We start from the raw sequence: 72,089 nt of genomic DNA on the forward strand, positions 1-72,089 counted from the left end.
GAGGATGCCTTTGCGGCCTGTGTTCGTTTGTGATGGACTAGTTGGAGCACCCCTGCAGGGTTTAATCTTTCGGAAAGCCGTGCCCGCGGTTATGTGGCAACTTGGAATATTTTGTTAACATCCGGTATTAGAGAACTTAAACATAAGCTAATAAAATTGCCAACTGTGTGCGTAACCGTGACTGTCCCCTCGAAGATCTCTCTTCGATCGGGAACACGGTGGGGTTATGAATGCCGTAGGTAGGTGTTCAGGATCACTTAGTGATCAAGTAATCCCGACCGCTAGTGTAGACCACCTTCACAACTACTTTGCGTAAGTTAGCCACTTAATCAAGCTTAGGATGCTGCAGCCTTATACACTTCACCCTTACCCTACCTAATAACATGACTAGTTCTGGCACCAAGGTCTTAGATTGCTGAGTCCCCGTGGCTCACGGATTCCTCCGAAACTCCCAACAGGTACAGGTACCCCAGAGACAGATGATCCCGACGGCACCCAGCTGGCGTGGCAGTACGACGAGGAGACAGACCGCCTCTACATGAACTATCCAGAGGACTGAGGCGTGGTCGTGATCGTGGGCCTGCAGGCAGGGTAGCATAGCATTTTCATGTTTTGTAGTCCGTAGCGGAACTACCTTAATTGTATCTGTGATGTACTCTGAATTATTAATGAGAAGACAATTGAATCCCGAATTGTCTACTTTTATTATTAATTGTGCTGTGTTACTTGCTTGCGAAACGCTTAGATGCGCTTCTGTCCTATTCGGGGCCTCGACCCCCAGATCGGAAAGGACCGCATCTTGGTCGTTACAATACTAGTGTATTTAGTTGATGAAACACAAGTCTGAATTATTGAAAGGTTCAAGTAATTTCAGAGTGAAGTTGAAGATCATCGTGACAAAGAGGTTAATATGTCTACGATGTAATCGTGGAGGTAAACATATATATCTGAGTTACGAGTTTGGTAAACATTTAAGAAATTGTGAAAATTGTTTCTCGTGAAAATTGTTTCACAACTCATGCCACTTGGAAAACCATAGTCTGATGGTGTCTGTATGTCATGGTCGCACCCTATTAGATATGGTGCATACTATGATATCTCTTATCAAATTACCACTATCGTTTATGGGTTAGGCATTAGAGATAACCGCATTCTCTTTAAAACAGGGCACCACGTAAATCCGTTGAGATGACACCGTATGAATTATGGTTTAGAGAAACCTAAGTTGTCGTTTCTTAAAAGCTTGGGGCTGTGATGCTTATGTGAAAGAGTTTCAGCCTGATAAGCTCGAACCCAAAGCGGATAAACGCGTCTTCATAGGACACCCAAAACATCTCCCTCCTCCTTGCTGGATCAGGGCGTGGGAGACGTCATCGGGTTGTACATGTGTTGAACGCGGAGGTGCCGTGATTCGGCACATATAGATCGGAACCGACCTGATCAGAATCGCTGCGAGTATGACTCCATCGACCGCGTTCTAGTAACGCTTCTGCTTAGCGATCTTCAAAGGTATGAAGATGCTCTACCCCATTACTCGTTGCTGGTTTCTCCATAGATAGATCCTTGTTTGGAGTAGGAAATTTTTTAAATCACTACGTTCCCCAACACTAAGGAATTTGGGTTGCTCTAAATGACTAGTGTTAGTTTCTCTCGGAGCAGCCAACCAGCAAGTTGTTGTGGGGGCGGCTATTTATAGCCTGGGAGCATTCTGACATGATTTGACATAAATGCCCTTTAATAATATGACCGTTGGGTGGATATGATCTATGACAGGTGGTGCGTGGCGCGGCAACAGTCGGGACTTTCAACTGTGAAAGTCCTCATGTCTCTCATATTCCTTACTTTGAGGCTTTGGTAGATTTAGGCTTGGGTTGAGCATCATGAGGAAATTCATTCCGTAGTTTTACCTTGACCCCTTTTAACAGTACGGTGTTCCTATGACTCAAGTGTAAAGAAAATGAAACAGAAAGAGTAAATCTTCACGCTCCAAGATCTTCAGAGTGTTTTCTGCAGAACACATTGAATTCCTCATCTTCAATATCTTCATGAGGATTATAAATTTCTTCATAATTTCTTTGCGATCAAAGCCTTCAAGGAATGACCAAAGTCTTCACCGGAAGACATTCATTTTTAGGGGTCGATATTCATCGAATAACTCAAACTCCTCAGCGACTTATAGAGCATGTGTACACTCACAAACATATCTGTCTCTTAACCTATAAGTCTCCAAACCACCAAAATCACTAAGGGGCACTAGATGCACTTACACTCTTGTTTATATAGATGATGGAGTATCAAGTACAAAGTTGATCTACCTCAAGATCGTATGTTGTGGTCTAAACCCTAGGAATCATGATCTTAACCTGTCCTATGAACCAAAGCCCTCTGACTTATATAGATACCAAGGGTACTATGGTTACACAATGTCGGTTACACCAAGGAGAAAACATGTCGATTATCATGTGGCCGTGGGGTGCACGCCAAGTCTTCGGAAGAGTCCGTCTTGGATACAACATCGCCTTATCTGTTCGGATTCCAACAATAATTACATGACTGCCCAAGAGTGCGGCCCATATAAATAGGTAAGCGATCGAAGGACCCCTTAATCCCGGACTCCCTAATGGCCCATGTTTTCATTCCTTCTGTTTGGAAGCTGGTTGTGCCCTCTAGATTTGATGTTTATTGTGGTTGTTACTCAATAATAAAGTAACGACTGGAGATAATTTTAAAAAAGAAACATAAAACAACAACAAAAGACCGTGTCTTCTGTTTGTGTGATGAATCTATTCAACATTTTTCTTTGATTGTGTTGTAGCCATAAATGTTTGGTCTCAAGTTAGTGAATTTTTTTAGTAGGAGATTAGGAGACAATCTTTGAAATTTGCCTCTCTTTGGATGGTTGGTAAAAAGTTGGACTCTCTGAATACTGTGTGTGCGGCTATCTCGTGGGCTATGCGAAAATACATAAATAATTTAGTTTTTAACAGTGTTCCCTGGATATCTGTGCACCAGATCTGGTTGCTAATCTTAAGGCTAGTCAGGAAATGGGAAATCCTCTTCAAGAACCATATGAGGGAGCAAGTAGACACCTTTTGCATTTGGGTCTCAAAGTTGATCAAGACCCCTTTCCAAATTGAGTTGGGGTGAAGCTGCTTGTCTCCACTGAACAAGGTGAATCAAAGATGACGATGCACTAGGGGGTTGCTGCACTGGATTTGACCAACCTGCGTTTGATGACCGCTCCTCCAACAAGCCCCACGCCCATCCTGAAAGTAGTATCGGAAGCAATATCCCGTGGAGGAGCATGAAGAATCTATTTAAATTTCCTTCTAATATGTTCAAACTTGTATGAGATTGTCTTCCTTTTCTTTTACCGCTCGTGGTTTCTCCCCAAGTCTTTGGTCTCTGTAATAAGGGCATGAGCTATGAAAGTAATGGTGTTGTCGTGTGACATCCTCAGTTTTTGCTACAGTGATCTCTGTATTTAAGGTACAATAATCTTATGCTAATGATGCCACATCACCGTGATTATTGTTGTTAAACTAACGTTGCTTCAAACCTTGTTCAAACTCAAATTTAAAATAAAGTCAAACGAATAAAGTTTTCAAATGTCAAAACAAAAATGCTCAAAGTGTGGCAATTATTCTCTGGATATTGTCATGTTGAAAACCATATTTTTATAAAGTGTTTTAGATGCACTATAATAATTAAAACAACAGCGAAACGATCAAATAAATGCCTTTTATATTTTATAAAATACTAGACTATTTTTATTTGGGGTTAAACCCTTTTGTGGCAGTGACATAAATACATTTAACCCCCCTAAAACCCTAATCCCCACCTACCCCTCACTCCTCTCTCCCCCAGCCCCCAGCCACCAGAGCCCCAGCCCCCAGGAGCACGAGGGGCTCGTGCGCCCCTCCCTGCGCCCGCTCGACGAGCCGCCGCCTGCCGACGCCGGCCTGATGACCCACCAGTATAGGGGATCATCCGTAGTCCTTTCGATAAGTAAGAGTGTCGAACCCAACAAGGAGCAGAAGGCTCTGATAAACGGATTTCCGCAAGGTAATAACTGCAAGCACTGAAAGTAGCGGTAACAAGTGATTGTGTAGCGAGGTGAAACGTAGCAAGCAAAAAGTAACAAGTAACAAGTAGTAGCAACGGTGCAGCAAGTGTCCCAATCCCTTTTGTAGCAAGGGACAAGCCTGAACAAAGTCTTATAGGAGGAAAAACGCTCCCGAGGACACACGGGAATTTCTGTCATGCTAGTTTCATCATGTTCATATGATTCGCGTTCGTTACTTTGATAGTTTGATATGTGGGTGGACCGGCGCTTGGGTACTGCCCTTACTTGGACAAGCATCCCACTTATGATTAACCTCTCTCGCAAGCATCTGCAACTACAAAAGAAGAATTAAGACAAAGTCTAACCATAACATTAAACTAGTGGATCCAAATCAGCCCCTCACGAAGCAACGCATAGACTGGGGTTTAAGCTTCTATCACTCCAGCAACCCATCATCTACTTACTACTTCCCAATGCCTTCCTCTAGGCCCAAATATGGTGAAGTGTTATGTAGTCGACGTTCACATAACACCACTAGAGGAAAAGACAACATACAACATATCAAAATACCGAACGAATATCAAATTCACATGACTATTATCAGCATGACTTATCACATGTCCTCAGGAACAAAAGTAACTACTCACAAAGCATAATCATAATCATGATCAGAGGTGTAATGAATAGCATCAAGGATCTGAACATAAACTCTTCCACCAAGTAATCCAACTAGCATCAACTACAAAGAGTAATCAACACTACTAGCAACCTTACAAGTACCAATCGGAGTCGTGAGATGGAGATTGATTACAAGAGATGAACTAGGGATTGGAGAGGAGATGGTGCTGATGAAGATGTTGATTAAGATGCCTCCCCTCCAACGAGAGGAGTGTTGGTGATGACGATGGCGATGATTTCCCCCTCCGAGAGGGAAGTTTCCCCGGCAGGATCGTCCTGTCGGAGCTCTAGATTGGATCTGCTCAAGTTCCGCCTCGTGGCGGCGGCGAAACCACAAAAAAGCTCTCGAATGATTTTTTTTCTGGACCAAAACCCTTCATATAGAAAAAGAGGGGGCTAGTGGGCCGTCAGGCAGCCCACAAGCTTGCCCTCCGGCACCAGGGGTGGCGGTGGCACGGCTTGTGGAGCCCTGGTGGCCCCCTCCGGTACTTCTTTAGCCCAGTATTTTTATATAATCCCAAAAAAATCCACGTAACTTTTCAAGGCATTTGGAGATGTGCAGAATAGTGGACTAAGATTTGCTCCTTTGCAGTCCAGAATTCCAGCTGCCTGAATTCTCCCTCTTCAAATAAACCTTGCAAAATAAGAGAGAAAAGGCATAAATATGGTACCACAAAGTAATATAACAGCCCATAAAGCAATAAATATCAACATGAAAGCATGATGCAAAATGGACGTATCAACTCCCCCAAGCTTAGACCTCGCTTGTCCTCAAGCGAAAACCAAGTTCAATAAACATGTCCACATGTTTAGGGACGAAGGTGTCGATAAAACATAATACGGACAAGAGGGCATCATGATGACACATACAACAGCAATACATCATAAAGATTCTTATGAGAAAGTAACAATTCCTTCACAAATCAAAGCATGAAGCAAAAACCTTTCCGAGAAGTAACCAACAACAGTCCATAGTCATTGAAGCAATTGCAATTTATCACAACATCAGAAAGAGTCAAATAAGAGCTTGTAAGGCAAACCCACATACTCAATCATCTCTTTTGTTTTCCACAATTGTTACAACTCACGTGGTACTCATGGTGTCAAAGTTTCTGCTGGACACAGAGGAAGATAGGGGCTTATAGTTTTGCCTCCCAACGATCTACCTCAAGGGTAAAGTCAACAATAATAAAGCATAAGTACTCAACTCCAAGTTGATATATGAATATAGATCTTTCCCAAACATGTGACGGTAGCCAAGACAAAGGCAAAAATAGGGAATTGGTGAAGATCACCATGACTATTACAAGGGCAAAAAGTAAAGATACAAGATAGGCCCTTCGCAGAGGGAAGCAGAGGTTGTCATGCGCTTTTGAGGTTTGAATGCGTGTCCTCTTAGTGCGGAGGAACGTCATTTTATATTGCCTCCTGTGATAAAGAACTTTGTTATGCAGTCTGTCGCTTTTATGTCTTCCTCATCACAGGTTCGTACAAAGTTTATTTTCCACACACTAATAGATCATACATATTAGAGAGCAATTTTTATTGCTTGCACCGATGACAACTTACTTGAAGGATCTTATTCAATCCATAGGTAGGTATGGTGGACTCTCATGGCAAAACTGGGTTGGACGTTTATGGATGCACAAGTAGTATCTCTACTTGGTGCGGGAGTTTTGGCTAATGTGAGGTGGAAGTAATCGTCACATGCTAAGGGATCTCTAATCATATAACATTGTTTGGAACCAAACAAACACAATTCATTATGTTGTCTTCCTTGTCCAACATCTACTCCTAAGCATGTAATAGTTTGGTGAGTGCTCACAATTGTAAAAAGTGTCTAAGATGATATATTTATATGTGAACCTCTCTTTTCTTATTACTTCTTATTAATTGCAACAATGACTGAGGTCTATGTTGATTTATTCTGAACAAGTTTCAATCATCATACGTGTCATATGTGAAGTTATCACTTTCCATAAGATCGTCTCATGATCTTTCATGCCATCGTTCTTTTCATACTACTGATCATGGCACACAGCAAAGCCCTTGACTAAGATACTCTTTATTATATAGCTCGTAAGCTCGAATACAACGGGCGAGAGACAAAAGCAAAAGACTCAAACTAAACACTAAAGACTTATTCCTCTAAGAGAAGAAATAAAAACTGAAAAGGAAAGAACTAAAACAAAGGTAAAAGCAAAAGATATAAAGGTGATACGATACCAGGGCAACTCCTCCAAGCTTGGCAGAAGCCAAGGGGATTGCCCATACCAATGCTTAGTTGTCTTCCTTTGGTGGTGATGGTGGTGGAGTTGTTCAAGCAGTCTTGAGCTTGTCTAATTTCCACTTGAGCAAAAAGTTCTGCTCCCTTAAATCGTCATTTTCCTCCTCAAGCTTCAACACTCTATGGCAAAGCTCCTCTTACTCTCCTGCAAGAAACGAGGGGATAAATATGGTCTTAGGCTTCCTCCTCGAGTTGGGGAGGCTTGACTTCTTGAACTCCACATGGGTGTTTGCAGGTTGAGGTAGAGGAGCCTCCTCTTCATCGGAACTCATTTGTTCCTTCCCCTTGGGCTCATAGTCCTCTTCCACATCAGTGGTCCAGCCATATGGTTCCAAGTCCCCATAGACCTTGGGGTTAGCAAGGTAGTCAGCCACATAGATCTCCCCCTCTAAATCCTAAGAAGACATCTTGACCTAGATCTACGGCAGAAACAGGCTCGAAACGAAAACAGAGGAAAATTGCGCGATACGGAGATCAAAACCTTCGGACAAGTATATATTGATTTTTTTCTGGACCAGAAGGAGTGCTCCGCAAGAAAACGGAGTCCGGGAGGCACACGAGGTGCCCACAAGCCCTCCCTCCGCCACCAGGGGGTAGGGGGTGGTGTCCAAGCTTGTGGCCGCCTCGTCCGCTCTCCGGACTGCTTTTTATTTTTCTAATTTTCCAAAAAATCTAAAACGGAGGAAATTTCCTATTGGAAAAGCATCGGAGTCCAATTTCTTACCGAAACAGATACATCTTCGTTTTCAGGGTCTGATACATGCTGATAAACATCCCTTATGTACTCCTCTCGAGTTATGACATTGATGATATTGGTCTCAACATTTATAGGAGTACCAGAGATGTAATGCTTGATTCTTTACCCATTTACCACTCTAGGAAAATTTCCTTCCGTGTTATTGATTTTGATGGCACCGGGACGATATACTTCCTTGATAACATAGGGACCTTCCCATTTAGAGAGAAGCTTGCCTGCAAAGAATCTCAAACGAGAATTGTATAGCAAGACATAATCACCTACATTGAACTCTCGTTTCTGTATTCGTTTGTCGTGCCATCTCTTAACCTTTTCCTTGAACAACTTGGCATTCTCATATGTCTGGGCCCTCCATTCATCTAACGAGCTGATATCAAACAACCGCTTCTCACCGGCAAGTTTGAAATCAAAGTTGAGCTCTTTGATTGCCCAATAAGCTTTGTGTTCCAGCTCAAGAGGTAAATGACAGGCCTTACCATAAACCATTTTATACGGTGACATGCCCATGGGATTCTTATAAGCAGTCCTATAAGCCCATAGTGCATCGTCAAGTTTGCTAGACCAATTCTTTCGAGATCTATTGACGGTCTTTTGTAGGATCAATTTGATCTCCCTATTACTCAACTCCACTTGACCACTAGACTAAGGATGATAAGGAGATGCAACTCTATGGTTGACATCATACTTAGCTAGCATCTTGCGGAAAACACCATGAATAAAGTGTGAACCGCCATCAGTCATCAAGTATCTAGGGACTCCAGTTCTTGGGAATATGACTTCTTTAAGCATCTTAATAGAGGTGTGGTGATCAGCATTTTTAGTGGGGATAGCTTCTACCCACTTAGTGAAGTAATCCACAGCAACTAAGATGTGAGTGTACCCATTGGAACTCGGGAAGGGTCCCATATAATCAAAGCCCCAGACATCAAATGGTTCAATGACAAGTGAATAGTTCATAGGCATTTCCTGACGCTTATTGATATGCCCTATTCTTTGGCATTCGTCACAAGACAAGACAAACTTACGGGCATGCTTGAAGAGAGTGGGCCAATAGAAACCTGATTGCAATACCTTATGGGCAGTTCTATCTCCGGCGTGGTGTCCTCCGTAGGCTTCGGAATGACACTTCTGCAAGATCTGTCCCTGTTCATGTTCAGGCACACAACGTCTAATAACACCATCTACTCCTTCCTTATAAAGGTGAGGATCATCCCAAAAGTAGTGTCTCAAATCAAAGAAGAATTTCTTCTTTTGCTGATAGGTGAAACTGGGTGGTATGTATTTGGCTACGATGTAATTTGCATAATCGGCATACCACGGTGCACTGTGTGAAGTGCGGATGACATTTAATTGCTCATCAGGAAAGCTGTCATCAGTAGGTACTGGGTCATCAAGGACATTCTCTAGCCTAGACAAGTTATCTGCTACAGGGTTATCAGCACCCTTTCGGTCAACGACGTGTAAATCAAATTCTGGAGCAGGAGAACCCATCTGATCAGCCTAGGCTTAGCGTCCTTATTCTTCATAAGGTACTTAATAGCAGCATGATCAGAGTGAATAGTGACTTTGGAGTCAACTATGTAAGATCTAAACTTTTCACATGCAAACACGACTGCTAAAAATTCCTTCTCCGTAGTGGCGTAGTTTCTTTGGGCACTGTCTAGAGTTTTACTAGCATAGTGAATAACATTCAACTTCTTGTCAACTCTTTGCCCTAGAACAGCACCAACAGCATAATCACTAGCGCCACACATGATTTCAAAGGGCAAGTTCCAGTCAGGTGGTTGAACAATAGGTGTGGTTATCAAAGCCTTCTTAAGTATTTCAAAGGCTTCCTCACAATCCTCATCAAAAACAAAAGGAACATCCTTATGCAAGAGGTTGGTAAGAGGCCTAGAAATCTTAGAGAAGTCTTTAATGAACCTTCTATAGAAACCAGCATGACCTAGGAAACTTCGTATACCTCTGATATCTGTGGGGCAAGGCATTTTCTCAATTGCATCAACCTTAGCCTTATCAACTTCAATGCCTCTTTCAGAGATTTTGTGTCCTAAGACGATGCCTTCATTAACCATAAAGTGGCACTTCTCCCAATTCAAGACGAGGTTGGTATCCTCGCATCTCTGTAAGACTCGATCAAGGTTTCTGAGGCAATCATCAAAGGAAGACCCGTAAACGGAGAAGTCATCCATGAAAACCTCGACAATCTTTTCACAAAAGTCAGAGAATATAGCCATCATACATCTTTGGAAGGTGGTAGGTGCATTGCATAAGCCAAAAGGCATACGTCTATAAGCAAAGGTACCGAGGGGGCAGGTGAAAGTGGTTTTCTCCTGATCAGATTGTGCAACCAGTATTTGCGAGAAACCTGAATAACCGTCTAGAAAGCAGAAGTGTGTGTGTTTTGATAGCCTTTCTAGCATTTGGTCGATAAACGGCAAAGGGTAATGATCTTTCCTGGTTGCCTTGTTCAGTTTCCGGAAGTCTATCACCATTCTATAGCTAGTAATAATCCTTTGTGGGATTAGTTCATCCTTATCATTAGGAACGACGGTGATACCTCCCTTCTTAGGTACGCAATGTACTGGACTTACCCAATCACTATGAGCAACAGGATAAATGATTCCTGCTTCGAGAAGCTTTAATATTTCTTTTCTAACGACCACTTTAATCTTAGGATTTAATCTCCTATGATGATCAGCAACTGGTTTAAAGTCGGGATCAGTTTTAATCTTGTGTTGACATAGAGTGGGACTAATACCCTTAAGATCATCAAGAGTATATCCAATAGCAGCATAGTGCTTCCTCAGAGTTCTTAGTAACTTCTTCTCTTCGTGCTTTGAGAGGAGAGCACTAATAATAACAGTATATATCTCCTTCTCATCAAGATAGGCATACTTAAGAGTATCAGGCAACTGTTTAAGCTCGAACACAGGATCACCCTTTGGTGGGGGAGGATCCCCAAGCAGTTCAACACACAGATTATTCTTGAGAATAGGATATTGTTCTAAGACAATTTTATCTATCTCATCTCTCTCCTCCATATGCATATCATTTTCATGCTCAAGTAGATATTGCTCTAAAGGATCCGTAGGAGGTACGGCAATAGAGGCAAGAGCAATAATTTCATCCCTTCCAGACGATTCTTTTTCATGGGGTTGTCTTCCAAACTTGGAGAAGTTAAATTCATGAGACACACCCTCAAAACTAACTGTAACAGTCTGCTTAATGCAATCAATGTGAGCATTGACAGTGTTGAGAAAGGGTCTACCAAATATGAGGGGTCAAAAGCTATCTTGTGCAGTACCAAGGACGAGGAAATCAGTAGGATACTTCGTCTTACCACACAGGACTTCTACGTCTCTCACAATTCCCACAGGGCAGATAGTGTCTCTATTAGCTAGCGTAATAGTAACATCAATGGTTTCTAACTCAGCAGGTGCAATCTCATCTTTGATTTCATCATATAGAGAACGGGGTATTGCACTAACACTAGCTCCCATATCACATAAACCATGGTAACAGTGATCTCCTATCTTGACAGAAACAACGGGCAGGCCAACTACAGGTCCGTATTTGTCCTTCGCGTGAGGTTTAGCAATTCTAGCAGAGTCCTCACAGAATTTGATAATATGTCCGTCTACGTCTTCGACTAAGAGATCTTTGATAACGGCAACACTAGGTTCAACTCTAATCTCCTCAGGAGGTGCAAGTGGACTAATGTAACCCCTACGTATCACAGATTGATCTTTAGAATAATCCTTTATCCTAGCAGGGTATGGTGGTTTCTCAGTGTAAGCACAAGGAACAACAGTATCACTAAAAGCAATGACTTTCTCCTCAACTAGATTGGTTTTGGCTATGTTGCTTTCTACAGGAGGATGATATTTAAACCACTTCTCTTTGGGAAGATCAACATGAGCAGCAAAAGATTCACATAGAGAAGCTACTATCTCAGAGTCAAGTCCATACTTAGCGCTAAAATCTCTAGAAGTGTTTGTCTCAAGAAAAGATTTAACGCAATCAAACTGGAAATTCATACCTAACTCCTTACCTTCCTCCAGCTCCCAATCTTCAGAGTTGCGTTTGATTCTTTCCAATAAATTCCACTTGTGATCAATATCCTTCTTCATAAAAGAACCGGTACCAGAAGTATCAAGCATGGTACGATCTTCATGAGAAAGCCGAGCATAAAAGTTTTGAGTGATGATTTCTCTCGAGAGCTCATGATTGGGGCATGAATATAGCATTGATTTAAGCCTCCCCCAAGCTTGAGCTATGCTTTCCCTGTCACGAGGCCAAAAGTTATAAATAAAGTTCCGATCACGATGTACTAAATGCATAGGATAGAACTTTTGATGAAATTCCAATTTCAACCGATTGTAACCCCATGATCCAGTATCATCACATAGCCTATACCATGTCAACGCCTTATCCTTCAAAGATAAAGGAAAGACTTTCTTCTTTACCTCATCCTCGGGCAAACCTGCAAGCTTAAATAAACCACAAACTTCATCTACATAGATCAGATGCAAGTCTAGATGTGAAGATCCATCTCCTCTAAAAGGATTAGCCAGCAGTTTCTCGAGCATATCCGAAGGAATTTCATAAAAGATATTTTCAGTAGGTACCTCAGGTCGAGGAACAACTCCTCGTGCTTCCGTTTGTGGTGAAGATACCCCGAACAAACTCCTCAAAGGAACAGTTTTCATAGTGACAAGTGACAATAAATTTCAGCACAGTATATAGATGTTTCCTTACCAATTTCCACTTACCAAAGGCGCTTCACTCCCTGGCAACGGCGCCAGAAAAGAGTCTTTATTACCCAGAAGTATAGGGGATCAATTTTAGTCCTTTCGATAAGTAAGAGTGTTGAACCCAACGAGAAGCAGAAGGCTCTAATAAACGGATTTCAGCAAGGTAATAACTGCAAGCACAGAAAGTAGCGGTAACAAGTGATTGTGTAGCGAGGTGAAACGTAGCAAGCAAAAAGTAACAAGTAACAAGTAGTAGCAACAGTGCAGCAAGTGGCCCAATCCCTTTGGTAGCAAGGGACAAGCCTGAACAAAGTCTTATAGGAGGAAAAACGCTCCCGAGGACACACGGGAATTTCTGTCATGCTAGTTTCATCATGTTCATATGATTCGCGTTCGTTACTTTGATAGTTTGATATGTGGGTGGACTGGCGCTTGGGTACTGCCCTTACTTGGACAAGCATCGCACTTATGATTAACCTCTCTCGCAAGCATCCACAACTACAAAAGAAGAATTAAGACAAAGTCTAACCATAGTATTAAACTAGTGGATCCAAATCAGCCCCTCACGAAGCAACGCATAGACTAGGGTTTAAGCTTCTGTCACTCCAGCAACCCATCATCTATTTACTACTTCCCAATGCCTTCCTCTAGGCCCAAATATGGTGAAGTGTTATGTAGTCCATGTTCACATAACACCACTAGAGGAAAAGACAACATACAACATATCAAAATACCGAACGAATATCAAATTCACATGACTATTATCAGCATGACTTATCCCATGTCCTCAGGGACAAAAGTAACTACTCACAAAGCATAATCATAATCATGATCAGAGGTGTAATGAATAGCATCAAGGATCTGAACGCAAACTCTTCCACCAAGTAATCCAACTAGCATCAACTACAAAGAGTAATCAACACTACTAGCAACCTTACAAGTACCAATCGGAGTCGTGAGACGGAGATTGATTACAAGAGATGAACTAGGGATTGGAGAGGAGATGGTGCTGATGAAGATGTTGATGAAGATGCCTCCCCTCCGACGAGAGGAGTGTTGGTGATGACGATGGCGATGATTTCCCCCTCCGGGAGGGAAGTTTCCCTAGCAGGATCGTCCTGCCAGAGCTCTAGATTGGATCTGCTCAAGGTCCGCCTCATGGTGGCGGCGAAACCACGAAAAAGCTCCCGAATGATTTTTTATGGACCAAAACCCTTCACATAGCAAAAGAGGGGGGCTAGTGGGCTGTCACGCAGCCCACAAGCTTGCCCTCCGCCACCAGGGGGTGGCGGTGGCAGGGCTTGTGGAGCCCTCGTGGCCGCCCTCCGGTACTTCTTTCGCCCATTATTTTTTATATAATCCCAAAAAAATCCACGTAACTTTTCAGGGAATTTGGAGATGTGCAGAATAGTGGACTAAGATTTGCTCCTTTTCCAGTCGAGAATTCCAGCTGCCTGAATTCTCCCTCTTCAAATAAACCTTGCAAAATAAGAGAGAAAAGGCATAAATATGGTACCACAAAGTAATATAACAGCCCATAAAGCAATAAATATCAACATGAAAGCATGATACAAAATGGACGTATCACGGCCCTACTCGCAGGAACGAGGCCGGATCCAGCTGCCCCCACCTCTGGTCGCCTCCCTCCCCTACATCGCCGGCTCCCACGAGCCTCGCCGCCCCCTCTCCCCGTCAATGGTGGTGAGCCACTACGGCTCTGGCCACCCTCCTTCTTCCCGAGCTCCGGCTGCCATGCCACGTCGCCGCCTGTGCACGCCACCAGGCCTCACCCCCCGCCGTGCCCCCGATACGGTTAGTGGGGATAATCCCCACTAATCCTCGTGGACACTACCGTATGGGGCCACCCCCCACTCTCTCTGACACAGGGGGGCCACCCCCCTAAACAATTATAATGTAAAATAGGAATAAAAAACAAAAAACATATAATTAATTAATGAATTAATAATTAATATGTTAATTAAATTAATTAACCTAATTAGGTAAATTAATCATGTTGTTAAGATAATCTATTGGAGAATGGCATGTGGACCCATGTTATTAGCATTAATGAGTCTGTTACTCCCTCCATCACGGTATATTGGGCGTATCTCCAAAACGATAATTTTTCATAATTAGAAGGAAATAAGGCGCATGACATTAATTAGCCTATTAATTGGGGTGTTTTGGAAACTGTCTCCACTAATGCATGCGAGGAAGTCACTCGTTTAGTGGACAGGGGGTTACTAATGCGTGAGTTTTGCAATTAATTAGGCGCTTCTACACCTCGTCGGCTCGGTTTTTCCTACCAATAGAAAAACATCTATGGCCCAGAGCCCAGTGAGATACGCCCAATATACTGTGATGGAGGGAGTAGTTTAAGTTGAAATAATTGGTTTACCTTGATGTGACAGTGACATGTGGGTCTAACCCCCCCTAATTAAACCTGATTAAAATAAATTAAACATATTTAAAATATGGGCATGACATGTGGGACCCATACTATTTATTAACCCTAGTAAAATTAAAATTAACTCATTAAAACATGTGTTTATGCCAACGGGACCCAATGGTCAAATTGACTGGTCAAACCGAGAATGTTGACCGATGATGTCAGCATGGCATCACGCTGATGTCATATCTATTATTTGGATTAAATTTAATCTGTTTTAATTTCTGAATATTGAATAAACTTTAAAAATCAATATAAAATAAACCGTAAGCCAATGAAAATATTTTGAACATGAAAGTTCATCAGCAGAACGAGACGAACCTGGATACGCTATCCATTCGTGTGTTTCGCGTCCCTAGCATAGCAAACATGGAACTTTTCCACCATTTTCGTCTCACCGATAGTAGCCACAAACCCGGAAAATATCATCTAATATTTTCCTGATCCGTCTATGATGGATAGCACTGCGTTAGCTCATGCCTATACGTGCATATTGACATGTCATGCTTAGTGATTGCATCTGTGTTTATATTTATTGCTTCTTCCCCCCTCTTCTTACCGGTAGACCTCGAGACTGACGCTGTTGCCAGCTACGACTACCCTCCTGATGACCAGTCATTTGCTGTAGAGCAACAAGGCAATCAAACCCCCTTGATCATCCCAATATCGCCTATTCTTTCTTCCTCATGCTTGCATTAGAAATTTTGCAACTGTTGTAGATAGATCCTATCTAGCCTAATTTTGATGAACTTTTACTTTCAGTACCGCACTTTAAACTGCTTAGTATAGGTGGCTAGTCATCCCCTCCGACCCTTAGTCAAGTTGCCCCGCTTTATCATCAAGTCTCGATCCCTGATCGACGAGCCAAGACCCGACACAACACTTACACCCCCTTAGTTGTACGACGCTGCACAGCTACTATCGGGTACTGAGGGTGACACCTCGCAAAGTACTTATGATGATATCTCTGTAGTGCAGCTAGTCGGTCGTGGTTATCGAGGGTGATTCCTCCTTCACCACTCCCGACGACGACTCTGTCGTGCAACCTCTCAAGTGTGATACCCTCGAGGGTGATTCTGTTGGGGAACGTTGCATGGGAAACAAAACTTTTCCTACGCACACGAAGACCTATCATGGCGATGTCCATCTACGAGAGGAGATTTGGATCTACGTACCCTTGTAGATCGCACAACAGGAAGCGTTAAGAAACGCGGTTGATGTAGTGGAACGTCCTCACGTCCCTCGATCCGCCCCAAGAACCGTCCGACGAACCGTCCCGCGATCCGTCCCACGACCCGTTCCGATCTAGTGCCGAACGGACGGCACCTCCGTGTTCAGCACACGTACAGCTCGATGACGATCTCGGCCTTCTTGATCCAGCCAGCAAGACGGAGAAGTAGATGAGTTGTCCGGCAGCGTGACGTCACTCCGGTGGTGGTGATTATCTACTCCTGCATGGCTCCGCCCGAGCTTCGCAGAAATCCGATCTAGAGGTAGAACTATGTGGTCTAGGGTTGAGTTGCACGTGGCAAAAGTTGTCTCAAATCAGCCCTAAAACACCACTATATATAGGAGGGAGGGGGAGGAGGCTTGCCTTGAGGGCCAAGCCCTCAAGGGTGCGTCGGCCAGGAGGAGAGGAGGAATCCTACTCCAATTAGGATTGGAAAGTGGAGTCCTTCTCTTCCTTCCCACCTCCCCTTTTTTCCCTTTCTCTTTGGTTTTTTCTTCTCTTGGCGCCAAGGCCTTCTTGGGCTGTCCCACCAGCCCACTAAGGGCTGGTGCGCCACCCTAAAGCCATTGGGCTCCATCCGGGTGGGTTGCCCCCTCCCGGTGAACTCCGGGAACCCATCCGTCACTCCCGGTACAATGTCGGTAATGCCCGAAAACTTTCCAGTAACCAAATGAAACCATCCTATATATCAATCTTCGTTTCTGGACCATTCCGTAAACCATCGTGACGTCCGTGATCTCATCCGGGACTCCGAACAACATTCGGTAACCACACATATAACTCAACTATACTAAAACATCATCGAACCTTAAGTGTGCAGACCCTGCGGCTTCGAGAACTATGTAGACATGCCCCGAGGCACTCCTCGGTCAATATCCAATAGCGGGACCTGGATGCCCATATTGGATCCTACATATTCTCTGAAGATCTTATCGGTTGAACCTCAGTGTCAAGGATTCATATAATCCCGTATGTCATTCCCTTTGTCCTTCGGTATGTTACTTGCTTGAGATTCGATCGTTGATATCCGCATACCTATTTCAATCTCGTTACCAGCAAGTCTCTTTACTCGTTCCGTAATACAAGATCATGTGACTTACACTTAGTCACATTGCTTGCAAGGCTTGTGTGTGATGTTGTATTACCGAGTGGGCCCCGAGATACCTCTCCGTCACACAGAGTGACAAATCCCAGTCTTGATCCATACTAACTCAACGGACACCTTCGGAGATACCTGTAGAACACCTTTATAGTCACCCAGTTACGTTGTGACGTTTGATGCACACAAGGTATTCCTCCGGTGCAAGTGAGTTATATGATCTCATGGTCATAGGAATAAATACTTGACACGCAGAAAACAATAGCAATAAAACGACATGATCAATATGCTACGTTCATAGTTTGGGTCTAGTCCATCACATGATTCTCCTAATGATGTGATCCAGTTATAAAGCAACAACACTTTGCACATAGTCAGAAAACCTTGACTATGCTTGATCAAATGGCTAGCCAACTAGAGGCTTGCTAGGGACATTGTTTTGTCTATGTATCCACACATGTATCTATGTTTTCATTCAATACAATTATAGCATGGATAATAAACGGTTATCATGTACAAATAAATATAATAATAACTAATTTATTATTGCCTCTAGGGCATATTTCCAACAGTCTCCCACTTGCACTAGAGTCAATAATCTAGTTCACATCACCATGTGATTTTAACGAATCCAACACCCTTACAGTTCTGGGGTTTGATCACGCCTTGCTCGTGAGAGAGGTTTTAGTCAACGGTTCTGAATCTTTCAGATCCGTGTGTGCTTTACAAATCTTTATGTCATCTTATAGATGCTGCTACTATGTGCTATTCGGAAATACTCCAAATATCTACTCTACTATACGAATCCGTTTTTACTATGCATAGTTATTCGGATTAGTGTCAAAGCTTGCATCAACGTAAACCTTTATGACGAACTCTTTAACCACCTCCATAATCGAGAAAAATTCCTTAGTCCATTAGATACTAAGGATAACTTTGATCGTTGTTCAGTGATTCAATCATGGATCACTCTCTGTACCTCTGAACAGACTTGTGGCAAGGCACACATCAGGTGCGGTACACAACATGGCATACTGTAGAGTCTACGGCTAAGGCATAGGGGACGACCTTCGCCCTTTCTCTTTCTTCTGCTGTGGTCGGGCTTTTGAATCTTACTCAAATTCACACCTTACAACACAGCTAAGAACTCCTTCTTTGCTGATCTATTTTGAACTCCTTCAAAAACTTGTCAAGGCATGTATTTCATTGAAAGTTCTATTAAGCGTTTTGATCTATCTCTACAGATCTTGATGTGCAACGTTCAAGTAGATCTCTCCAGGTTTTCCTTTGAAAAACTCCTTTCAAACAACCCTTCATGCTTCACAGAAATTCTACATTACTTCCGATCTACAATATGTCAACCACATATACTTATCAGAAATTCTATAGTGCTCCCACTCACTTCTTTGGAAATACAAGTTTCTCACAAACCTTGTACAAACCCAAAAAGCTTTGGTCATCTCATCAAAGTGTATATTCCAACTCCGAGATGCTTGCACCAGTCCATTGAAGGATCACTGGAGCTTGCATACTTGTTAGTATCCTTAGGATCAACAAAACCTTCTGATTGTATCATATACAACCTTTCCTCAAGGAAATCGTCGAGGAAACAATGTTTTGACATAATATGTGCAATATTTCATAAATAATGAAGCAACTACTAACATAATTCCAACAGACTTTTAGCATCGCTACGAGTGAGAAAGTCTCATCATAGTCAACTCTTTGAACTTGTCAGAAACATCCTTGCGACAAGTCGAGCTTTTCTTAATGGTGAATAGTCACCATCATCGTATTTCTTCCTTTTCAAGATCCATCTTTACTTAATAGTCCTACGACCATCAAGTAGTTCTTCCAAAGTCTACACTTTGTTTTCATACATAGATCCTCTCTCGAATTTCATGGTCTCCAGCCATTTGTCGGAATCCGGGCCCACCATCTCTTCTCCATAGCTCGTAGGTTCATTATTGTCCAACAACATGACCTCCAAGACAGGGTTACCGTACCACTCTGTAGTAGTACACGACCTTGTCGACCTACGAGGTTTGTAGTAACTTGATCCGAAGCTCTAATGATCACCATTAGCAGCTTCCACTTTGATTGGTGTAGGCGCCATAGGAACAACTTCCTGCACCCTGCTACACACTGGTTGAAGTGACGGTTCACTAACCTCATCAAGTTCCACCACCCTCCCACTCAATTCTTTCGAGAGAAACCTTTCCTCGAGAAAGGACCCATTTCTAGAAACAAACGCTTTGCTTCCGGATCTGAGATAGAAGATGTATCCAACTGTCTTGGATATCCTATGAAGATGCATTTATCCGCTTTGGGTTCGAGCTTATTAGACTGAAACTTTTTCACATAAGTGTCGCAGCCCCAAACTTTTAAGAAACGACAATTTAGGTTTCTCCAAACCATAATCTATACTGTGTCATCTCAACGGAAATACGCAGTGCCCTATTTAAAGTGAATGCGGTTGTCTCTAATGCATAATCCATAAGCGATAGTGGCAATTCGATAAGAGACATCATAGTATGCACCATATCAAATAGGGTGCAGCTATGACGTTTAGACACATCATCACACTATGGTGTTCTAGGTGGCGTGAATTGTGAAACAATTTCTACATTGTCTTAACTATGTACCAAAAACTCGCAACTCAGATATTCATCTTTATGATCATATCGTAGACAGTTTATCCTCTTGTCACGACGATCTTCACTCTGAAATAGCTTTGAACTTTTCAACATTTCAGACTTGTGATTCATCAAGTAAATACTCTTGTATTGACTCAAATTGTCAGTGAAGTAAGAACATAACGATATCCACTGCGTGCCTCAGCACTCATTGGACTGCACACATCAAAAAATGTATTACTTCTAACAAGTTACTTTCTTGTTTCATGTGGTATGATTTGCATGTCTCAAGTGATTCAAATCAAGTGAGTCCAAACGATCCATCTGCATGGAGTTTCTTCATGCGTTTATACCAATAGGTATGGTTTGCATGTCTCAAACGTTTCAAAAATGAGTGAGTACAAAGATCCATCACTATGGAGCTTCTTCATGCACTTTATACCGACATGACTCAAGTGGCAGTGCCACAAGTAAGTGGTACTATCGTTACTACTTTGTATCTATTGGCACCAATATTATGAACATGTGTAACACTACGATCGAGATTCAATAAACCATTGAAGGTAATTATTCAAGCAAATAGAATAACCATTGTTCTCTTTAAATGAATAATCCTATTGCAATAAACACGATCCAATCATGTTCATGCTCAACGCAAACACCAAATAACAATTATTTAGGTTTAACACCAATCCCGATGGTAGAGGGAGATTGCGATGTTTGATCACATCAATATTGGAAACATTTCCAATACTTATCGACACCTCGCCTTTAGCTAGTCTCCGTTTATTCCGTAGCTTTTACTTCGAGTTAATAATCACTTAGCAATCGAACCAGTATCTAATACCCGCGTGCTACTAGGAGTACTAGTAAAGTACACATTAATATTATGTATATCAAATATACTTCTGTCGACCTTGCCAGCCTTCTTATCTACCAAGTATCCAGGGTAGCTCCGTCTCAGTGACCTTTCCCCTCATAACAGAAGCACTTAGTCTTGGGTTTGGGTTCAATCTTGAGTTTCTTCATTAGAGAAGCAACTGGTTTGTCGTTTCATGAAGTATCCCTTCTAGCCCTTGCCCTTCTTGAAACTAGTGGTTTTACTAACCATCAACAATTGATGCTCCTTCTTGATTTCTACTTTTGAAGTGTCAAACATTGCGAATCGCTCAAGGATCATCATATCTATCCTTGACATGTTATAGTTCTTCACGAAGCTTTAGCATCTTAGTGACAGTGACTTTGGAGAACCATCACTATCTCATCTGGAAGATTAACTCCCACTTGATTCAAGCGATTGTTGTACTCATACAATCTGAGAACATGCTCAACGATTGAGATTTTCTCCTTTACTTTGTAGACAAAGAATCTTGTCGGAGGTCTCATACCTCTCAACAAGGGCATGAGCATGAAATCTCAATTTCATCTCTTAGAACATCTCTTATGTTCCGTGACGTTTCAAAACGTCTTCGGCGCCTTGCTTCTAAGCCATTAAGTCTTATGCACTGAACTATCACGTAGTCATCAAAAACGTGTATGTCAGATGTTCGCAACATCCACAGACGACGCTCGAGGTGCAACACACCGAGTGGTGCATTAAGGACATAAGCTTTCTGCGCAGCAATGAGGACAATCCTCAGTTTTACGGACTCAGTCCGCAAAGTTGCTACTATCATCTTTCAACTAAATTTTCTCTAGGAACATATAAAAACCAGTAGAGCTATAGCGCAAGCTACATTATAATTCGCAAAGACCTTTTGACTATGTTCATGGTAATTAGTTCAATTAATCATATTACTTAAGAACTCCCACTCAAAAAGTACATCTCTCTAGTCATTTGAGTGGTACATGATCCAAATTCACTAACTCAAGTCCGATCATCACGTGAGTTGAGAATAGTCTCAGTGGTAAGCATCCCTATGCTAATCATATCAACTACAAGATTCATGCTCGACCTTTGGTCTCATTTGTTCTGAGGCCATGTCTCTACATGCTAGGCTCGTCAAATTTAACCTGAGTGTTCCGCGTGTGCAACTGTTTTGCACCCGTTGTATGTGAACGTTGAGTCTATCACACCCGATCATCACGTGGTGTCTCGAAACGATGAACTGACGCAACGGTGCACAATCGGGGAGAACACAATTTCATATTGAAATTTTAGTGAGAGATCACCTCATAATGCTACCGTCATTCTAAGCAAAATAAGGTGCATAAAAGGATCAACATCACATGCAATTCATAAGTGACATGATATGGCCATCATCATGTGCTTCTTGACCTCCATCACCAAAGCACCAACACGATCTTCTTGTCACCGGCGCCACACCGTGATCTCCATCATCATGATCTCCATCAACGCGTCGCCATCGGGGTTGTTGTGCTACTTATGCTATTACTACTAAAGCTACGTCCTAGCAATATAGTAAACGCATCTGCAAACACAAACGTTAGTTTAAAGACAACCCTATGGCTCCTGCCGGTTGCCGTACCATCGACGTGCAAGTCGATATTAACTATTACAACATGATCATCTCATACATCCAATATATCACATCACGTCATTGGCCATATCATATCACAAGCATACCCTGCAAAAACAAGTTAGACGTCCTCTAATTTGTTGTTGCATGTTTTACGTGGCTGCTATGGGTATCTAGTATGATCGCATCTTACTTACGCAAAAACCACAACGGAGATGTGCAAATTGCTATTTAACCTCTCCAAGAACCGCCTCGGTCAAAACCAATTCAACTAAAGTTGAAGAAACCGACACCCGCCAGTCATCTTTATGCAACGAGGTTGCATGTCAATCGATGAAACCAGTCTTTCGTAAGTGTACGGATAATGTCGGTCCGGGCCGCTTCAATCCAACAATACCGCCGAATCAAGAAAAGACTAAGGAGGGCAGCAAATCGAACATCACTGTCCACAAAACCCTTTGTGTTCTACTCGAGATAACATCTACGCATGAACCTAGCTCATGATGCCACTGTTGGGGAACGTTGCATGGGAAACAAAAAATTTCCTACGCACACGAAGACCTATCATGGTGATATCCATCTACGAGAGGAGATTTGGATCTACGTACCCTTGTAAATCGCACAGCAGGAAGCGTTAAGAAACACGGTTGATGTAGTGGAACATCCTCACGTCCCTCGATCCACCCCACGAACCGTCCCACGAACCGTCCCGTGATCCGTCCCATGATCCATTCCAATCTAGTGCCGAACGGACGGCACCTCCGTGTTCAGCACACGTACAACTCGATGACGATCTCGGCCTTCTTGATCCAGCAAGCAAGACGGAGAAGTAGATGAGTTCTCCGACAGCGTGACGACGTTCCGGTGGTGGTGATGATCTACTCCTGCAGGGCTCCAGGCGAGCTCCGCAGAAATCCGATCTAGAGGTAGAACTATGTGGTCTAGGGTTGAGTTGCACGTGGCAAAAGTTGTCTCAAATCAGCCCTAAAACACCACTATATATAGGAGGGAGGGGGAGGAGGCTTGCCTTGAGGGCCAAGCCCTCAAGGGTGCGTCGGCTATGAGGAGAGGAGGAATCCTACTCCAATTAGGATTGTAAAGTGGAGTCCTTCTCTTCCTTCCCACCTCCCCCTTTTTCCCTTTCTCTTTGGTTTTTTCTTCTCTTGGCGCCAAGGCCTTCTTGGGCTGTCCCACCAGCCCACTAAGGCCTGGTGCACCACCCTAAAGCCATTGGGCTCCCTCCGGGTGGGTTGCCCCCCTCCCGGTGAACTCCCGGAACCCATCCGTCACTCCCGGTACAATGCCGGTAATGCCCGAAAACTTTCCGGTAACCAAATGAAACTATCCTATATATCAATATTTGTTTCCGGACCATTCCGGAAACCCTCGTGACGTCCATGATCTCATCCCGGACTCCGAACAACATTCGGTAACCACACATATAACTCAACTATACTAAAACATCATCGAACCTTAAGTGTGCAGACCCCGCGGGTTCGAGAACTATGTAGACATGCCCCGAGGCACTCCTCGGTCAATATCCAATAGCGGGACCTGGATGCCCATATTGGATCCTACATATTCTCCGAAGATCTTATCGGTTGAACCTCAGTGTCAAGGATTCATATAATCCAGTATGTCATTCCCTTTGTCCTTCGGTATGTTACTTGCCCGAGTTTCGATAGTCGCTATCCGCATACCTATTTCAATCACGTTACCGGCAAGTCTATTTACTCGTTCTATAATACAAGGTCCTGTGACTTGCACTTAGTCACATTGCTTGCAAGGCTTGTGTGTGATGTTGTATTACCGAGTGGGCCCCGGGATACCTCTCGGTCACACAGAGTGACAAATCCCAGTCTTGATCCATACTAACTCAACGGACACCTTCGGAGATACATGTAGAACACCTTTATAGTTGCCCAGTTACGTTCTGACGATTGATGCACACAAGGTATTCCTCCGGTGCCAGTGAGTTATATGATCTCATGGTCATAGGAATAAATACTTGACACGCAGAAAACGATAGCAATAAAACGACACGATCAATATGCTACGTTCATAGTTTGGGTCTAGTCCACCACATGATTCTCCTAATGATGTGATCCAGTTATCAAGCAACAACGCTTTGCACATAGTCAGAAAACCTTGACTATCCTTGATCAACTGGCTAGCCAACTAGAGGCTTGCTAGGGACATTATTTTGTCTATGTATCCACACATGTATCTATGTTTTCATTTAATACAATTATAGCATGGATAATAAACGATTATCATGGTCAAAGAAATATAATAATAACTAATTTATTATTGCCTCTAGGGCATATTTCCAACAGATTCCTCTAAGTCCACCTTGACGGTTACATCGTTCGGAATCCAACGAGGGTGATACCTCGGATCCCCCTGATGTTACAACCACACAGTTACTTGACCGTGTTACTGGGAAGATTGATGAATAATGTTAGGCATGTGGATTCCCGATTGGATGTGTCGACGAATTAATTAAAATGTTAATGGATTTGGGTATTTGATCTGGGTTGGTCGGAGACCTTATTCGCACTAACCGTCTTCATGGGAGGAGTTATGGGTTCTTGACGTCGTGGTATCAGTCGAATCTCTTCAGACGTCAGCAATGGAGCGGCGCGCGCCCGAGTGGTCCGGATAGGCATCGCGCTTGTAATAAGGGGTGCTAGGACTGACCTCGGACGCCCTCACATCGTGCAGGAGTGCAAAGGGTGATGGACCCATGACCCCTGCGTGCTTAGGATTTAGAACGACACGCTGGCCTCTCTGTTGAGTCTAGGTGGGGCTACGACGTGCCGATGGTCCGAGGCCGGGCATGACCCAGAAAAGTGTGTCCGGCCAGAGTTTATCGAGCGTGACGGGGAATATGTTGTGCACCCCTGCAGGGAAGAACTTATCTATTTGAATAGCCGTGTTCACGGTTACAGTACGACTTGGAGTTGTGCCCCGATCTTATACAACTACAACTGTTACTTAACTGGAATGTTTGCTCCAGGATTGCTTCCTCGCAGGGAGTCGAGGAAGAATCTCTGGGCGTGACTTTAATTAATATTGCTGCAACAATATGACTATTAATTATGTTACCTGTTCTACTCTTGTCTATTACTGCAAGACCCCCTGAAGATGCTAGTCTTCGATAGGACTAGGCCTTCCCTCTCTTTCTCGCATTGCTGCAGTCAGTCCACATATAATCCATTCCTTTAATACTGATGCATACTTAGCATAGTTTTGATTCAGTCTTGCGAGTACTTTGGATGAGTACTCACCGTTGCTTTGCTTCCCATTTTTTCTCTTTGATCCGTTGCTGCGACCAGATGATGGAGCTCAGGAGATGGCGTATCCCGCCAACGACGACTGCTACCCCCGACGGTGACTACTTCTACGTGGAGGCCGCTGAAGACCAGGAGTAGTTAGGAGGCTCCTAGGCAGGATGCCTCGCCTCGTTCGATCGTTGTATCTTTTGTGCTAGCCTTCTATAAGGCACCTCATGTTTAATGTCTGTACTCAATGTTTGTTGCTTCTGCTGACTCGTGTGTTTGTCGAGCTTCTGTATTCTAGCCCTCAAGGTTCATGACTTGTAATATGAAACTTGTATGTTTTATTTGTGTCTAGAGTTGTGTTGTGATATCTTTCCGTGAGTTTTTGAGCTTGGTCATACGCATTTGCGTGTATGATTATCGTACGATCAAATCGAAGACGTCACAGACCCATCTTCCAAATAGACAAAAAATAGGGTTACCATTTTTATTCTACATCACCCAAAGGAAGCATCATAAGACGACCTCATCTAAGTGGATCCCAATTCAATTATTTTCTCACCATCTCCTTCCTGACGAGTTTTTTCCTTCTTTTCCCCTCTCTCATTTTTTCCTCTCCTTTTTACATGGAGCGCTCGACTTGTGTGCAAGAGTCCGTTTGCTTCGCGGAGCATCTGCTTTAACTTAAACATGGCATCTGATCTTACGTGAAATATGAGGCAGTAGGTATAGAATAGTCCGTTGGCCAACCCTAAGATAACTTGCGAAGGCTTCTTTCTATGAATGGAGCCGGGGAGCTCCCCTTGTTTTTCTTAAGAAAAAAGAGATGGAGATCAAACGGCTACGCGTGAGTGCATCGTACGGCTCTAGAGGGACCGTTCTAGAACCTGGCCGGTCGACCTAGCAGCGCGTGTGTTTGGTGCACCAGTGGGTTCGACCTCCGGCTCACTCCGGCGCTCTCCTGTAAAACGGTTTATACACGGACCCGGCTCGAGTCGACTCGATCCTCTCCGATCCGCGCTCCCCCCTTTCTTCTTGCGCCGGAAGGCAAGCTCCAGACCAGCGGCGACTGCGCGAGTCCAACACAGCACCCAGCCGCGCGAGATGGCGGAGCCGTCGGCCGCCCCGCCGGCCCCGACTGACGCGGAGAGGGAGGACGCCCTGGACCGGATGCTCACGCGCCTGGCCCTCGCCGAGGACGGCCGCCTCGCGCCGCTGCTCGTCCGCGTGCTCCCCTACGCCATCACTTCCTTCGCCTCCACCTCCACCTCCGTCCGCAAGCTCGTAAGTCGCCACTCCTCCGCCATCCAGCACGAGCTCCCGGTGTCGCTCATAGTTGGTTTAGCCCCCCTTTAGTTGATTTAGCCCCCATTTAATTAGTTTAGCATGTGGTAGTGAAAAAAATTCGCTGCACCGATTTGCCCGTGAGGTCACGGAATTCGGGCCTCGTTTACTTGGAACAGAGGAAATTCTGCTTATGTTCGCTGCAGAAATTTCATTCGTACAAGTTTCCTGTTATTCTGAGCTCCTGAGAGGATTATACAGAAACTCGCTGCAGCTGCAGTTTCCTTTTAAATTCGTGGAACATCGGAATTAATCATGCACTGTTTAATACATAGTCCCCTGCACCTGCTCGAGTGATGGCCTGATACTCAGGAAGGCACATGCCCCCTTTCTGGTAGAATGGCTACTGCTGAAGTGCCGAGTCCGTTCTTTTCGTGCAGGTTCTATATGTTAGTACATAACAAACATGCATTTTATGTCAATGGCATCTAATAGAATACCACTCCTGTATGTGACTAGGCTATGGAGATTCTCAGCCACATCAACAAACGGGTGAAGCACAGGCCTGAGATTTCGCTGCCCATGCTGGATTTATGGAAGATCTATACTGAGTCTGCTTCAACGTCAATTGTTCGGAACTTCTGTATTGTTTATATTGAGATGGCGTTTGAACGCCTGCCAAGCGAGGTATAGCCTTTCCCTTTGCCGGCTTCCCATTTCCCTAGCATTATTTTTGTACCTTTACTGGGAAGTTAACACCATGTAACATTTTTGTAACAGGAGAAGGGAAACATCGCACCTGATTTGTTAATCAATATATCGAATGTTCCAGCTCAGCATCAAGGAATTATCTTGAGACTTGTATCAAAGGTTAGTCATGTCATGCATATATATATTTTCCTAAAACGGTATGTGATATAGAAGTTGATCATATTGAATTACTTTTAGTTGCATTGGAAGTTTAGCTAGGATGATTGTGTACCACGAAGTGCACATATGATTCAAGGATATGCAGTGCAGTACTGCAGTTGATTTTTTCCCACAATGATAATAAAAAGATATACCATTTTCCAGGTTGGACATGGACTGTAGTTGATAGCAAAATTTTGTTCTTAAAGTTGATCCTCAAAATGGAGGATAGACTTATAGATTGCCTACGTTGGACATAGAAATATGACATAAGTACTTCCCTTGAGAGAATTGCTTTTTCTCTGTTACTCCATTCATCATGTGCATGTTTAGCCAAAACGGAAGTTATTTTGAATGTGTTGATTATAGCCCCCTTGCCATACCTACATTCTGTAACACTTGCATGATTTTGTCCTTTTGCTTTTATTTGTTGACCAGGCTATTGGTGAATGCAACACACGTAAGGTGGATGATACCATTGCGTTAAAATATCGATCCATAAGTGGATCTGATGATGGCTTAGTGTTTGCTGACTTTTGTTTTCACACAATATTGTATCAAACACCATCTCAAGGGTACATTCTACTTACCTGAATCAGGTAAAATTTTAATACATGTATTGAATTCAGGAGGCTGACTGTTATTATTCTTCAGTATTGGATGCCCAGCAGGACTTTCAGTTGCCCAAGCAGACCGTGTTACTGGAAAGCTACCACTAAAAGGTGACACACTTACATCAAGAAAGGTAATACCAAAGTACATGCGATTTTTCTGTTGAGCATTCATTGGGTATGGCATGTTTTATCCCTGTGTGCGTAGTCATGTCTGTGCATGCATTCACACATTTTAATTGTTGAGTCTAGTACCTTCACTTTCCTTCTTATGGTTGAATTTATCCTCCAATCTTTCCAGCTAGGTATCTTGAACATTCTTGAAGCTATGCAGTTGGCATCTGAGATTGTCTACCCTATTTATTTAGCTGGTGCTTCAGATAGGTATTTGCATTTCAGAAATCAATTTACAATCTGATGGCTAAGTGGATCAACAATTATGCTGATCACTGTTTCAATATAGTCAAGAATCAGTTTCTAAGAGAGGAGACGAGTTGTTAAAGCGCAAAGCTTCGACGGCGAACTTAGAAGATGCCAAGCTTATCAAGAGATTGTTTACATTATTCAATGGTACGCATATGTATCTAATAGGGTGCTAATTTATGCATTTCACATTTGAACTACAATACGTGTCCTGTGGTGTGGCATAGATGTTCCATTTTTGTGGTCTGGAATCTGACTGGCCTACTTTTCTGTGGACGAAGCTGTTAGGAATAAGCAACTTGTATTCCCATGAGGCCATAGGCCGATATATATACATGTACAGGTGTGGAACATATGCAGGAAACCCTTTATACAACGGGATAAATACAAAGGGGTACATGACTTATATTATAACTCTAACACCCCCCTCAAACTCATGGTGGATGAACAACACTGAGTTTGGAGAGATAAAAGCCATGTTGTGCTCTAGTCTGGGCCTTCGTCAGGAAATCCGCCAACTGTAACTCGGAAGGCACATACTGAAGAGCAATAACCTGATCCTGCACACCAGCGCGCACATTGAAAGCATCAACACCAATATGCTTGGTGAGCTCATGCTTCACAGGATCACGCGCAATGCTAATAGCACCTGTACTGTCAGATAAGAGCAGAGTCGGTGTAGTGACAGAAACACCAAAATCATGAAGTAACCACCGTAACCAAGTCACCTCTGCCGTCAAAAGAGCCATCGCTCGCAACTCAGCTTCTGCACTCGAACGGGAAACTGCAATCTGTTTCTTCGTCTTCCAGGCAATGAGAGAACCACCAAGAAAAACACAGTAAGCAGAAAGTGAACGGCGATCTGAAGGATCACTAGCCCACGTAGCATCCGAATAGGCCTGAAGCTGTAAAGAACTGGAGCGAGGAAAGAATAGACGGTGAGAGATCGTGCCCCGAAGATATCGGAGAACACGAAGGAGATGACTATAGTGAACCGATGTGGGAGCGGAGACGAACTGACTCAGAATATGAACCGGATAAGAGATATCCGGACGAGTGACAGCTAGATAGACAAGACTGCCGACAAGATGACGATAACGCGTCGGGTCAGGCAGGGGATCACCATCAGTAGCACGGAGGTGAACATTGAGCTCCATAGAAGTCTCAACAATGCGCTCGTCAGTAAGAGTAGCACGAGCAAGAAGATCCTGGATATACTTTTCCTGGGATATAAAAAAGCCATCAGATGTAGAAGAGACATCAATCCCAAGAAAGTAGCGAAGAGGTCCAAGATCAGACATATGAAACTACTCACTAAGACGGGCCTGTACAAAGGCAATATACTCGGGGTCATCCCCAGTGATGATCATGTCATCAACATAGAGAAGAAGAAGAGTCCGACCACGAGGAGAAAGGTGAATAAACAATGCTGGATCATGAGCACTGGCTGAAAAACCAGCGGCAGTCACCACAGAGGCAAAACGCTCAAACCAGGCGCGAGGGGCTTGCTTAAGGCCATAGAGAGAGCGACGAAGACGACATACCATGCCATCAGGAACAGAATACCCAGGTGGTGGCTGCATGTACATCTCACGCAGCTCACCATTAAGAAAGGCATTCTTAACATCAAGCTGAGATATAAACCAGTGGCGTGGAGAGGCCACGACAAGAAGTGTACGAACAATGGTCATATGGGCCACAGGAGCAAAAGTCTCGTCATAATCACGACCATGCTCTTGCTGAAAACCACGAGCCACAAGACGAGCTTTGTGACGCTCAAGAGAACCATCGGAGTAAGTCTTAACCTTGTAGACCCACTCACAAGTGATGGGACGGACTCCGGGAGGAAGGGAAACAAGATCCCATGTACCAGTGTGTTCAAGAGCAGCAATCTCCTCTGCCATCGCAAACTGCCATTCAGGATGAACAACAGCCTGACGATAGGAAGTCGGCTCAAGAACAGCAGCACCAACGGTGGGAAATCCAAGGCGATCAACATGCGAACGAGGGCGAGAACGCAAGGCATAGGGAGGCTGAGATGAGGATGACGACACATCCGCGGAGGGATCCACAGAGGCATCCACATGACGTGAACGACGAGTGTAACATTGAGGAAAAGATGGAACAATGCAAGGGGGATCGCCAAGGTAGAATCGGGGGGTGAAGACGTAGAAGTCACCAGAGATGAAGGTGCAGAATCCGGTGACATGCCAGGAGAGGAAACCGTGGAGATGATGGTAGCAAATCGACAAGAGGTGGAGAAGCAGAGGGAGCGGAACGAATAGGCCAAGGCTCGATGGGGGTGAGAGGTGTATCAGGAAAAGTGAGGAAAGAGATATCCTCCACTGAAAAGGTCGAGGAAGATGGGCGTGGGTAGAAGGGACGAGACTCGTCAAAAGTCACATCCCGAGAGATACGCATCCGACGACCGATAGGATCCCAACAACGATAGGCCTTATGCTCATCACTGTGGCCTAAGAAGACACAGTCAACAGACTGAGCGGTTAGTTTGGTGCGTTCGCGAGGGGCAAGAAGAACATAGCAAACACAACCAAACAGGCGAAGCATCGAATAATCGGAAGAACGATAAAAAAGACGGTCAAAAGGAACACCACCCTGTAGAGCAGCAGAAGGTTGTAGGTTGATGAGATAGGTGGAGGTGGAGACGGCCTCAACCTAGAAATGAGGCGGGAGAGAGGCAGCAATCATCATCGCACGAGCCATCTCAAGAAGGTGACGATGCTTGCGCTCAGCCACACCATTCTAAGCATGAGCACCAGGACAAGAGAACTGAGCAAGTGTACCCTGCTCAGCGAGAAATCCACACAACATCTTGGAGATATACTCTCCAGCAGAGTTAGCTCGGAACACACGAATAGGCGTAGAGAACTGAGTGTGAACCATGGCAGCAAAACGCTTATAGATAGATAATACCTCACTACGAGAAGACATAAAATAGATCCACGTGTATCGAGAGAAATCATCTATAAAGATAATATAGTAGCGATGGCCTCCCATCGAGGAAAAGGGAGCTGGACCCCAAACATCCGAGTGAACAAGGTCAAAAGGACGCCGAGACATAGTCTCGCTATGAGGATAAGGTAACTGAACCTGTTTACTAAGCCGGCAGCCCTGACAGTCTAAAGACACACCACCGGAGACGGATCCAAGAAGACCACGTCGAACCAAGGATGAGAGACGGGAGCCACATAAATGACCCCGACGATGATGCCACTGTTGAAAGGAGCTGGTAGACAAGGCAACAGAGGAGGAAAGACTGGCAGCGCTGGCAGCGGATGGAAGGTGAAGCCAGTCAAGCTCCCAGAGACCCTGATAGTCACGGCGCCGGGGGCCAGCACCAAGAAGAGCACCAGTGTGACGGTCCAGAACTGAACATGAGTCAAAGTCAAGAATGACCCGACAACCAGAGTCAACAATCTGGCCACCAGAAAGGAGCTGCATGGTAAGCCGAGGAACATGAGCAACATCGGGAACATGAAAAGATGAAGTGCTAAGAGTGCCTCGGCCAGTAACCGGGAGAGAAGTACCATCAGCAGTAAGAACATGAGCAGGAGAATCAAGAGGTCGAGTAGATGACAGAGTGGATGAATCATGAGTCATATGAAAAGATGCTCCAGTATCAAGAACCCACGGAGATGTACCTGCGTGTGTAGAAGGTGGTCTCACAATGCCAGAAGAGTCCGTAGCAGAACCAACAAAACCTGTCGATGAAGAAAGAAAAGATGGAGCTAGCAGACATCGAAATCGTCCAATCTCCTGCTCAGTCAGGGGCGCAACTGAAGATGTCGATGTAGACACACCCGACAATGGAGAGTCGGAGGCAAGCAGCAGGGCGCGAAGTCGCGCAATCTCGTCCTCGGTGAAGGACACAGCTAAAGTAGGCGGCGTAATGGCACGAGGAGAGAAGCGACCACCACCACCTGCGGGAGCCGCTAAATATGACGGTTTAGCATGTCCAGTATCGTCGGCAAAGACCGGTGGAGAAGATGAGGCCGTGTGCAGACAAGCACCAAGCGCCAAGGGAAGACGCGTGGACGAAGAGCAGTCCATGGAGTCATAGGCATCAGGACAACCGGTGAAAGTCGCGAGAGGTGTCGGGGAAGAGCGACATGCACCGATGAAAGTCGCGAGAGGAGTCTGGGAAGAGCGACATGCACCGATGAAAGTCGCGAGAGGTGCATGCTAGGAATAAGCAACTTGTATTCCCATGAGGCCATAGGCCGATATATATACATGTACAGGTGTGGAACATATGCAGGAAACCCCTTATACAACGGGATAAATACAAAGGGGTACATGACTTATATTATAACTCTAACATAAGCGACTGAATAACTACTGTTTGGAAATTCAATTTGCTATGTAGTATGATTGTGAAACAAAAACATCTAGTTTAACTTCAGTTCTCTTTCTTTTGCTTGCTTCTGTTGTCATGATCTACAGGCGAGAAAGTCATTTGTGTTTGTATGCCTGTTCTCACGCCTTCCTGGTCTGTTCTAGAACTCTCAATTGCTTACCTTCCACAAGTATGCATACCATCTAGGTTCCTCTATACTCGCACCAGCAGGCCCACCAATTGCGTAGTTGCAAACATCCATACCCACGCGTGTGCATGCTTCTCTTTTCTTCTTCCCTGTTATCAACTTGACAGAATCATAATTCCTTGCTTGTTTTGCTCAGTGCGAATCTGACTGTTTAATGGTAATGATCTCTGGTGTCACAGGTACCGCAGGTGCAGAAAATATAGCTGCAGAACTGAAAGTTGCCCCAGCACCCAGTTCATTGCGCGTTCGCCTAATGAGTGTTTTCTGCCGGTCTATCGCTGCAGCGAACGCATTTCCATACACACTTCAATGCATTTTTGGCTGCATCTATGGTATCATATCTTTTACATTCTTTTACACATTGTTATATTTTTAAACTTTTAAAGTCATGATACACGGCCAATAAACTGTATCGTTAATAAGCTCAGTTGGTACTTGGTAGCAAAGGACATTTTCCTACTTATATCTCTATTATTCATATAAAATGCATTGAAGTAGAGGAATGAAGTAGGACATTGAACTTTACCCCGTTCATTTGTCTTTCAGACCAAAACATTTTCTTTTATTTAGGTTAAAATAGTCATGGATAAGTTGTGTTTACAACCCTTTGGGCATTCCGTTATCATGTAAGGTTGCACCATACTGTATCCATTACTCAAACACTAAAGTTATAGAGAATAATTCGAACATGAACAGAAGGGCAAAAAGAAGAATAAAGGGCGCGTGAAATATAAGACAGGAAAAATAACATTTTTTTTTTGAGAGAGAAGGAAAAAGAACATGTCCTGCTGAATGACTCAATTTAACTTTGAACATTGTTTTTCCAATCAATAATCATGGTTGTCTTGCCACCATCCTGGGACGTCCACTGATCTTCATGTAACGATGCAGAACTGGCCTCTTAGGAGGATGTAACCCCCCTTTCTTTACAATGCAATGAAACGCAAAGGCTATTTGCGTTTTCTCGAAAAAATAATCATGTTTAAGTTGCTCTTAGAGAGCAATTTTTTGTTAAGCCTCAATGTCTCACTACCTGCCTCCTGGTATCTGTTCTTCATGTGATGAAACACATATTTTTCCATTATGTCCATGTAGTATTCATGTGGTGGACCTAATAAGTAATGGTTCTTGCCCTTCATCTAAGATTTCTCATTATGTACCATTCATTTTAATTTATTAGCTTCTAGTTCCAGAACGCAACATCTCAATTTCATCGTTGCCATATGTGGTGGTGAACTCAATATGTTTCTGCTATGTCTCTGTGCGTCTAGGAAATGGAACCACTTCAAGGCTGAAACAGTTAGGGATGGAGTTCACTGTCTGGGTTTTTAAACATGTACGTTCACTTTGATCATATATTGTTTTCCCCTTTGTTACCAATGTTACCCCCCCCCCCCTCTGCTGTTGTTGTAATATGGTTTGAAAAGGCTGTGTATTATAATAGTTTTGTTATTGTTTTAGGCAGTAACGGACCAACTAAAGTTAATTGGCCCAGTTATCCTCAGTGGAATATTACGGTCCCTTGATGGTTCATCCAGTACAGAAGCAGGTCTCTTGCACTTCTTATATACTCCGCTTGTTCAAACCTGCATGTGATTTATCTCCGCATTGTTTCTTTATATTACTCGAATTTAACATCTCTTTGATGAAAAAATTGTTCTTGTACTCGAGAAAATTTTCAATGATTTCTTGTGGTCTTCCATCTCCAGATTCCACTGCTAGAGATGTCAAAATATTTGCGTACCAGGCCATTGGTTTGCTCGCCTCTCGTATGCCTAATTTATTCAGGCATGCCCTTGTCGTACACTTCTACTTTCTTGGCTCATATTTTGTTTCTGCTATGGGGAATGATCTACTACTTCTGTGAACATTGCAGCAACAAAACTGAAATGGCTATGCGACTCTTTACTGCTTTGAGGTTGGAGGATCAATCACTCCGTCTCACAATTCAGGAGGCGGCCACTTCCCTTGCTACAGCATATAAGGTCTCTGTTCTGAATTATAAGATGTTTTGGATATTTCAATATGGACTTCATATGGACTGAAATGAGTGAACAAACACACTAAAACACGCCTATATACATCCGATTCAGGAAATAAGTTAGAACGCATCTTATATTCGGAACGGAGGGAGTAGTTATGGAGCGTTTGCTAAAGTATGCTGTCACAACCTTTCAAAGACGCCAGCAAAGATGGTTGTCAATTTTGATTCATTGGTTGTCTTCAGTAATCAATAACTATATTTAATGCTTGATGCAATGCATAAGACTAGCTTTTGTCGATCAAGTCCCTGTAATATTGTAATGCTGCACGTCCTTACATGCTAGTCTAGTATGGATGATAAACCGGGCACCTTGGCAACACAACAACTCTTTGTAATGTGGCCTAAACCGTCTGGAGTCTAGTGTTGTTGGCTTGCTGTTACTGTTTTACTGAAAAAATCTATAAGATCGCTCATAATAGGTTACGAGCTGAATATTTTCTTAGCTCCGACTGTAAGATGCTGCACCTTCGATTTTCGGCCAGTTTTCCTTATAAACTGGCCAATTCTCTTCTTAATGCAAAGGCAGAGATCCTGCTGGTTCCTCAAAAAATAAATAAATGATGCTGTACCTGACTCATTATTTCTGATTAACCCATTTTGTTGCTCATGGTATCAGGGTGCTTCAATGGTAGTACTGAAGGATCTTGAGGCGCTTCTTCTGGAAAATTCTCAAGTGGTAAGGTTATCGTTCTGATTATTTATTCACAAATACTTTTAGTGTCCAGAACCTAGTCATGCTCTACGAAGGTTAAATTGAGACCTTCTATGTATAGTTTCATTTTCTTGGACTGGTCTGAAGATATCTGACAAAAATAATACTCCCTCTGTCCCAAAATAAGTGACGCAAATCTAGTACTAAGTTAGTATAAATTTTGTACTAAAGCAGCGACACTTATTTTGGGACGGAGGGAGTACTTAAGGAAGAAATCTAAGGTGCTGCGATTGGGATGATGGATTGCGTGTCGATGACTATTTCTTCTGGGTCACACTTCCATTATGTATTAGAGTAGTGTGTTTAAGTTGCAGTATCTTGTTATTCGTAAGGGCCTTATTTGAGGAAATGCCGGTTCCCTTAGTTATTTGGACTCTATAATTTTCTGATGTTGCATTTATATTGTAAATTTTCATGAAGGAGCAAATTGAGGTTCGATTTTCTGCTGTAAGATGGGCAACAACGTTATACGACATGCAGCACTGCCCAAGCCGGTACATTTGCATGCTTGGAGCTTCAGATGTAAAACTGGACATAAGGTTGGTTATGAAAGATACTAGTAGATATACAAATATGCCAGCATGGTGCTTTGTTGCATTTTTGTACTGTTATACCAGATACAAGTTCATCTTCTCCTTATAGTTGTGTACTTAACATCGGGCCATGGAATCTGTAAAACTTGGGCCTTTTGTATGCACGCTCAACTTTGTAACTGTATAGACGATGGTAGCACCCTTAGGATCATCTCTTTTCTAGCACAGTGCCCCATTTGTTTGGAAATGCAAGACAAAAGCTTCCTGAGATTCTTGCCCAACAATTGGATGAATAATATAAATGTTTTATGTTTCAAAATTAATGTTGTTTGGTTTGTATTTATGAAAGCATCTTCCAATGGTATCGATTTCGTATCACATAATACACATATTGCTAATTATTTGTCAAAGGTAAATCTTGGAAAGCATGTGTGCCTTACATTTCCAAAGTGAGGGAGTAGTATCTGGGCAGCTCCAATTTAGCATCAAACACTTTCGTCGATCATGCAAACCGGACTTTATTATTTTATTGCCAATACTTCGAAGTTGATGAGGTAGATCATTGTTGACTTGTAGTTGTACACTTGGTACTTCTAAACTAGTAAATCCATGATTTTGTCCTAGTGAAATGACTTCTACTGGTGTTCCTTTGTCACTTGGTACTGGTTAACTAATACAACACACATGCTTTAAAAAAATTATGATGCTCATACATTGATGCATTTCTTAAGTTCCTGTATATATAATTGCTATCGTTGGTTCTTCTGTACCCAGGGAAATGGCTCTAACAGGTCTAAATCTGTTAAATGATGAGAGGCAGTCACCTGCAATGACTACTGATTTCAACTACCCTGATATTGTGGAGATGCTAAATTATATCTACAGTCAGCAGCCTAAGCTGTTGCAGTCTAACGATCAGAGTGATGGAAAGCTGCTATTCCCATCAAAAACATTTCTTGCAATGATCAAGTTTCTAATGAAGTGCTTTGAGGCAAGTAATATTCCAGATCTTTCGCAAGAAGATCCATCTCATTCCCCGGTAGCAAAAATGTGTGTGGTCTTAGAACATGCCATGTCATACGAAGGGTCTAGTGAACTGCATGCATTGGCCTTGAAGTCATTGGTCGATATATCCTCTCGTCAGCCAAAGGTTTTTGTTCTTTCTACTTATGTTAGAAGAAGCTTAATTCTTTGTTCGCATGTTTTAACCTTTTGCTTCATAATTTCTCATAATTTGCAGTTGGTATCGTCACGGTATGCCAACCGTTTACATTGGCTGAGAACTTTACTAAGTCATGTTGATTCTGATGCGCGTGAAGCTGCGGCCCGTCTGCTTGGCATTGCTACTTCAGCACTTTCAAGCTCGGCTGCGTTGAATCTTCTATCTGAACTCACTTCAGCACTTGACCCAAATCATCCGTCAAGGTATGCGAGAGAAAAGTACAACCCCTTTGATGTTTTACTTATGTTGCCATACTACTCATGTATATATTTGATTGGTTGGGCCAGATTTGAGATTTACCATGGATTGTTATGCGCAATTGGGTATGTAACTGCCTGCTGTTTGAAGGAATCTTATGTAAGTTCATTCTGTTTTCCTCTCCCTCGTTTTTGTATCTTATTGTGTATTTCATTTTCTTTGCTGAATCTTACACTTTAAGTGAAATCTTAGCGTATTTGCTTTCACCGTTTTCCATGAAACTCCATCTAGAATATTATTTCGTAGTTAGTTGATAGCCATACAATTTGAATTATGGCCCGTGACGATCATCTATGCTACGCTGTTGTATTGAGAATAAGGGAGAGAAATTGGCTGACATAGTCCAGAAATTCCTAGTTTGTATCTCTTGTTATATCTTCCTGTACAGAATTGATGTTTCATCATTCATGCGCAATTGTGTGTGTGTGTGTGGGGGGGGGGGGGGGGGGTCACATGCGGGTTTGTTGTGTTTTTGATGTGTGAAATGCCTGCTCTGCTCAATCAGAGGGAAGTGGTCAGGAAGGGCTTGTGCAGCTAGGTACCCAAGTGTTCTAGTTGATTGTGGTTGATCTCTTTTCGAGCTAGATAAGTGATAAAGGAGATGTTTCTTGCTGTCAAGAAAGAGTATATTTGAAGAGCTATTACCTTGTTCTCTCGAAGATTCTTTCGGACTTGTCTGTTTTGTTGTGCCTTTTGCATGATTCTGCACCACATAATGATGCATGGCTGGTATTTATAGTATGTCTCATGAATGTTTAATAGAAAAAAGATTATGCTTGACATTATGGAAGAAAGGAGAAGGCACTATAAATCATTTTTCATTCGTAGCGTACTTGTCATCATGGTGTAGGATTTTAACTTCTAGAAGTTTGATTAAAGTATTTGCTGTATTTGGACAGTTTTATGGTTTATGAATCCTTTCACTTTAAAACATTGTTTCATCAATGTAGCCTTGAAACTATTGATTTGCTCTTATACTTGACAAGTACATGCACAGATACCTGAAGAACTGGTCAAAAAGGTTGTTGATATTCTTGTAAAAGTTGTTGTGTCTGAGGGTTCAACATTGGCATCAATTGCAATGGAATCTCTTGGCCATATTGGGCTCCGTTGTGCATTGCCTTCCATTAGTAGGAACTCCTCTGCAGGTAAAACTGTTCAGTGTTCGCCACCTGTCTTTGCTGGTTATATATTTATAAGCTAATTTTGTTTGTCGTACAGCTGCAGTTTTAACTGTTCTACAGGAGAGATTAACAAAACTGCTTTCCGAAAATGATACCAAAGCTATACAAAAGATCTTGGTATCACTTGGACATATTTCATGGAATGAGTTGTCCTTTTCACATCTTAAAATTGCGTTAGACTTGATTTTCAGTCTCGCGCGTTCTAAGGTAGTACTGTTATAATTCAAATTTTCAGTGAAAAATATTACTATTATGAAAAAAATTGTATTATGGATTTCATCTATTTAGGTTGAAGATGTGCTTTTTGCATCTGGCGAGGCTCTCTCTTTCATATGGGGTGAAGTTCCTGTGACCGCAGATGTGATACTAGAAACAAACTTTGTTTCCCTTTCCCAAGCCACAAACTTTCTTACTGGTGATGCACCCCTGCTTGACTCAAGAAACTTAGGTAAAAGAAGCAGCTGTGAAGAAGCACGTACAGCGGCTCAAGAAGAAATTATAAACAAGTTGTTTGATACACTAATTTATAGCAGCAGAAAAGAGGAACGCTGTGCGGGTACAGTCTGTTTGGTCTCACTCACAATGTACTGCGGTCGGCATCCGAAGATCCTTGAACTCCTTCCACAGATTCAGGTTTTTAATAATATAGAACTTCTAGATCATCATAGTGCTCTTAATTTCTCTTCTTACTAAACTGTAGCACTGCATTAAACTGATCGATCATTATGCGAACATTGGTCTGTATGATTTTATGCTAATGGGCACTGACTGTCTGGGGTGCACTAGCCAGCTTAAATAGTGTGGTATACTTCTACCTGCCATCTAAAACCTGCAATAAGAGCAGCTTTTGATATAGTTTAGAAGTTCAAGTTCTTAAGATGTTTTTTCTACCATTCTATGACCGGAAATTTCAACATTGTACTTGTAGTACTGATAACCACATAGTCTAAGACTGAAAGATCTACTGGTGCCAAAAATAAACCTCCTTTTTGAAACAGATTTTAATTTTGGGCCTTTGGGGTTATCAACGTTCTTGCTTTCGAGGGAAACAGTTGCCCTTAGTGTTGACTCTCTCTCTTCTTTAACCTTTCTTTTGGTATGATAATCATGCATTTCTCAATCAAATACCAGCCTTCTACATGTCAGCGATAATTTTGGGCGCCTAGAAAATGGCGCTTCTTTCTCTGATTGATTTAAAAAGTTTTTTTTCTTTTCGAGAAAACGCAAAAGCCTTGCGTTTCTTTGCATTGAAAAGGGGGATAGTTCAGCCTCCGAAGAGGAAGTTACAGCATGGTTACATGTAGGTCTAGTGGACATCCCAGGTTGGGGGCAAAGCTACCCTAAGCCCTTTGTCCCCAGCCCGAGCCCAGCACCTAATCTCCTCTTGTATCCTATCTAAGAGCTCGCTCAGCGACGGAGGTATGTGATCGAACACACACGCGTTCCTATGCTTCCATATCATCCAGGGGACCAGCAGCGCGACAGAACGCAGTGTCTTGCGGAGCGGTGCGGGGGTGGCGTTTCGCGCCCTACTCCACCAGTCCTGGATGGAAGCGTCGTGCATCGGCAGAGGGGCCGGGAGGTGCAGCCAGGACAACGTCTCATGCCATGCCTGCCGCGCGAAGGAGCAGGAGATCAGCAGGTGCCGGATAGTCTCGGGCTCCTGGTCGCATAGGAGGCAGCGAGTGTGGTGAGGGAGCCCTCGGCGCGCAAGCCTGGCTGCGGTCCAACAGCGGTCCAGATCCGCAAGCCAGTGGAAGAACTTGACTTTCGGGGGAGCCCAACCTTTCCAAATGAGCTGCCAAGAGTGGCATGTTAATGATCCATGGAAGGTTGCCCTGTAGCAAGACCTCGCCGAGTAGATGCCGTTGGCCGTCCACTTCCAGATGAGCTTGTCCGGCTCCGAGGACAGATTGATCCGAGCGACGAGCTGCCATGTCCTCAAGTATTGGCCTATCTCCTGCAGGCCCACCACACCTCTGATGTCGCGGGCCCAGGCATTGCCGGCGATGCCTTCCGCCACCGTCCTCACTTTCCTTCTGTTCTTGGGGATGCATAGGTATAGGAGTGGCGCAAGCTCGCGAATTGACTGCCCATGCAGCCATCGGTCCTCCCAGAACAGTGCGGTGAGGCCATCACCTACTAGCATGAGGGTGGATGCATGGAATAGGCCGCGCTCCTCAGGGGAGAACTGTAAGTCAAGGCCTTGCCATGCACGGTCGGCATCCGTCCTCGATAGCCAGAGCCAGCGGAGCCTGAGCGCTAGCCCCGTGCGCTCCAGGTCTCGAATGCCCAGCCCACCGTAGGCGAGCGGCCGGCAGACAGTGCGCCAGTTGACGTGACAGTGTCCTCCCTTTGCAGCCTCACGACCCGCCCAGAGGAAGCCGCGCTGAATCTTCTCAAGCTGTTTCAGGGTCTTCTTCGGGGGCGAGAGAGCCAGCATCTGGTGAATCGGAATCGCGCTGAGAACAGATTTGACCAATGCCAGCCGTCCTGCCTTGTTCATGAGCCATGCCTTCCAGGACGGGAGGCGGCCTGCGACGGCGTCTACCAGTGGCTGTATCTGTGCCGCTGAGGGCCGGCGATAAGAGAGCGGGATGCCCAGGTACATGATGGGCAGCGCCGCGGGCTGGCAGCCCAGCGCCTCCAGCAGGGCGTCGGCGTCCTCACCCCCATGCAGGGTCGTGGCCGAGCTTTTGCCGTAGTTCACCCGCAGGCCAGATGCGGTCTCGAAGATGCCCAAGATGCTCTTCACGGCAACAACCTCCTCCATCTCGGCGTGGCAAAACATCATCACGTCGTCGGCATATAGAGAAATTGCCGGAATGTTGCGACGGGGGTGCAGGCGCCTGAGGATGCCGGTGTGGAGCGCCCTGTGCATGAGGCGGGCCAGCGCATCGGCCGCCAGGACAAAGAGCAGCGGCGATGTGGAGTCGCCCTGGCGCAGCCCACGCCTGTGCCAGATCGGTGGGCCGGGTACTCCATTGAGCATAACTTGCGTGCTGGCCGAAGAGAGCAGGATGGACAGCCATTCCCTGATCCTGTCACCGAAGCCATATTGGCGCAGGACCTCGAAGAGGAACGGCCAGGATATGGAGTCGAAAGCCCGTGTGAGGTCGAGCTTGAGCATGATGCACGGCGCGCCCAGGTGCTGGAGCATCCGCAGAGACTGCCTGACGAGCACGAAGTTGTCGTGGAGCGTGCGACCGGCGATGAAGGCGTTCTGGTTGCGGCTCACCAAGCTATCGAGCTTGGGGGCGATGCGCAACGACAGAACCTTGGCGAATATCTTGGCGACTATGTGGATCAGGCAAATGGGCCGATAGTCTCCCAGCTTGTGTGCATCCGCTCGCTTGGGCAGCAGGGTGAGCAGGGCTTGGTTGAGCTTACCAAACCCTCTTCCTCGGAGCGCATACAGCTGCTCGAAGGCGTCCAGGATGTCTTGCCTGATGATGCACCAGCAAGCGCGCAGGAATTCGGCGGTAAACCCATCCGGCCCCGGTGCCTTGTGGGGCGGCATGCGGCACACCGCAGCCCAGATCTCCTCGGAAGTGAAAGGCTCGTCCAGGTTGCCCAGCTGGCCGGGCGTGATGAGCTGCGCCAGGTCAAGCGTGTGCTCTCGGTCCACCGCAGTGCCCAGGAGTCCGTCGAAGTGCTCAAATGCGGCCTGGGCCATCTCCTCGTGATCAGTCCGAACCTGTCCATCAACTAGGAGGCTATGCACGCAGTTCTTCTGGCGGCGGTAGGTGCACTGCCGGTGGAAGAAGCTCGTGTTAGCGTCGCCCTCCGCGAGGGAGGTAATACGGGCGCGCTGCCGCGCGATGGTGCGCTCCAGGGAGGCAAGCCCGAGGTATGACTGCTTGAGCTGCCTGCGCAACCAATCCTCTGCTGGGGTGAGCGGGCGGGTCTCCATCGCGAGGTCGAAGCGGGCAATCAGCTTGCGGGAGATGGCCAGCTTGTCCCGGATACTGCCCGTGGAGCGGGCGCTCCAGCTCGTAAGGGCGCGGGCAGTGGCCTTCAGGCGCCGGACCAGCCGCTGGAAGGGGTCGGGGTCATGTACCGAGCTCCAGGCTGTGGCGACGGTGTCGTGGAATCCGTCGAGGCGTAGCCAGAAATCCTCGAAGCGGAAGCGCCTATGGGCCTCGGGCATAGGAGAGCAGTCCAAGAGCAGCGGGCAGTGATCGGACACGACGGATGCGAGGCAACGGAGGTGGCACTCTCCATGGCAGTCCTCCCACTCCGAGGTGCATAGTACCCGGTCAAGGTGCACGAGCGTCGGCGGCGATTGCTCGTTGGACCAAGTAAAGCGGCGCCCGTTGAGGTAGACTTCCTTCAAGGCAAGGTCGTTGATAGCGCGCCGGAATCTGCCCATCATGCGGCGATTCAGGTTACCCGAACTCTTGTCAGCATCCCGGTATATGAGGTTGAAATCACCACATAGCATCCATGGGCCCTGGCAAGCGGCGCGAATGTCCCGCAACTCTTGCAGAAACAGCCGCTTCTCGGGGTCGCCTTGAGGGCCATACACCGTGGTAAGCCACCACGGGGCTCCTGCAGGCGCGCGCACCTTGACTGTGATCGCGTTTTGGGTAAATAGGGGGTCGGAAATGGTGACGGCCCTAGTTTTCCAAGCGATGAGGATGCCGCCGCGGGTGCCGTCAGCCGGGAGATAGGTAGAGCCATCGAACTCTGACCCGAGGGTGTCCAACACAGTCGACGAGCAAATCAACTCCATTTTCGTTTCCTGGAGACATACAATGGATGCCCGAGTAGTACAAAGCAGAGAGCGAATCGCGCAGCGCCTGGCGCGTGAGTTTAATCCCCTAACATTCCAGACCACAATCTGAGGACCTCGATACATGGAAGAGAGATCGACAACAGACGCCGCCAGCCTAGCGCGCACGGACCATGACATCACCCGCCGGCGTAGCCAGGTCAGCGGGGATAGCTCGGTCGACCAAGGCGGCCATGGCCTGCAGCACTGGAAGCCCCAGCGGCATGGCAAACATCTCGTCATAGGCCTTCATCTCTGTGGCTGTAATCTGCTGGTTCACCCCCACTATGCCGAGGGTGCGCATAATCTGCACCACCGCGCGCCGATCTGATGCGCAGGGAGCCGAGGCTTTGTCGGCGGCTGCGGAACGTCCCCTTCTGGGACTGAAGTTGAGGGCGGGGCGCTGCCGCTTCCCGGGAGAGGGCAGAACGGCGTCGAGCTGTTTGGTGGCCGCGGAGAGGAAGGCACCCAGCGTCCAGGGCTGGCTGGGGGCGCGGCAGGTGCGCCGTCGCTGCAGGGTGATCGGCGGCGAGGCGAAGCGACCAGGGGCCAGAGCACGAGTGCTAGAGCTAGCAGCGCGGGGGGAGGAGTCCTGCCTGGGCGCGGGTCGCAGCAGTATCGAGAGGTGCCCTGGGCAGGGGGAGGAGCCCGGTGTCACGCGCGGCAGGGCCGACGGCTCCGTGGGCATCGCGGGCCCTGACGCCCCGGCAGGCGCGGCAGTTAGCGCGGGTGTCTCAACCGGCGCGGCCCCAGGGGCAGCGTTATCCCAGGTCCTGGGCCCATTCGCAGCAACGGCCGGCCCGGCCAGGTCAGCAACCACAGGTGCCGAGGCAGGGGCAGCAGCGCCGAACTCCGCGGGCCCCGGGGTGGCAGCTGGGGCCGGTGGGGACGGGGAGGTCAAGGCCGAATTGGCGGGAGCGTGCAGATCGCGTCCCGCCTCCCCGACGTGAGTGCGTGCGTGTGCCTGCTGCGGCTGTGCAGGGAGGGGCTGCGGCGGTGCGGGGGGGGGGGGGAGGGCAGAGGAGATCCTCGCCCCCTTCGGCCCAGACAGAGCTGCAGGGGGGACAGGGAGGGTCATCCCGTCTGGATGCTTTGCAGGAGCCGGACGTGGCTGGCAGCGATCCCGACAGGGTGTGGGATCGGGCGCAGAGGTGGCGGGCCCGGGCGAAGCATCCTCGGTCAAGGGCGTGTTAGAATCGGCGGCCCCCTCCTGTCCTCGCCCAGCGAATGGGGGAGTGCCACCCGTCCCACTGCCAGCCGTCGCGCCGTCATCAGCGGGGGGGGGGGGGGGGGGGAGTTGGCAGCTAGCGATGGGGCCACCGGCAAAGTGGCTTTGGGCGTCACTGCGGGCCCCTGACGCCTTCTTTCCCTGGCGCCCTGACGCGGGCGTGCAGGCCCTTGCTGACCGGGCCAGGCGAGCATCCGCTGTCGCGTGGGGCGGCGCCCCTGTCGCGGTGCGGCCGAGGACGGCCAGGGCGCAACCGTACAGGCACCGCCGGAGCGGCCGGAGACGCCGCCGGAGCGGCCAGAGCCGCCGTGGGCATGCTGCACCAGAGCGTCCACTGCCATGCCATCCGCCCGGCCGGCCTGCGCCCCGTCCGTTCGACGACGTTTGCGGCCCCGCCGGCGCGCGCGTCCATTGCCAGGGCCCTGCCCCCTGCTCGGCCCAGGGCCATGCCTGCCAGTAGCATCGTCAGCTTCGCCACCATTGTCGGAGGAGTGGGCAGCGGCTGGAGCGGGTCGGATCAACTCGGCCTTGGTGAGGGCGATGGCCGCCGGGAACGTGAGCGTTCTGACGGCCGGCGCCTCCGAGGGCACGCGGCCGGGCAGCTGCTCGACGATTTCCAGGACGGCGGCGCGCCGGATGGCAGCCGGGTTGTGCGCGCGCCCTGAGACGCGGAAGACTGCCATGTCGTCGCGGGAACGAGTGCGGGGGTGTAGCCTCTCGATCCAGCAACAGTCTCCCAGCAGGTGCTCGGCAGTGGAGAGCAGCCAGGCGTGAGCGGGGATGCCGCAGAGCTCCAGCTCGACGCGGTACTCGAGCTCGCCGGCGCCGGCGTGGGCGAGCTTGCACCAGGGCCGGAGCGACAGCGAGAAGCGGCCGGAGCTGATGAAGTGCTCGCCACGGAGCCGCCGCATGATAGCCAGGGAGGAGAAGATGATCAGGAAGTCTTCGGGATGGTGCTGGTGAACCGTGAAGTCTCCTTCCTCGAGCTCGAGGGAGCCGAGGAGCAGGGCGGCGACCTCGTCAATGGACACGGAGGGGCGAGTGCCCGTGACCGAAGCCACCATCGCGCGGGTTAGAACCAGCTCGGCCTCGTCCATCTCCTCGGTCTGCGCCATGAACACGCGGGGGGGCGCGTCCGCGGCCAGCAGGGCGGGAGGTGGGGAGGGGACTGGAGCCAGCAAGACGGGAGCGGGGCGCGCCGCTGGGGGAGGGGCAGCGCGAGGAAGCCGGGTCTGCAGGACCGGGGCGTTGCACGGGGGTCGCTGGGTTGCGGCCGCAGGACGCCTACCATCGTAGTCCCGAGAGGAGTGACCGGAGGCGAGGCAGCGGCGGCAGCGAATGTCGTTGGGGCAATCCCGGACGCAGTGGCGATGGTCGAGGCACCGGAAGCAGAGGCCCGCGAGCTCCTCGGGGGAAGGGCTGCAGCGGCGCGAGGTCGAAGCCCTGGCAGGGTCCTCCTGGCGCGGGCGACGGCGGTGCTCCCGTCGGCGAGCCTGCTGGAAACCATCTGCGTCCAGCACCGGCCCGCCCGAGACACGGCGGACTTCCGAGCGGGGGCCAAGGCGAGCTTTGGCGGGAGGACGGGCCGCGGGAGCGACGCAGCCAGGAGCGGCGGCGGTCGACGGCGCGGAAACGGCCGGCGGGGTGCGGGCGACGTCGCTGTACGAGCGCGCCGACGAGCCGCTCTCCGAGCCAGAGCTGCAGTCCCCAAAGGAGACGCGCTCGCCGGGGAGGGACGTCCGGCGGTCGACAGGGTCAGCCAGCACCAGAGCCATGGCGCGAGGGGCAAGGGGGAGGGCGGGGAGGGTGCTGCCGGCGGGGTAGTCCGGGCGGCGCGGCTTTAAAAAGTTAGAAAATGCAAATATTGTGGCCCTAGGACTCACTTGTCAGCTCATATGCTATGGTACAGTTTTCTAGTTATGCATCTTGGCGATGGTGCTGAGCATGCCTTTTCTCAGTTAGATGTTTGCACTGGGCTTATGGCTATCATGAACATTTGGCGTTCACTTACTTTACAGGAAGCCTTTTCTCACCTTATTGGCGATTCTAATGAGCTTACACAAGATTTGGCATCCCAAGGTATGAGTATTGTGTATGAACTTGGTGATGCTTCTATGAAAGGGCAGTTGGTTCATGCACTGGTGAATACACTGACTGGCGCAGCAAAAAAGAAAAAGGCCATTAAGGTGCATAATATTTTCTCAAATTTCTACCTTTTTATGAGATCCTCAATTATCTTTTACTTAAGTATTTTTTTTCTTGATGTACTTGCATTAGCTGATGGAGGATTCAGAAGTTTTTCAAGAAGGAACCATTGGCAGTAATCCTACTGGAGGAAAGCTTAGCACATACAAGGAGCTCTGTAGTCTTGCCAATGAGATGGGACAACCTGACTTGATATACAAGTTCATGGATCTGGCTAACTATCAGGCTGCTCTCAATTCCAAGAGGGGTGCTGCTTTTGGATTTTCCAAGATAGCCAAACAAGCTGGGGAGGCACTTCAACCCCATCTGCACACCTTAATTCCTAGGCTTGTCCGATACCAATATGATCCTGATAAGAATATCCAGGTATGAAGTATTTACACTCACATTATGATATTTTCCATATTCCTCTTTTTGGGTGGTGCGGTGAAATTAAATTGATAGTATTAGTATGTGAATATTTGCACCTCAATGTGGACGAGTCACCTCAGCTATTGGGGAATGTTGCTTCTGTGAAAGATCAGATGCCTACATATTTGGCCAGAATGACTTGCCTAGGATTCTTTATCTCATGTATTACTATTTACCAACAAGTTGGTTAGGGAGCTTGCGGAGACTCAGTTTCAGTGATTAGCAAGTATTACCTGGTACAGTGGGTGTCATTTGGTGAAATTTTAGCATTTATCACGGGAAAAAAATTAACTCGTCCAGAAACAATATGTCTGCCCTTTTTGCATGTCACAGTTCCTCAAACAAATCAGAATGTTGACCACTTCTCCAAGTTTGGCTGTGCTTTTGTGTTGCAAATAGAGTCATTATTGTTTCATAAAAATTGAGCTTGTTTGTTTCCCTCATCCTGCACTAGACACCACCATTTTCCTGATGCAGCAGCACACTTAGCTATAAAATGTCTTGCCTGTTGAATAATCCTGTGAGACTGCTGTTGCTTGGCCATACCATTGACTACCATGGTCCCATATGGTTGGCTAACCAGCCGTGACACAATCAACTATTGGTGTCGCTGCTGCTGCAGTGCACAACTGCACACCATCCTTACTGTGCCTGCAATTAATAAAGCTTGGATTTATAAGGAACGGATAGTTATAATGCTATAAGCATCTTTAGCTCTGCTTTTTATGTATACTAGGTACAGCGCCAATCATTAGTATTTTTGGCATCGTATATTAGCACTCTTTGTTGATCTTCTTACTGATGTGTGCACTCATAGATTAGCTAATTATGACCTAGAATATTATCTTAAGCAGCAATAAGCTTTCCTCCCAGTTGACAATTCCAATTTCATTTCTAGGATTCAATGGGGCATATCTGGAAGTTAATTGTTTCAGATCCCAAAAAGGCAATAGATGAACATTATGATGTCATAGTAGAGGATTTGTTGGTTCAATCTGGATCACGGCTTTGGCGCTCACGCGAAGCTTCTTGTCTTGCACTCGCAGACATCATCCAAGGTCGAAGATATAGTCAGGTATGTGATTATTTTGAAGTTAATTTCAAACTTTCAGTCAGTGCACTAGGCTGCACAATCTTTTGAGAATGAAATAGAACTCAGCATTTCTTTTGTTCTTCTCAAGGTTTCTAAGCATTTAAGAAAAATATGGACAACCACCTTCCGTGCAATGGATGACATAAAGGAAACCGTGCGAAATGCTGGTGACAGTTTGTGCCGAGCTGTAAGCTCATTGACAGTTAGGCTCTGTGATGTGTCACTTACTACCTCTTCTGATGCAAAAGAAACAATGAATATTGTACTTCCATTCTTGCTTTCTGAAGGCATACTCAGTAAAGTTGCAAGCGTTCAAAAATCATCTATAAATCTGGTCATGAAGCTTGCTAAGGTATTGTCAGCGGTGAAAGTTATAATGTTTAACTGTACTTATACCATAATGAGTAAGATGCAGCATCCAATGCTATTAAAATTCAGTGGTAGTTTCTGAAAGCTCTATTTTATCTTGACATATTAAGCGAGCACGAGATCACAGGTTACAATATTCATGGAATTTCTTCTCGGGGTGGGGGGGGGGGGGGGGGTGGGGGGTGCTGATGTGAAAACATCGCACTGACTGATTGTTTCTAGGGCGAACTTTATGTTTTTGCAGTACAGAGAAAGTTAAATAAGCTCCAAATATTCTATTTTCTTCTTGGAGGCCAAAAGTTATATCCTTGTTAGATGGAGAAAAAACTGTTACTAATTGGCTTGGAATGGTAGAAGTCTTGAAGTATAGGGTTTCCTAGAAGTTGGCTGAAGCTTTGACAAGCTGGATAAGTTGATTGGGAAGGAAAAGGAGTCGGTTGATCTAGATAGTTTATCCTGCTTCCTTATTTCAATTTGCTTCTCCTTTTACTTGTGGGAAGTAGTCCTAATATACACTTGGTAACTTTGCTACCTTCATGTGCCAGTCTTGTTAGTCCGGACAGACTTTTGGACTGTCTTGGAACCTTATATGTTCGCATGTGAATTCCTTTGTTGACCTTACTATATTTCAGCAGGTCTCTCCCCTACTATTCTCCTAAAATATTCCCCTAGTAGGATCGTAGTATGATGTCGTTGGTTAAATGTATCCAAAGCATTGTTATGGTTTACTTATGCACGGCCTATATAACATACTGTTGGTGCTCATGCTTTTATCTGTGTTGCTTTAATGAAAAGAATAAAGAAAAGGAATATCTTCAGCTTATGACTTCTTAATGTTCATAGGGGGCTGGCATTGCCTTGCGGCCACATCTGTCAGAACTTGTTAGTTGCATGCTTGAATGTTTGTCAAGTCTGGAGGATCAAAGGTTAAACTATGTCGAGGTATGCTACTTTTCGTGTTTTTTTTTAGGAATGTTGATGTCTTACTATTTATTATTCTACCATGTTATTTCTGTTCTGTACTCACTCCCGTATTTGGATCAAAGATGCATGCAGGAAATGCTGGCATCCAAACCGAGAAGCTTGACAGCTTGCGTGTGGCTGTAGCAAAAGATTCTCCAATGTGGGAAACCCTCGATATATGTATCAAAGTTGTTGACACAAATTCACTTGAGCTATTGATTCCTCGCCTGGCTCAAATGGTTAGATCTGCTGTTGGTCTTAATACAAGGTTAGTTTTCGTGCTAATATGGACCTTGTAGTATTCATGATATCACGTACCATTTCACTTCACTTGCTGTAATCTTACCCTGTCACTGTTTACGTGTCTGATTTCAGGGTTGGTGTTGCTAACTTCATCACCTTGCTGGTACAGAAGGTCATGCTTAACATCAAGCCATACACGACGATGTTACTGAAATTACTTTACACTGCTGTTCTGGAGGAAAGGAGCTCTGCAGCCAAAAGGGCCTTTGCGTCTTCTTGCGCTGCAGTTTTGAAATATGCCAGCCAATCTCAAGCTCAGAAACTTATTGAAGACACCGCTTCTCTGCATTTAGGTGAAAAAAATTCTCAGTTATCTGGTGCAGTTCTTATTAAATCGTACTTGAGCAATGCAGCAGATGTTATTAGTGGATACAATGCAGTGGTTATCCCTGTAATTTTTTCTTCAAGGTATGTGAACGGCATATCTTAAGTCTTAACCTTTCATCTTGAGTTCTGAAAGTAATACGTCAGCTATTCGTGATGTTATATGAAGTTCATTATCATTAAAACTAAAAAAAGCAGTTCCCTGTAGTCTACGTACTTACTGAATCTCAATAACAAAACTTCTTTCAGATTTGACGATGATAAAGAGACCAGTGCCTTGTATGGAGAACTTTGGGAGGATATTCCTAGCAGTGAAAGAGTAACCCTTCAGCTTTATTTACCAGAAATTGTATCCCTTTTGTGCGATTGCATGTCCTCATCATCATGGGCTGGTAAAAGAAAGGTGTAGTCTCTGTCACTGTTTTTCTATTTATACAAATATATTGATGACAGTTAAAAGTGCTGTAGCTTGTATACTTACCATACTATGGTTATTGCAGTCAGCCAAGGCTACAAAAAGTCTATGTGATGCCCTTGGAGAACCCGTTTCTGCGCACCACCATAATATTCTCAAATCACTTCTGAAAGAGCTACCAGGTCGATTTTGGGAGGTAATTCATACTTATAATTTTTTAATGGAAACACTGGTTTGAGTGACTATGTCATATGCATACGCAAGTTATGTACTGTACATCAATTTTCTCGCAATCCTCTAACCAACCATTCTACAAGTGAGTGGTGAGGATGAATAAAATTCAGTGCATGAGATTTTTTTTGGAACATCCATCTACTCCCTCCGTCCCAAAATTCTTGTCTTAGGTTTGTTTAGAAATGGATGAATCTAAATACCAAAACGTGACTAGATACATTCATATCTATACAAATCTAAGACAAGAATTTTGGGACGGAGGGAGTATTTAACTGAAGTTATGTGCATAGTCTCCTTTGTTTTCTTAAATAAAATTCGTATGGTAATATCTCTCCTTATCATCCTTCCAGGGAAAAGATGCTGTTCTGGATGCACTAGCTTCACTGTGTTTGTGCTGCCATGATGCTATAACTGCAGATGAATCCACTATGCCTAGTGTTATTCTAAATGCTGTTTGTGCTGCATGCAGTAGGAAGCCGAAATTGTACCGTGAAGCAGCTTTCTCGTGTTTACAGCAAGTAATTCTCTTTTCCATTCCTCATTTCTATATGAATGTAAAACTTGTCATAATTGGCTGATGCTCTCATCTGTCACAATTGTCTGCATAACCAACAACAACAACCAAGCCTTTCAGTCCCAAACAAGTTGGGGTAGGCTAGAGTTGAAACCCATAAGATCTCGAAGCCAAGTCATGGCTCTGGAACGTGGATAGCTAACTTCCACGCACCCCTGTCCATGGCTAAGTCTTTGTCGATATTCCAAACCTTCAGGTCTCTCTTAACGGACTCCTCCCATGTCAAGTTTGGTCTACCACGACCCCTCTTAACATTCTCAGCACGCTTTATCCGTCCGCTATGCACCGGCGCTTCCGGTGGCCTCCGTTGAATATGTCCAAACCATCTGGGACGATGCTGGACCAGCTTCTCTTCAATCGGTGCTACCCCAAGTCTCTCTCGTATATCGTCATTCCGTATCCGATCCTTCCTTGCGTGGCCACATATCCATCTCAACATGCGCATCTCTGCTACACCTAACTGTTGGATATGTCTGCATAACTACATACTCAAAAAGTTTATGATGTAAACTTGAACCAGGATATAACTACATCACCCCAGGGTTTTTCCTTCTAGTGTATTAACTGAATAGGAGAACAAAAGTTTCCTGAAAAGACTGCAAAAAAATCCGTTTCTCGAGTTCTGTGAAGGCACCTAATTTGGAATAATGGTATTGTTGATAATGTTCTCACTTAATTTTTTTGAGAAAACGCAAAGGACCTTTGCGCTTCATTGCATATTAGTTATTGCAATAGACAAGTATCTTTGAATCTGCTGCATGGGAATTTAATACTCTACCACATTTTTTTTATGATCAGTAGACGGTAGATTTTTGGATTATATATATAATTTAGAATTAGTACCATTTACTTGGGTATTTACTTGCTTCTTTCTTTTCAGGTGATCACGGCATTCAAAGATCCAGGGTTCTTCAATAGTGTTTTTCCTATGTTGTGTGAGGTTTCTAATCAGTCTGTCATTTTTAAGACAACAAGGGGTTCATCTTCATTAAGTACGTCTGCTGCTGCTGGTTAGTCGTTATTTTGGGCTCTTTCGAACTAAGTCGCTAGCAATTTCTGTTTATACTCTATTTTTCTATCATATAAACACAGTATGGTAATTTATATCATAACAAAATACTTGAGATCCTGCCGAGGAAGTTTATAACACCCTCCATGCGAATATTGATACCCTTTTATGCTCGTACTGATTTATGTATTGGTCTTTTTTTTCTGCAGAGCAAGATGAAGGTGCAAGTGTCTCCGTTTCTCTCGACAAGGTGCTCAACTGTGCTGCATCAAGCATCACTATTGCTTTGCCACAAGATATTATCCACCAAAAGAAGAATATGTTAGAGGTTCTGTTGAACTCTCTTTCACCCGAGGAGGGTTGGCAAGGTATGTTTTGTATGCAGGATCTGTGATATATTCTGAGCAACTGTTTTATAAGTAGGTCTGCATTGATACTTGAAAACTATCATTGTGATACTAAACTGGATTTTCATGAGCAGTTAAATTGTCATCCTTCTTGTGTATCAAAGAATTGTGCTACAAATTTTTGGACTCTAATGGTAGCACGGCTTGGCCTGAAGGCACAGATGATTTTGTTCAGGAGGTATATCACATAGTTGTTTCATACTATATCCAATATTTGGTCATTTCTTCATTGTTCTGACAAATTTCTTTTACCCTGGGTATCCAAACTCAGATATTCCATTCAGTGGCGTCAAAAGTAGTAGAGTCCATACGCTTAGTTAAGATTGGTCAGGTAATCTTCTATCCCTAGTGCTCACCAGCTGATACTGCATTATCTTTACTCATTTTTATGTTAGTTCAATATTGCTTGGTAGTTGGTAGGATTGCAGATACTATTGGTCTAGGGGTCCTATTAATCTATGTTTATTTTCCTTGCATCTTAAGTCTTGTGTAATATATATATATATGTCTCTTGGGCCTTCAATAGAGATAAGTTGCTTTCCTAAAAAAAAAGAAGAGAGCGACGGTGCGCGAAACTCACGTATGACTCAAGAGGCTTTTACGTGGACTCAAAGGGGGGCTATCAGCAATTTTTAATAAATTGCGAAAGCCAAGACTTGAACTCAAGACCTTTGCTCTGATACCATGTTAAGCTTCATGTACTAGCCAACGCATCCAAAAGTCTAAACTAATGAAAAGAGTTAGTGCAATCCACATATACTGTAACAAGTCCCACGTGCTATCATCATGCTAGATGCTACTCCCTTCGTCCTATAATATAAGAACATTTTTTAAGCTAAAACAGTTTGAGAAATGTTTTTATATTATGGGACTGAGGGAGCATTTTCCAACTATACACCCATGGTGCCAAGCCCTTTTTCAGTAATCAACATCTCTGCGCTTTTTCACCAGAAGATAGTTTGCTATCCAGCTGCTGCTGAACAATAAATAAACTTGACACTGATGTTTAGTTCTCCCCAACTACAAGCATTTAGGTATAGAGGAAGTATGTCTTAGTACCACATTTGTATAAAATTATCTATGCTTGTTTTGGTTGGTTTGATACCGAGAAAAATGGTTGGAAAGTCATTGCGCTGATTGTGAGGGCTTTGGAGATCCATATTATATATACTATTAAAGTGGCCAAGTTTGTTATCTAATTTACTTGTTATGGGTCAACAACCAATAGATGAGATAGTTGGGGGTATTATTTTGTAAACCAATAGTTTCCTTAAATCCGGTTTGACTTCATAATCACCGTTTATCGTCCAGGAAGGACATTGCTCCTTACGAGTCGTGTTTTTTCCCCGCAGGTTCACATTGCTGCTTCGGAGTGCCTTCTTGAGTTGATCAAACTGTATAGAGACTTCCCATTGGAAGAGAGAAGAGAGGCCAAGTTCGAGGGTGAACTAATCCAACTCTGCGAGTCGGAAAAAAGTGAACAAGCAAAGGCACTTTTGAAGCAATGCTTGGCTGCTCTCAAAGAGCTCACTGGAGTAACCATGACGATGGGTTAGATCCGCTCTTTTGGATACATGTAAAATCTGCTACATGAGAATGAGAATGCTGCCATGGCACACTTGTTTTATGGCTAAATGATTGCATTGCACGTTTTAAAGCCATGCAATACGAAAATTAGCAATTTATTATACAATTCGGTTAATTATTTTCCATCTGCATACACTTTTCTATTATGATGAAGAGGGCTGATTATTCAAGGTCATATGAGAAGTGAAGATACGAATTGGTACATGTCAATGGTTCCTGATAAGTTTCACCTGACCTGAACCAAAAGACGGTATACAAGAGAACCAGAATGGCTTTGTGTAAATGCATACGCTGATAGACAGCAACGACGTGTAGACCTTGTAGAGTTCCACTATGACGGGGGCTCAGGCCGTTAGCCTGCACAAAGCAGTTGCAGTCTTGGAGCCTGACGGGCGGTTGAGCTGCTTGCAGATGTAGTCGCCAGCGTCCATGAGCTTGCCGAGGTCGACGTTGGTCTCTATCCCCAGGCCATGGAGCATGTACACCACGTCCTCGGTCGCCACGTTTCCCGTGGCGCCCTTGGCGTACGGGCATCCTCCAAGGCCGGACACAGACGAGTCCACCACGCCGATCCCCATCTGGCAATGGCAACATCGTGAAAACCGTGTTAGGGCAACAAGCCTTGCAGACCGACTCGTTTTCAGCTCAGTTATTATTATTACCTGCAGCGAGACGAGGATGTTGGCAAGGGCTTGGCCGTATGTATCGTGGAAGTGAACGGCCAGCTTGTCTGCCGGAACCACAGCCATCACGGCCTCCAGCATAGGAACTACCCTACCTGAAACAAACAGAAACCCCATGTTAACAGTGTGAATTATAAACAAAAAACCTCGAGAAATCGACAGTTTCGCACCACGGCATGGAGGTACTCAGCGAATGCGATAACGTACCTGGCGTACCGACGCCAATGGTGTCACCGAGTGAAATCTCTGCGCAACCCATGTCGTAAAGCTCCTTAGCAACATATGCTACTTTGGATGGATGCACCGCGCCTTCCACAGGGCAACCCACCACACATGAAACATACCTGTCACAATTAGAGGACGGAGGATTTCAGAACAGATTCAGCAATCAAGGTCTTCATAAGTACTTCCTTTGGGCTTAGGCAGCTTACCCGCGGACACGTATTCCATGTTTTTTGGCAGCACAAGTAACCTCGCGATACCGAGCAAGGCTTTCCTCGATGGTACAGTTGATGTTCGACTTAGAGAAGGATTCGGAGGCGGATGCGAAAACCGCAACTTCTTTTGCACCAGCTGCAACAGCAGCCTCGAATCCCTGCAAATGAAATCGCTTCATCACTACAAAATATGTCAAGTGTATTGCAACTTCTTTTGCATATCATTTGCAGGAATCCGAGATTGATCTGAGAAGGATTTGAACCATAAAAAAAACACTATGCACTAGAGTTCACAGAAAATGGGCATACTCTGAGGTTAGGAGTTAACACAGGAAATCGCACATCTGGTGCATGCTGGATCCCTTCAAGGACATCCTTTGCATCAGCTAGCTGCACTTCCAACATTGAGTTATCATTAGTTTTGCCATATCTTTGGTCTGTATTCTGTAACTGTCTATCTATTATGTATGCTAGCACAACTTTAACGAAAATGGAAATTAAAGGGAACCATCAGGTACAATTTCTGAAAGAAATCTAACCAAGCAATTAACTCATAATCCTGCATGGACATACTTTAATTCGTTGAATAAGAGAAGGTATATTACCTTCAACCAGCAGGTTTTGGATAGTTGAAAAAGCTAACTACTGTGCATGTTACGTAGCTTCATCTAGTTTAGGTACACCATAAATTACCTGTGGCACCCATCTCGGGGAAACAAAACTTGTGGCTTCAACTACTGACAGACCAGAAGCCACCAACTTGTGTATCAGCTCAATCTTTACTGATGTCGGTACAATGTTCTTCTCGTTCTGCAGCCCATCTCGTGGTCCAACCTCGACCACCTTCACAAACCTTGGGAGATCCCAGGATACCTGAAAATCAGTCATTCATCGACTGAGCAAAGGGGAAAACATATGGATAGTAATGATTCTTATTTATTATGCTTACAGCCGAAACTTGCATATGAGTTCAAACAGTAGTAGAAAGTTATGACTTTGCCATAGACAAAGGCGTTGATGAACTATGCTGCGCTGAGCTTATTTTGTAATCTGTTGTGGGAAAATATCCACGAAGCTAGGGATAAGCTGGTTGGAAAAGTTGGATTATCATAATCCACCACAACGCCGAGCGTAGCCAAAATGATACATGTCACTTTCTTGCTTCTGTTTCTTTTAAGGAGTCCTTACTTCTGGTTAGAGGAGGTGCAACCAGACCTAAAATAGGGAAGCAAAACATCATCCACTATGAAATCTCACAAGTTAAATTACCTTTCGCGGAAGAGCTCTGAACTCCATATCCACTCCATTGCAGGATGAATCGGTATACTGGCCTTGCAGATGCCATGAGTGAGAAGTGCTGTGAAAGAGCGTCTGGTTGTTGCCACTGTTGCTGGGCGTGTAACTGAAAGCAGTAGAGATAAAAAGATATTATTACTGAATGGTTGCTCACATCTGGAGATAATGGGGGGAAATGTGAAAACTAAAACACTGGATAAAACGACAAGTATGAAATGATGCATTCAGCATTGAATAACAGTAAAACTTACTTGCCGGTGCTGCGGTCATCAGCTCCTGATCTGCAAGCACTTTGGCAGAACCTTCCAAGTCTATTAATACTCAACTTTGGCAGGTCCCCAAGGCCAAGTGGTTCCTCGAGGCTCGACATTCTGGAAACATACATGAACAACTGACGGGTGTGAATAACAACGCTGGCATGCACGTAGGAGTAGTACCTAATTTCTTTGTCTGCATTGCCGAAAGCATCTGAAACATGGAAGGATAAGAATTGCGAACATCGAAGGATAGTATGACCCGTGGAGCCCACATCCCTCAAAAAACAAAAAGAGTTACTATCATGACGCACCATTTGAAACCGGATGTTTCTCAGACACTATCAATTTCGCGCGGGTGCGCTAACTAGCAGTCATTTCATCAGTTGGATTCCTACTGAAGGAGGATTAGGGTATGGAACTGCAGCACAGAGCAACGATAACCCTTGAGCAACAAAGATTGATCTAGTTGATTCGAAGTACTAGTACTGTAGAATTTTGAAGCATGAAGCCGGTTCGATCATTGAAATGAAACATTGCAAACAAGCACTCGCCAGTTCATTCAGATTTCTCCGGCTTAAACAAACTAGCCTAACCATGGAACCATGGAAGCATGATACGATGCTTGCTTGCTAAAAAAAGAAAAGAAACATAAACGGGGGAAGAATCAAGAAGAACCAAGAAAGGCACCTCGATGGATCGACGAATCCGAAGGCAATCCGATGGAATCCCCACCCCAACTCCTGACGTGGTATAGGGCAGCAGACTCGCGCTGGCTTGAATCCGACGGAAAGATCGCGAAGGTCGCCGCACCCGCTAAAATGGAGGTCGCAGCTGCACCACCGCGTCTCCGCCAAGGGAAAGGGACGGGAACCCGGCCGGCGCCGCGTCCACCTGAAAAAGGGGTGGACCCGGTCTTCGGTGGGAGACGCGTCGTGGCGCCGCGGGGCCGGAGGTGTCAGTGGGGCTGGTTCTATGGGACCGGGTCTATGGAGAGGTAGGATGTTTTGCGGAGGGCTTGGTGGGAGTTGTGGAGGCAGCGGCGTTGGCAGGTGGCTTTCAGTTGGGTGAGCGGCCACCAAACCACGCGCGCTCCTGCGGGGTTCTCGGATCCGCCACACGGCCCGTGCCCGTTAAGGTGGATTTGCATCGGAGAAATAGATCGGGTAGGTGGAAGTTGGTGCGCAAATACGGATCCCTTGGACTATTGGGTGATGGTGGTTGCGTGTTTTTGGGTTTTTGTGGCTCGAGCCGACAGAATATTTTCTGGGTTTTCGCAAACATTGGGTGCTCATATCGGGTCATACGCGAGACCCGCTTGGCGGGTGTATGATGTTGAATGGATTGTTTGGTTGCAAACGTGGCCGACACTACTCCAAGAAAACTGGGATCTTATTTGTGGTGCATGTGGTTTGGAGGGATTTCCTCGTGTTTTATGTGGATGAGAATGATACTATCTTGTTTAATTTCTTTCTTTTGAGTTAGATACGAGGGTCTGTATGTGGTTAACAAGTGCACATGATGGAGACATGTCATTAATTTGTATGTATTTTTTTTTCAACCAGGCGCACCCATTTTCACTAATTTTTTTTTACGAAAAAGCTTTAACAGCTAGCTTTATTAAACTTAAATAGTGCTTACATCCTCTGCTTAAAATTTAGCAATAAAAATCGGTGCATCCATCCATACAGAATGGGTGTTTGCACGATCCCATTCAATAATTGGTGGAATTAACAATATTATTAAAAAATTATCCCACTCAACAATTTAGCAATAATTGGTGGAATTAACATGTACACATTCATTTGCACCCATGTTCCTTTCCCACAACTTTGGATCTCCGACATTGTCTTTATTCTGGTCCGGAAGGAACCAAGCGGAAGTACCGCTCTGGGCAACGGTACTACCTCTTATGTGCGATAGTACCGCTCTAGGTAGTGGTAGTACCGCTTATGGGCGATAGTGCCCTTACCCTGTGCCACGGGCGGTACCACTGGCTTCGTTGTCTCGACATTTTTCTTGTCGGACTGAGCGATTTCTCGCCGGTAGTACGACGCGGTAGTACCGCTCCTGAATGGTAGTATCGCCTCTTACTACCGCGCCACTTCCGCCCTACTCTGGGCCTGGAATCCTCACCGGAATCTGAGCGACAGTAGGAAGTGGTACTACCTCTTATCTGCGGTAGTACCGCTCTGGACAGCGATAGCATGGCTCAGGCGGAACTGCCTCTACTCTTACTTCCTCTCTGTGTCTGTAGAGCTGCCACACCGCAACCACAGCGGTAGTACCGCTGAGGCAAGCGGTAGTACCACTGAGACAAGCGGTAGTACCGCTGAGGCGGCACTACCGCCCCGTGGCCTCATGCCATTGCACTGTGTGGATGGCTCTGCCTCATCAACGGTAGTACCGCTTGTGTGCGGGCTGAAAGGGGATAACGGTTGGAATTGTCCCCCCACTATATAAAGGGGCTCTTCTTCCCCAAGAAGGCCACCCTCTCCTAACCCTAAGCTTCATTGTTGTTCAAAGCTTCATTTTCGCCCGATCTCTCTCCCTAGCCAACACAACGTGCTGATCTTCTAGGATTTGCTTGAGAGGGCCTTGATCTACACTTTCATCAAAAGAAATTTGACCCCCACTAATCTTGTTATTTTTGGGTGTTTAAGCATCCTAGACGCACCTCCGAGACACAATCCATTGTGGTGAAGCTTCATGGTGTTGTTGGGAACTTCCAATTAAATTGTGGAGATTGCCCCAACCTTATTTGTAAAGGTCCGGTTGGCGCCTTCAAGGGAACCACTAGTAAAATCATGGCACCTTGCATTGTGTGATGGCGTGAGGAGAATACGATGGCCTTAGCGGCATCTTGGGGAGCATTGTGCCTCTACACCGCTCCAATGGAGACGTACTTCCCCTCGAAGGGAAGGAACTTCGGTAACACATCCTGATCTTCATCGTTTCCAGTTGTGGTTGCTTCTTACCTTTACTTTACACTTATTACTTGCTTTCTTGTTGTTGTTGTTGTTGTTGTTGTTGTTGTTGTTGCTGTTGTTGTTGTTGTTGTTGTTGTTGTTGTTGTTGTTATTAGCATCATACAGGTTGCTCACCTAGTTGCATATCTAGACAACCTATTAGTTGCTAAACCTAATTCGTTAAAGAAAAGCTAAAAATTGGTAGTTGCCTATTCACCCCCCTCTAGTCAATCATATCGATCCTTTCATTTGGTATCAGAGCTATGTCTGTTTATTAAGGGTTTTATCACCCGAAGAGTATGGTTGACGACGGGCACAGGGTTGTGAACTTACCTGAGGCAGAGGGAGTGAACACGGTCTCTCATGTGTATTTAAATGAGGCAATTGCCTCACTTAAATCCTCTATGACGAATGGCGTAAAATCCTTGTTTAAAGAATTCCTAGATGGTCTCAAACTCTCTACTGATCAGGTGCTAGTTGTTAATCCCACTAACTCGAAGTCGGATGCCAACTCTGGAAAGGAGGGGGATAGTAGTGGTAAGTATACCTGGCCATACCTCGAGCCAGTCCTGACAAAGCTCACAGCAAAAAACCCAAGCCCCGCTGTCGGGCCTGAATTTGAGGCACAAGCCCGGCCCATCAGAGTAAAATCCCATCGGCCCTCGGGCTGTCAGGTCGGGCCCTTCCCTAAATTGCAAAAAAGGCAGGCCCAAGCCCGGCCCGGCGTGGCTATCAGGCCTAGATTTCAGGCCCCAGGCCCGACCCATGGGCATGGTCGACCTGGGTCGGGTCGGGCTTTTTCGGGCCGGCCGTCCGGGCTGGGTATCACATGGCCAAGTATAGTGGTAAGGATAAGTTGCCTCGAGGAAAGGATGGGACAGGCACCTTTGCCTCGGTTCCCCCTCCCACGGTCTATGGAGGACCGGTGCACGCACCTCATATTAACAGCCTAGGTCTTCCTCCTAAGCTTGTGAAAAATATTTTCGCTAACTGGGTTTTTCATATCAAGTCTCATTTGAATCAAAACTCTTCTCAACTTTGGAGAATCACTGAGCAAGGATACTACCCGCATGATCCAAACAATCTCACCCCAAGAGAGGAGGCAGACAATCAATTCAATCACTCCACCTTGTTCATCCTTCAATTCGCAGTGCCTCTAGAAGGGCTAGCTCACTTGCATCCCTTCACCCATGTAAAGGATTGCTGGGAACACATTATCTCTTTATATAAGGGAAACTCGAGTATTCATTGGTCCACCTTTGAAGTGGTTCTCAATGAGGCCGATGAGTTTGTGATGAATGAAGATGAGGATCCTCGTGAGCTTTATCGGAGATTGATAACTCTTGCGGTCACTCTTGAAGATCATGGGAGTAACGATACAAATGATAATTGGATCAAGAGTAAGTTTCTCAAGACCAAACTTTCACTCCTTGTCTCTCTAGCCATGTGTTGGATGAGTTCATTGCCATGAACATTTTGAACAAGGCCGCTGACAATGCTCTATCCCGTGTCCAATGGTCAAAGAATTTTTCACCAAATCTTGCTTTGAAGGCCAAGGCTATCCCGGAAGAAGAAGAAGAATAAGAAGAGGAGTGTTGTCCCGAAGACACCAAATATGCTTACCACGAGCAGATGGCTCTTGCATCAAGGCAATTTTGGGGCAACAAGTGAAACTCAAGGCCCAATTTCTCCAAGAACAATTCAAGTGGGTCAAAAGGGAAGCAACGAGTGAGGACTTGTTATAATTATGGCAGTGTGAGTCACGTAGTGGTGGATTGTCTGTATGAGAAGAGGGAAGACAATGGTGGCAAGATCATTCGCAAGGACAAAGCCAATTCCTTCCTCAACAAGAACAACTTCCTCAAGAAGGTGCCTCAAAAGGTGTTTGATACGTCTGATGGGGTTGTACATTAGGGGTAGGCCTACATACCTACTTCCTTAGGCCTACCATGACCCCTTACGGACATCATTGTCCTTCAAGTCACCGTTGAAGCTTCAACCTCATTCGGTTCGACAACCGTCACTCGGCCTGCTCAAAGTCACTCAGACCATCTTGTGTCAGTCGGACGCATCCCGTCACTCGGACCACAACAAGGTGAAGGCACAGAAGAGGCAGCAACGGCTAAGGACTTAATCCACCACATGAAGTGCAGTGAAGACCCACGTTACCAGTAACGCCAAGGGTTAAAGCTACCTTTCTAGTAACTCCCCTCTTTATTACCATTAAGTGCCTTGTAATGAAGCTCGGCCGGTCATGGCAGCTACTATATAAGCCACCCCCGATCTCCATCTTAAGGATTCAACACTTGTAATCTTTTACACCCCCATAAGAAAACACCGGCCTTAGGGCTCGAGACGTAGGGCTGTTACCACTTCCGAGTGGGACCTGAACTCGTAAATCCGAGTGCATCCTCTACGCCTAGTTAGACTTCGCCCCTCCGTTCGTACCCCTAGGTACTATTGTCAGGGTCATTCCCACCACACTTGGCACCCACCTTGGGGCTGCGTGTCTAGCAAATCCAGCGCAGTTGGAGATTTTTCACATTTTCGTCAACACGATGACACTCGGCGGAGAGATCCTCTTCGGTTCTTTCAACTTCATCACCGTTGACGACTCGGCGTGGCTGCAGGATGCGCCACTGGACACCGATGCCCTCCCCGCACGAGGTACGTCACATTTCAGTGCAGTAGTGCACGGAGTCCTGATCTGGCAGCCATCGGTGCCGTATCATTCGGCATCTCCATGTCCCGCTGCTGTTCGCCGCAAGCGCTCTGGGCGCTCGCGAATGCAGCGATGGATCACACGCTATGGCCAACCAGGCCATCTCTGGTCAGGTGGCCATGTTCATCTCTGACGAGCCCACTGTTAGCCTCTTCCCTTCATCGATTGAGGAGTCACTCGGCGAATCCGACTACAACAACAACAGGGGTGCAACAGAGATCCTGATGGCCGACACCAATAGGGGAGGCAACCCCGATCACGCCGTGGAGAATTCTCCCAAGCATGACGACAGAGAGCGTCGCCATGGCGACAACTAATGACCCACAAGTACAGGGTATCTATCATAGTCCTTTCGATAAGTAAGAGTGTCGAAGCCAACGAAGAGCAGAAGGAAATGACAAGCGGTTTTCAGTAAGGTATTCTCTGCAAGCACTGAAATTATCGGTAACAGATAGTTTTGTGATAAGGTAATTCGTAACGGGTAGCAAGTAACAAATGTAACAAAGGTGCAGTAAGATGTCCTAATCCTTTTTGTAGCAAAGGACAAGCCTGGAAAAACTCTTATATAAAGCAAAGCACTCCCGAGGACACATGGGAATTTCTGTCAAGCTAGTTTTCATCATGCTCATATGATTCACGTTTGTTACTTTGATAATTTGGTATGTGGGTGGACTGGTGCTTGGGTGCTGCCCTTACTTGGACAACCATCCCACTTATGATTAACCTCTCTCGCAAGCATCCGCAACTACGGAAGAAGAATTAAGATAAATCTAACCATAGCATGAAACATATGGATCCAAATCAGCCCCTTACGAAGCAACACATAAACTAGGGTTTAAGCTTCTGTCACTCTAGCAACCCATCATATACTTATTACTTCACAATGCCTTCCCCTAGGCCCAAATAATTGTGAAGTGTCATGTAGTCAACGTTCACATGACACCACTAGAGGAGAGATAACATACATCTCATCAAAATATCGAGCGAATACCAAATTCACATGATTACTTGTAGCAAGACTTATCCCATGTCCTCAGGAACAAACATAATTACTCACAAAGAATATTCATGTTCATAATCAGAGGAGTATTAATAATCATTAAGGATCTGAACATACGATCTTCCACCAAGTAAACGAACTAGCATCAACTACAAGGAGTAATCAACACTACTAGCACCCCGAGGTACCAATCTGAGGTTTGAGACAAAGATCGGATATAAGAGATGAACTTGGGTTTGGTGAGGAGATGCTGCTGATGAAGACGTTGATGGAAATTGACCCCCTCTCGATGAGAGGATCGTTGGTGATGATGATGGCTTCGATTTCCCCTTCGGGAGGGAAGTTTCCCCGACAGAATAGCTCCGTCGGAGCTCTAGATTGGTTCTATCGAAGTTCCGCCTTGAGACGGCGGCGCTTCGCCACGAAAGTTATGATATGATTTTTTCTAGGTCAAAACTCTTCATATAGGAGAAGATGGGCATAGTAGGCCTGCCAGGGGGCCCACAAGCCTACAGGGCGCCCCCTGGCTTGTGGCCACCTGGTGGATCCCCTCATGTATTTCTGTCGCCCAATATTTTCTATATATTCCAAACTAATTCTCCGTAAGTTTTCAGGACTTTTGGATTTGTGCAGAATATGTCTCTTAGATTTGCTCCTTTTCCGGTCTAGAATTCCAGCTATCGGCATTCTCCGTGTGTAACGCCCCGGACACACCTGCCGACGGTCGTTACTCCTGGCGGGATCTAGACTGGCCCCACATATCAATATTTGTCTTTTCTGCGCACTTTGACCTCACTCATGCGCAGCCGGGAACGCAACGCATAGCATGAAACATACGGATCCAAATTAGCCCCTTACGAAGCAACACATAAACTAGGGTTTAAGCTTCTGTCACTCTAGCAACCCATCATATACTTATTAATTCCCATTGCCTTCCCCTAGGCCCAAATAATGGTGAAGTGTCATGTAGTCGACGTTCACATGACACCACTAGAGGAGAGATAACATACATCTCATCAAAATATCAAACGAATACCAAATTCACATGATTACTTGTAGCAAGACTTATCCCATGTCCTCAGGAACAAACATAATTACTCACAAAGAATATTCATGTTCATAATCAGAGGAGTATTAATAATCATTAAGGATCTGAACATACGATCTTCCACCAAGTAAACGAACTAGCATCAATTACAAGGAGTAATCAACACTACTAGCACCCCGAGGTACTAATCTGAGGTTTGAGACAAAGATCGGATATAAGAGATGAACTTGGGTTTGGTGAGGAGTTGCTGCTGATGAAGACGTTGATGGAAATTGACCCCCTCTCGATGAGAGGATCATTGGTGATGATGATGGCTTCGATTTCCCCTTCGGGAGGGAAGTTTCCCCGACAGAATAGCTCCGTCGGAGCTCTAGATTGGTTCTATCGAAGTTCCGCCTTGAAACGGCGGCGCTTCGCCACGAAAGTTCTGATATGATTTTTTCTAGGTCAAAACTCTTCATATAGCAGAAGATGGGCACCGGAGGCCTGCCAGGGGGCCCACAAGCCTACAGGGCGCCCCCTGGCTTGTGGCCACCTGGTGGATCCCCTCATGTATTTCTGTCGCCCAATATTTTTTATATATTCCAAAATAATTCTCCGTAAGTTTTTAGGACTTTTGGATTTGTGCAGAATATGTCTCTTAGATTTGCTCCTTTTTCGGTCTAGAATTCCAGCTATCGGCATTCTCCCTGTGTAACGCCCCGGACACACCCGCCGACGGTCGTTACTCCTGGCGGGATCTAGACTGGCCCCACATATCAATATTAGTCTTTTCTGCGCACTTTTGACCTCACTCATGCGCACCCGGGAACGCAATGCATAGCATGAAACATATGGATCCAAATTAGCCCCTTACGAAGCAACACATAAACTAGGGTTTAAGCTTCTGTCACTCTAGCAACCCATCATATACTTATTACTTCCCATTGCCTTACCCTAGGCCCAAATAATGGTGAAGTGTCATGTAGTCGACGTTCACATGACACCACTAGAGGAGAGATAACATACATCTCATCAAAATATCGAACGAATACCAAATTCACATGATTACTTGTAGCAAGACTTATCCCATGTCCTCAGGAACAAACATAATTACTCACAAAGAATATTCATGTTCATAATCAGAGGAGTATTAATAATCATTAAGGATCTGAACATACGATCTTCCACCAAGTAAACGAACTAGCATCAACTACAAGGAGTAATCAACACTACTAGCACCCCCACGTACCAATCTGAGGTTTGAGACAAAGATCGGATATAAGAGATGAACTTGGGTTTGGTGAGGAGATGCTGCTGATGAAGATGTTGATGGAAATTGACCCCCTCTCGATGAGAGGATCGTTGGTGATGATGATTGCTTCGATTTCCCCCTTCGGGAGGGAAGTTTCCCCGACATAATAGCTCCGTCGGAGCTCTAGATTGGTTCTGTCGAAGTTCTGCCTTGAGACGGCGGCGCTTCGCCTCGAAAGTTCTGATATGATTTTTTCTAGGTCAAAACTCTTCATATAGCAGAAGATGGGCACCGAAGGCTTGCCAGGGGGCCCACAAGCCTACAGGGCGCGCCCTGGCTTGTGGCCACCTGTTGGTCCCCTCATGTATTTCTGTCGCCCAATATTTTTTATATATTCCAAAATAATTCTCCGTAAGTTTTCAGGACTTTTGGATTTGTGCAGAATAGGTCTCTTAGATTTGCTCCTTTTCCGGTCCAGAATTCCAGCTATCGGCATTCTCCCTCTGTAACGCCCCGGACACACCCGTCGGCGGTCGTTACTCCTGGCGGGATATAGACTGGCCCCACATATCAATATTAGTCTTTTCTGCGCACTTTGTCCTCACTCATGCGCACCCGGGATCAACTTCCCGGTCGGTCACCCATCCTAGAACTACTCCAAGCCAAGCACGCTTAACCTGGGAGTACCTGGGAGTTCTGTTCGAATGGGCTTCCGGAAAAGAAGGAATTCCTTATTGATACGAGTAGTCTATCATCCCTAATAAGCCAGGCTGTCACATACACCACCACTAAGAGGAACCGACGTCCTCGTCGGGCCACAAGAGCGTTCCCTCTTGGTACAAACGTCTGTGCATCCAGTCCAGTACATGTACCATGCCGTGTGCCACGACGGGTCACAAACGTCACGAACAACATGACCGCACACCTGTCCGCAAACATCCGTGTAACCGCGAGGGTCGGCTGTGATACCAACTTGTAACGCCCAATATGTGATCCTATCCTTATTTTGGCACGAGGGCCTCGTCAGGGATAGAAGCGCATCTCGTCGTTTCGCAAGACTGGATATTGTTACAAGTACATGTACTGAAAAGAGGAGATATATAGAATTGGCTTACACTCGCCACAAGCTACATCAGAGTCACATCAGTACAATACATAAACATCATGAAGAAAGCAGGGTCCGACTACGGACGAAAACAAACGAGAAAAGAAAATGACGTCCATCATTTCTATCCCTGGCTGCCGACCTGGAACCCATCCTAGATCGATGAAGAAGAAGAAGAAGAAGCAACTCCAAATGAACAATCAACGCGCTCGCGTCAAGTAACCTTTACCTGTACCTGCAACCGGTGTTGTAGCAATCTGTGAGCCACAGGGGACTCAACAATCTCATTTCCAAAGGTATCAAGACTATCAAAGCTCAAAAGGGTGAGGTATGGTTAAGTGGTGAGGCTGCAGCAAGCGACTAAGCATATATTTAGTGGCTAACTTACGAGTACTAGAATAAGAGGGGGATGATCTACGCATAACGGACGTGAACTACTGATGATCAAATGAATGATCCTGAACACCTACTTACGTCAGACATAACCCCACCGTCTCCTCGATCGGAGAAGGAACTCACGAAAGAGACAGTCATGGTTACACACTCAGTTGGCATATTTTAATTAAGTTAACTTCAAGTTATCTAGAACCAGTGTTAAACAAAGTTTCCACGTTGCCACATAACCGCGGGCACGGCTTTCCGAAAGGTTTAACCCTACAGGGGTGCTCCAACTAGTCCATCACAATTACCACGAGCCACATAGAAATCCTCGATCACGAAACTCGCGATCTCGTCGGACTCCTTAGTGAAAAACCTCAACTCTGAGATTACCCAAAGCATCACCGGAATCCCGATGCACAAGATATCTCGTAAAAGGTAAAACCAATCCAGCAAGGCCGCCCGACGTGTCGACGATCCCGATAGGAGCCGCGTATCTCGTTCTCAGGACACGACGGATGAGCGACGCGTACGGTGGCCTGATAGAAATCACCCAAGTTGCCCTGGGTTGGCCCCGCACAGTGCTCTGTTTTGGACCAGCACCATTAGCACTGGCCCTCCCTGTATTATGTAGAATTACTCCTCGGGTTCATGACGCCCTATGCTTTCAGTATTAATAGTATTATTATGTTGGGCAAATGTAGTACCAATGTTGGGCCTTGCCAGGCCAGCTTTAATCTAAAACGAATTATCAAGGGGGTCCCCATAACAACCCCGATCGTGTTAGGAGCACTCAATTATGGAAGATAACACCGGTAGCCAAAACTAAGGGGGCAAAGGTGGAACAAAACACCTAGCTAGAAAGGCCGAGCCTTCCACCTTTTAGCAAGTATATAGGTGCATTAAATTAAATAGAATTTAATAGGGTGATATAACAATGAACCCATGTAATCACATGGAAGCAACTGCACCTGCAACTAGCAACGCTAACTCATGGTTAAGCAAGCGGTAACATAGCCCATCAGTGGTTTGCTAGGTTGTGAATAGGTTGAAGGTTTTCATGGCAATGTTGGGAGGCTGATATTTAACATGTGGTAGGCAACGAGACATAACGACAAAAATGATAATACTTGCATGGCAATGATAGTAATGGTATCTGGGGAAATGGTCATCTTTCCTGAGATCCCGCTTGGAAGAAGAACGACTCCGTGAAGCAGACGAACCGACGTAGTCGAACGGGTCCTCACTTTCTAACACGCTTGCGGAACTCTATCGAGACGAAGCAAATCGGAAACAAGCATCAACATAGATATACACCACACGATGCACAACACATATGATGCATGAACGGTTGAATATATGCAAGACATGGCATGTCAATTCACAACAACCAAACACTACACATTAAGTGAAGTTCAATATGCAACGAGTTGCATATTGACGAAACTCCACATATGAATTATTTAGTTCTATCTCGATTAGGTACCCGGCAATATTAAATGTTGTTAAACATGGCAAGAGGTGAAGCGTAATCAAACTACCTATCTAGGCATTTTAAATGAGATCGGAAATGACATATAGCACCTCCGAGATGACCTCATGCGTTAATTTGTAATTCTGTCCAGATCTGAACTAACATGTTTAAATGTTTGTGAAGCAGTAAAATAAATAGGTTCACGTGGTTCTACGCGTCGTTACAATCAATTTACACATAGAGAACAACTCCAACGGAGCTACGGTTCAAAAGATACGAACACCGCAAGATATGATAGCATGAATGCAATATGTGTGCAACGACAGTCACAAGCATTTCAAAACACGCAACCAGCAAAATAATATGAAACTACACAAGATTCTAAGCAAGTTTCATATATGACACGATAAAAACGGGGCAACGGCTCAACAACTACGAGCTAAACAAGAAATGGACATAATCTACCAAAATCAGCCACATAGCATTTTCTACGCCCTCGAACAACTAGCTAGACAAATCCAAAATGCTCAAACAAGGTATGAGGCAATAGAGGTCAAGATGCACTACAATATACAACTAACAACATCTAGCATGGAAGCATGGATCACTAGGAAAAAAACTCACAAAAGGGCATCTCACGCATAGTTTCAGACTTAGTGAAAATATCAGTTTTAGACAGTGCAATTTTCGATCTGAAGGCATATTAACAGCAACAAAACTATATGCTACAGGACTCCAAATGGCATGAAAATTGACAGCATGATAGAGAATCTTAAGGACTACAACTAACTCCATTGCACCAACCTCAAAAGAGCTACAGATCACCAGATAAACTCATGACAAGACAACAACAAAATATAACAGATTTCAGACTTAGAAATATTTCAGCACCTCCAAATCAGCACTATTTTATATAAAGCAAAGCGCTCCCGAGGACACATGGGAATTTATGTCAAGCTAGTTTTCATCATGCTAATATGATTCACGTTCGTTACTTTCGTAATTTGGTATGTGGGTGGACCGGTGCTTGGGTGCTGCCCTTAATTGGACAAACATCCCACTTACGATTAACCTCTCTCGCAATCATCCGCAACTACGAAAGAAGAATTAAGATAAATCTAACCATAGCATGAAACATATGGATCCAAATCAGCCCCTTACAAAATGATAACCCACAAGTGTAGGGGATCGCAACAGTCTTCGCGGGTAAGTTAACCCAATTTATTGATTCAACACAAGGGGAGCCAAAGAATATTTATAAACTTTAACAGTTGAGTTGTCAATTCAACCACACCTGAAAGATACTTACTTGCCAACGAAATACTAGTAGCAACGGTGATATGGAGGTGATGGTGGCAACGGAAATAATGGTGGCAAAGCAACAAAAGTAAAACAATGAAAGTAAAGCTACTTGTGACCAGCAGGATTAAAACACTGTAGGCTAAGGACATGGATGGTTGGTCATGGATCAGAGATGTCATGTATTTATCTTGGGGCAAGGCACATAGAAAAGTAATGATCATCTAGGCATATATCAAACATTAGGCATGTATCCTGAGGTAGTTGTGCGTGCTTGCAATAAGAACTTGCACGACATGTTTTGTACTACCATCCCGCTATCAACGGGGCCAAAAGGAACTTATGGATATTAAGGTGCTCCTGTCAAAGAGCACCAGAACAAAGCATTAACAATCAATGGATACATGGAACCCTCAAACTACAACCCATCCCCTTTGGTGTCCCAAGCTGTCACCATTGAGATCGCCGGTTCCGGACTATAATAGGTGCATACTACTCATACATAGGATCAAGAACACAAATATATTCATGAAAATATAAGGTATTCCGATCTGAAATCATGGCACTCGGGCCCAAAGTGACAAGCATTAAGAGTAACAAGTAGTAGCAAAGATGATAAACACCATAGTAGATGATAGGCAACATGCCCCCAACAATCCGACGAACTATTACATGATCTAACTCATCCAATCTCTCCCGTCCCCTTCACCTACAACAGGAAATTATTCACACATGATGGGAAAAGCCATGGAAATTATTCACCCACTGGCACGCCCCCTCCGGTGGTTCTTTGCGCCGGTATTTTTCTTTTATTCCAGAAAAAATCTC

General features: G+C 45.3%; 2 protein-coding genes across 5 annotated transcripts; one reads left to right on the forward strand and one right to left on the reverse strand.

Moving 5' to 3' along the window:
• Nucleotides 1-26,734: 26,734 nt before the first annotated feature.
• On the forward strand, nucleotides 26,735-55,477 carry LOC123395525 (proteasome adapter and scaffold protein ECM29). Of its 3 annotated transcripts, none has more exons than XM_045090526.1 (35): nucleotides 26,735-27,005; nucleotides 27,525-27,692; nucleotides 27,786-27,875; nucleotides 28,353-28,489; nucleotides 28,569-28,659; nucleotides 28,827-28,909; nucleotides 28,989-29,095; nucleotides 33,693-33,845; nucleotides 34,785-34,849; nucleotides 34,975-35,062; nucleotides 35,223-35,301; nucleotides 35,390-35,498; nucleotides 36,174-36,233; nucleotides 36,690-36,808; nucleotides 37,577-37,952; nucleotides 38,043-38,227; nucleotides 38,312-38,381; nucleotides 39,280-39,430; nucleotides 39,504-39,673; nucleotides 39,755-40,099; nucleotides 47,487-47,654; nucleotides 47,746-48,039; nucleotides 48,983-49,159; nucleotides 49,266-49,529; nucleotides 50,390-50,488; nucleotides 50,593-50,777; nucleotides 50,885-51,220; nucleotides 51,386-51,539; nucleotides 51,637-51,747; nucleotides 52,136-52,303; nucleotides 53,240-53,369; nucleotides 53,578-53,736; nucleotides 53,850-53,953; nucleotides 54,047-54,106; nucleotides 55,128-55,477. In XM_045090526.1, the coding sequence occupies exons 1-35, from the start codon at nucleotides 26,826-26,828 to the stop codon at nucleotides 55,329-55,331; spliced, it is 5,439 nt and encodes a 1,812-aa protein (XP_044946461.1). In that variant the 5' UTR covers nucleotides 26,735-26,825; the 3' UTR covers nucleotides 55,332-55,477. The 3 variants fall into 3 exon arrangements, with proteins under 3 accessions (XP_044946461.1, XP_044946463.1, XP_044946462.1); XM_045090528.1 differs by having other exon boundaries at nucleotides 53,240-53,351; XM_045090527.1 differs by having other exon boundaries at nucleotides 39,510-39,673.
• Nucleotides 55,442-59,010, reverse strand: LOC123395526 (hydroxymethylglutaryl-CoA lyase, mitochondrial). Of its 2 annotated transcripts, XM_045090530.1 has the most exons (10): nucleotides 58,723-59,010; nucleotides 58,347-58,453; nucleotides 58,030-58,149; nucleotides 57,752-57,884; nucleotides 57,176-57,355; nucleotides 56,792-56,872; nucleotides 56,477-56,640; nucleotides 56,253-56,389; nucleotides 56,025-56,140; nucleotides 55,442-55,940 (listed from the first exon to the last, which is right to left on the reverse strand). In XM_045090530.1, the coding sequence occupies exons 3-10, from the start codon at nucleotides 58,146-58,148 to the stop codon at nucleotides 55,707-55,709; spliced, it is 1,164 nt and encodes a 387-aa protein (XP_044946465.1). In that variant the 5' UTR covers nucleotide 58,149; nucleotides 58,347-58,453; nucleotides 58,723-59,010; the 3' UTR covers nucleotides 55,442-55,706. The 2 variants fall into 2 exon arrangements, with proteins under 2 accessions (XP_044946465.1, XP_044946464.1); XM_045090529.1 differs by lacking the exon at nucleotides 58,347-58,453 and having other exon boundaries at nucleotides 58,723-59,008.
• Nucleotides 59,011-72,089: the final 13,079 nt, after the last annotated feature.

The sequence above is a fragment of the Hordeum vulgare genome, chromosome 5H, assembly GCF_904849725.1.
Source record: "Hordeum vulgare subsp. vulgare chromosome 5H, MorexV3_pseudomolecules_assembly, whole genome shotgun sequence".
Lineage (NCBI taxonomy): Eukaryota > Viridiplantae > Streptophyta > Magnoliopsida > Poales > Poaceae > Hordeum > Hordeum vulgare.

Coding starts and splice junctions, on each gene's coding strand:
- LOC123395526 (XM_045090530.1), bottom strand. CDS start 58,148: ATGTCGAGCCTCGAGGAACCACTTGGCCTTGGGGACCTGCCAAAGTTG. Junction 56,873..57,175: donor CCCCGAGATGGGTGCCACAG/GTAATTTATGGT, acceptor TTGGAAGTGCAG/CTAGCTGATGCAAAGGATGT. Junction 56,641..56,791: donor TGTTAACTCCTAACCTCAGA/GTATGCCCATTT, acceptor TTTCATTTGCAG/GGATTCGAGGCTGCTGTTGC.
- LOC123395525 (XM_045090526.1), top strand. CDS start 26,826: ATGGCGGAGCCGTCGGCCGCCCCGCCGGCCCCGACTGACGCGGAGAGG. Junction 37,953..38,042: donor TATCCTCTCGTCAGCCAAAG/GTTTTTGTTCTT, acceptor CATAATTTGCAG/TTGGTATCGTCACGGTATGC. Junction 50,489..50,592: donor AAAGGTTAAACTATGTCGAG/GTATGCTACTTT, acceptor TTTGGATCAAAG/ATGCATGCAGGAAATGCTGG.